The sequence below is a fragment of the Schistocerca nitens genome, chromosome 4 (assembly GCF_023898315.1).
Source record: "Schistocerca nitens isolate TAMUIC-IGC-003100 chromosome 4, iqSchNite1.1, whole genome shotgun sequence".
NCBI lineage: Eukaryota > Metazoa > Arthropoda > Insecta > Orthoptera > Acrididae > Schistocerca > Schistocerca nitens.
In genome coordinates, this window is record NC_064617.1 from 362,380,087 (window position 1) to 362,452,175 (window position 72,089).

Here is a 72,089-nt window from a genome sequence, read left to right on the forward strand (position 1 = left end):
GTTATACTGTTTCCTTTATTCTGAAATTATCTCTTATTTCCTTGATTGCTTGTTCGACAAATAAATAAAAGTGGCTATAAGCTGCAACTGTGATTTACAACGTTCTTGAAATGAATTTATCTTTCTTGATTATTTTCTTTTATTACTTCCGCTTGACTGTCATGATATTGCATAGTTTTCATCTGGCTGCACATTGCTGCTCTAGAGACTCTTTAACCATGACTGTCACCTGAGACACACATCAAGAGAGGATATCTTGTTAAGGCAAACAAGATCACAGTCTCGCCACTTGTCCTCAGCTGCACCAACGTGGTATAACCTCTGTGCAGAATAAATCCGTTGAAGTCTATTCAGTGCTAGATAATTTCAGATCTGTGTTTTGAGCTAAAGTAAATTGTTCAGTCAGAGAAATATTAGTCTTTGCCAACCAGCGACAACACAGGATTGTTAACTGTTTGTTGCATATTTTTGCACCCATCAGATAATGTTTAATTTTTTGTCATCAGGTTTAACATGCATTTTTGTTCAATTTTTAATCAGTATACTTGTGCTATTACTTTTATAATAGATGAATCTCATGTTAATATGTTAATCGCCCATCAACAACTGACAAAAACAGTGATATGGCCACCATTTCATTAATACTATCCCAGCATTCAAGTTCATTTAGATTGTGATAACTGTGATACCCTCTATTCCAGGCTATCAACAACGAAAACATTTAAGGGGAAAAAAGCAATTTAGCACATGGGCCAGGCAATCAAGTGGAAGGTTTACTAGTTGAAGTGAGTGCTGTCAGGGCGGTAACTCAGGGTCGCCTGTCGCCTTCCAAAACAAAACAAAAATCAAATCGCTGCAAGCACTATGCAACTTAACATCTGAGGTCATCAGTCCCCTAGACTTAGAACTACTTAAACCTAACTAACCTAAGGACATCACACACATCCATGTCCGACGCAGGATTCGAACCTGCGAATGTAGCAGCAGCGCTGATCCGGACTGAAGCGCCTAGAACCGCTCGCCCACAGCGGCCGGCCCTTCCAAAACATACCGCAATTACAGTGTAGTCTTGCAATTTGGCGACCGCTGCCAGGATCCTGAATTGATGGCGCCTTCCGTGATCATCAGACGCCATTTCTGTTGCGAGGATGGTTTTCACACTTTGAAATTCAGTTGGTGCACTGAGGAAAATCAGTTTCGCTTATCCATAAGTATTTCTGCCGCTAAATATCTTGACAGTTTGAAAATTGTGTGTGTGTTTTGCTTTGTATGTTTCATGCATTTGTTGTTGTGATCTGTGTGTTACTTGTCAATTGTTCCTGACGGAGAAGTGTGTTGTGTTAACGTGTGGGATGGTAGATTATCTGTGGCTACTTCATTTGTCGTAGATTAGGGTTGCTTTATTTGATATACAGGGTGTTTCAAAAATGACCGGTATATTTGAAACGGCAATAAAAACTAAACGAGCAGCGATAGAAATACACCGTTTGTTGCAATATGCTTGGGACAACAGTACATTTTCAGGCGGACAAACTTTCGAAATTACAGTAGTTACAATTTTCAACAACAGATGGCGCTGCAAGTGATGTGAAAGATATAGAAGACAACGCAGTCTGTGGGTGCGCCATTCTGTACGTCGTCTTTCCGCTGTAAGCGTGTGCTGTTCACAACGTGCAAGTGTGCTGTAGACAACATGGTTTATTCCTTAGAACAGAGGATTTTTCTGGTGTTGGAATTCCACCGCCTAGAACACAGTGTTGTTGCAACAAGACGAAGTTTTCAGCGGAGGTTTAATGTAACCAAAGGACCGAAAAGCGATACAATAAAGGATCTGTTTGCAAAATTTCAACGGACTGGGAACGTGACGGATGAACGTGCTGGAAAGGTAGGGCGACCGCGTACGGCAACCATAGAGGGCAACGCGCAGCTAGTGCAGCAGGTGATCCAACAGCGGCCTCGGGTTTCCGTTCGCCGTGTTGCAGCTGCGGTCCAAATGACGCCAACGTCCACGTATCGTCTCATGCGCCAAAGGTTACACCTCTATCCATACAAAATTCAAACACAGCAACCCCTCAGCGCCGCTACACGAGAGACATTCGCTAACGATATAGTGCACAGGATTGATAACGGCGATATGCATGTGGGCAGCATTTGGTTTACTGACGAAGCTTATTTTTACCTGGACGGCTTCGTCAATAAACAGAACTGGCGCATATGGGGAACCGAAAAGCCCCATGTTGCAGTCCCATCGTTCCTGCATCCTCAAAAAGTACTGGTCTGGGCCGCCATTTCTTCCAAAGGAATCATTGGCCCATTTTTCAGATCCGAAACGATTACTGCATCACGCTATCTGGACATTCTTCGTGAATTTGTGGCGGTACAAACTGCCTTAGACGACACTGCGAACACCTCGTGGTTTATGCAAGATGGTGCCCGGCCACAGCGCACGGCCGACGTCTTTAATTTCCTGAATGAATATTTCGATGATCGTGTGATTGCTTTGGGCTATCCGAAACATACAGGAGGCGGCGTGGATTGGCCTCCCTATTCGCCAGACATGAACCCCTGTGACTTCTTTCTGTGGGGACACTTGAAAGATCAGGTGTACCGCCAGAATCCAGAAACAATTGAACAGCTGAAGCAGTACATCTCATCTGCATGTGAAGCCATTCCGCCAGACACGTTGTCAAAGGTTTCGGGTAATTTCATTCAGAGACTATGCCATATTATTGCTACGCATGGTGGATATGTGGAAAATATCGTACTATAGAGTTTCCCAGACCGCAGCGCCATCTGTTGTTGAAAATTGTAACTACTGTAATTTCGAAAGTTTGTCTGCCTGAAAATGTACTGTTGTCCCAAGCATATTGCAACAAACGGTGTATTTCTATCGCTGCTCGTTTAGTTTTTATTGCCGTTTCAAATATACCGGTCATTTTCGAAACACCCTGTACGTTGTTAGGCTTTTAGAATCAGTGGCTCGGCGGAGCAAATTTCAGGATAGATTGTGTGGCACTACGACGAGGGGCAATTTAAATCTCTCGGGAATAGAGACCTGAACGCATCCTGACTAGAAGGAAGGAGTTTGTTCCAAAGCAGTGAGAATATTCGAGTTTTGTCTCAAATCGATCAATGACAGACCAGTTGTATTCATCAGGAGAAAGTTGCGAGGAATACTCAGCTGAATGTAGTAGCTGACCTTGCGGGTATGTCGAACCCAGAATTTTCTAATTATGATGAGATTCTTCAGTGAGACCACGAGTGCGAAGGTGAAACCGCAGCAGACCGCCAGGTATAATCTGCAGGCATGGCAAGATGTACCAGTAGTGAAAGTGGCAGATCATATTCTCGAACAATACGTCACAGAGCGATAGAACCGTGTTCGTCTAGTCCCGGATGACCTCACTTTGAGGCCCTCATGAGATTTATGCATGAAGTGGAGAAGAAGAGGCAGAACGCGGAGAAGAAGAGGCAGGAGGGAGAGGAGAGAGCCACGAACTAGATGAAGGAATTACTCACTAAGGAGACGAAGGAGATACGGATGGCAGCTGAACAGCTTGCTGAAATGTAGACCGAGTTGAGAAGGAAGCCTCGGGTTATAAAGAAGAGAGAGAATTAGACAAGAAAACATCGACAGAGGCGCAAGAGGTCGCAAAAGAGGCAAAACGCGATGCTAGGGCGGCAAGATTAGTAGCCCATGATGCACGCAAGAACGCTTTGTTTGCTAAAGGACACGTAAAACAGGCAAAAACCGAGGTGTGCGAAACAAAAAAGTCTCTCACCGCGCTTCAAAAATGAGGAAGAAGGATCGTCCAGGAAACACAACAAATAATTGGCGACAGCGTGAAGCGCGTTGAGCAGATCAAGAGCAAAGAGACAGAAATGTCAGAGGTTAAAGAAGAGCAGGCTCGGATTACCGCACAGCAAAAAGAGCTAGCAAAAGGAGTCCAGCAAACATGTCAGTGGTTTGCGCAATTAGAGTCACGGTCTTCTACGGCAGCACTCCCCATACTTAGGGGAGGAGAGAAGAGCATGTATTACAGCATTTCGATGTACACAAAAGCGAACGTCGCAGGATAATACGACAGAGCGCGCTCCTTCGGAGACGCCAAGTATGGCGGAAAACGAGGCAGAACACAATTGTGTGCGTCTTCGGCGAAGGGAAACATTACTCCGTGAATCTGAGGACACGAGAGGTGTCAGTAACAATGCACAAGGATCGTTTGGACACCGATTTATGGAGATACGTGCTGCAGAAAAGAGGGAGAATTCGTTCTCAAGAAATGTCGAATCATTCAACGACAAACATTTCTAATCTATTCAAAATTTCCAAGTTTACAAAGAGAATAACAATACATTACTTCCTAAAAGCTGGATAGCCCCGTACGATAAAGTGCTATCGGAATCGTGGCCATTGAAATACAAGTTAGAATTTATGTGCGGAGTTTTGGAGGGAACGGTTGTGGAACATATGCGCAACGTTGTTGAGAGCTGTCGCTCATGTAAAGAGTTGGTCGCAAGACACGCAGGATAGAATCAAGCAGAAGAGTATGCTGGGCAAAGACCTAGAAGTGTCGGTATTCCGGAGTCTGGTGAAGTTCTTTGAGTCGTTAATTAAGAAGAATCGGTTTTTGGACCAACCGTACAGTCCCAAGAATATTATGAGCCACCGTTTCGTCAAATTACCACTGCACTACCAACAACTCCTCAGCAGAAGGTGCAACGATTCCATTGAATCCTTCAAGAGCGTGCTAGCGAATTAGACTATGTCAACGAGATACAAAACGCAAGAGACAGAAAGAGAAACAAAGACTGCTGTTGGCAAGGCTCGTCCAAAGGCAACGACAACAGACGAAATGGGGGAAATTATCGACCACAGCTAAACAGAACTGTAACTATAGAGGGAGTAACTAACCATAGTAGGAGAACAGAGTTATACGAGGCAATCACAATGATAATTACAACGAATGTCAAAGAGGTAACAGGAGAGAACAACGAAGTACAGACCAGTTCCAGCGGGGTGCTGGAGAACCACAGCAGCAAAGAAACAACTGGGAGAACTACAGTCCATTGCAACAAGAAAACCAAGATCATAATATCCAGTTTAGGCTACCCAACCCGTCACAGGAGAAACGAAGCAGAAGCTCGGCTGCTGCAGATGCAGCTCAGAACAAGGTCGTAGGAAAAATCGGAACGAGAAACATCATCAACGTTCTAGAATATAAAGACACAAGAGAGCTTTTGCATGAGGAAAACGAAGTCATGACACGACTGGGGCTACAGCACTCACTCTGAAGAAAACTATAATCATTGGAGCACTGAGAGGAAAGCACACAGAGGTGCGGATACAAGCCAGATTAATGATGAGCTGCCACAGATACACCTTGGAAGTGAACTTCCTGATCATCACTTGGCTGACTGTTGAAATTCGGCATGGATTTCCTGAAACAACACGAGGCTGTATTGGACATGGGATGGGGAGAGCTCACATTGAAAAAGATGTTACCAGGAAAATTACATTTTCTAACTAGGCAGTAAGGGAGCAAATTCCTGCCGAATGCATCTATGTAAATTACAGCACAAAACGGGAGCAAGATGCTAATCATTTGTGGCGTGATGTGCATTGTCACACAGAGCAAGAAGATGAAAAAACTCGTAGGGAGCTGCACAATGAGACTGACAACATGTTAGGAAACCTAGAAAACATTCCAATGAATGAAAAGGAAGACCTGCAAGAAATCTTACTTCAGAACGCGGATGTATTTCTGCCGACAACTGGAGCTATCGATAATTTTGAATAAGCATTTCGAGTTGAGCGAGCACACAAAATTCTTCGTACCACCTTACCAGATGCGCATGGCCTACCATCACAAAGTTTTCATAGAGATCAAGAGGATGACGTTTTTGAACCAGCAACCTCCACGTACAACTCCCTCACAGTAGTAGAAAAGTCTGATGGCTCAAACCGTTTGGTGATGGATTCACGCCAAATAAATACCATCATAGAACCAGAAACATGTCGTCTATAGAAGCTGTAGGAGTCCTACAAAGCTTCCATGTCATAACAGTGCTCCCAAACCTCGAATTACGGTACAGTTTCTGACAAATTACAATTCACCCAGCCTGCAGGAAATACACTTCATTCCTCGCCTTCGGTAGATGTTCCAATTCGAACTGCTACCATTCGGGTTAAACGTGTCCTCAGCTGCCTTCATTATGGGACTTGATGGCATCTTGAAGTGTTTCGTGAAACAAAGAATCACATAGACGACCTCTTATTTGTGGAACCAACGTGGAAGGGCCACAGTGTGATCTGAGGGAGATACTACAGACCTTCAAGGAATGCAGCACCATGTGTAGGTACACGATGAAAGACCCCAGGATATGGTAACATTAAAATTTATTTAAAAAAAGAAATAAAAGCAGCAATCGACCATAAGCGTCAGCAAAGACATTAATATGAATGCGCGGCAAGGTGCAGACAAATGAACAAAAAACATCATTCGCTCTTCTTTTTATATGATTTTGTATCACTCTCTCTTATGTAGAAGGATGGTTAAGATGAATAACTCAAAGTATGCTGTATTATGAGTGTTATATATTATATACGAGTCTGAATAAGAGAAAACTTAACAACGGTATTAAGTACTTTTATTGATGTGAAGTGGAGCCAAGTAAGGAGGATTTTCTTCATTTTTGACTCTCACCGGTGTCCTTGAAGTCGGCTGCCTGCATCTACAATTGAAATGTAAGAGAGGAAGTCCGAATAGCCTAAATTCGTACACGCAGAACATTTCTAATAATGCAATTGTACTATACTTTAAATTTTTTCCATTATTTTTATTATTGTAATACCACCACTACCAACAACACAGAGTTGTGTGTAGAGATGGGGGATCCGCTCTTGAACTAATTCATAGAGTTCAATCTTTCAAAGGAGTGAACAATCAGTGATTCAGAAAAAAAGAACGGTAGCTCCAAACGTTTCCCAGGCAGAGAGAGAGAGAGAGAGAGAGACGGAGCATATCAGCAGCGCCTCTGCTGGTCAGAGCACAGTGCACGCCACACAACACAGCCAGCGCCGGCCTCTGCCCTGCTTCTACCTTGGCTGCCTGCATTGTGCAGTGCCCCATTGGATTTTGTGTTTCACATATGCCGGGCCGTCTCTGTGCGTCGTCTGCCGTGTGCACTGTGCAGTGTCTGGCGCAGCTTAACTTCGCATCGCACTCTGTCGGCGATCGTTTCAGTCGCACGTCCTGCCCTCTGGGCAGTTGATGCCAGCAACAGGACAGAGAGCCACCTAGCGGATAACATAGGAACTACTTGCAAAAACCTGCTCGCAAGGGAGCGGACGATTTGTCTCGGAGCGGGTGAGCTCCCCCCACCCTCAGAACTCGCCCGCTCAACGCTCACCCCACCGTCTCGACTCTAGCCAGAGCGTCGAGCAAAGCGACTCTGGTGTCACTCTGGTCTCTGCGGTCTCAGCTCACGCAGTAATACAGCTCGCGGCTCGACCTGCTCGACTCAGCGCCTCTGCATCGGAGTTTGTCCCCACTGGATATTGTTCTTCGTAGTAATACCGCTATGTATATTACATTATTATGTTATGTATACATCAATTGTTTTTATTTTATTTTTATTTGTTTAAACTGATTAGATTAGGTTCCTGATGACTACTCTTACTATAGGATTTTTATTATGGGCACTCGAATTTACGCTTTAATTACGAGCGAACCGATAAACGTATCGCAAAATGTGATACACCAATATTTTCCTTGTTTTATTCTGCGTAAGGCTATATGCAGCACTTTCGTTTTACAGTCAAATTTATATTTTTTTTTCTTATTCTGGTACGGATTTTGCGATTTTAGGCGTCTTCGAAAGGAAAAATATATGGCTTGCGATGTATTTGTATGAGGTTAATGAAATTTTAATACATTATAGCCAAATATATTGTTAATGTAAATCTCAAGCTACAACATTTTCCGATCACCCAAAAAACCACGCTAGTGCAAAATAAATCAATAATCAAAAACTTTGTCATATCGTGGAAATTTCAATAAACAATACAAAATTCTTACTCATTATCTATGTTACTTCAAAATAGGATCAAATAAGATCAAAATACAGGTATAGTACTGGAATAAACCAAGTTTAAAGGGCAATGTGCCTTTCATTTATTTTCTTTTGTAAATGAGTGGTGAGTCATGAAAAACAGCTAATTCATTTCAGGGAGTGAACAGTTCTGATCCAATCTCTGAAAAGAACAGTTTTGCCCATCTCTAGTTGTGTGGTGGGACCTCACGAGTAAAGCTCATCGGCGGAAGGAATCTCGCCAGATCCATACAAGATCGAGGCAATAGCGAGATTTGCAATGCCAAGAAGTAATAAACAGCTCCAGGGCTTTCTCAGTGTCGCAAATTCCTACCAGAAATTTATTCACGTGAAGAAACTAGCAATACCGTGATTGTGACAGCTCACTGGGAAGTGCGCTTCGTGGGTGTGGGAGGATGTGGCGGAAGAGGAGTTCCAGACCCTCAAAACCGCGCTGTTAAATGCTCAGATTGTGTCACATCCCAACCTGGTGGAGGAATTTTGCTGGCAACGAACTGCTCATACTCTGATCTGGGCATAGTAATCTTTCAGAGATATCAGCAAGGGTGGAACATGGTGCATAAGACCATTGCTTTTGGAAGCTGTGTCTTCAGTAAATGTGAGAAAAACTACTCGGTAACTGAGTTGATAGCATTGGCGGTCGTGTTTGGCTTCGAAAAATGTCGTTTCTTTGTGTATGGGAGGAAAACAAGAGTCTTCGCCAATCACAAAACCTTGGATTTCTTACTCATGGCGAACATTACAGCCTACATTATGTTAAAAAGGTTTGAGAATTACATCACCATGAGCCTTAAGGACATCAGCAGGCAAGAAGACAAGAATACAGCTCTGCTTATTTTGAAAAAAAGTTAAAGGACAGGACGGAAAATAACCTTAGGCCATTCTACATATTGCGGAAGGGAGTCTTGTTGATAAGGTGACAAGGCAGGCACTTCTGCATCCTATATTTCCATCCAGACTAAAACATATCGCTGCAACCGACTTAATGGACCGTCTTGTGTGCACATGTAGAGGATACAGTTACATTCTGGTAGCAGTGCAGCAGACATCTAAGTATGTCACATTAACCCCTCTTGAAAAGGCAGCAGCACAGACAGTGTGCAGAGCCATGTACATAGGGTTATCTCCGGCAATGGAACCCAAGCTCCGGTCAGAGAAATGGAAAGCTATGTTAAGGAAACACAGGATTAAAGCAATACACGCTTCTGTATTGCATCCCCAATCATCCCCGACAGAGATGATAATGAAAAACATGAGAACCCTTTGCTGTATGTACCGCGTAGAACGGCATGCCACCAGGAACGTGATGAACGGTTTGCCACATGGAGTCACTAAGATAGCAACAGTAACCGTTCTGAAGAATGGATAACACAGAGATCTAATCCATGAAGGCGTAGACTTTTACCCGAGAACCCAAGTGTAACAGAAACAAATTGCTGATCTTGGACTCAGGAAGCTGCGAGAGGTGGCAGTGAAGAGGAAAGAGATCTGGGATAGAAAGGCATGCTTAAGGGAATTCCGCATTGGTCAAAAGGTGTTGGTTAAAAGTCTACATCTGTATGACAGCCAGAAAGAGTTGCGTCACAAATTCTACCCTGTCTACAGTGGTACCGTTCGAATCGGCAGGATCGGTAACATGAACACACTGGAACTCGAAGCCTTGAAATCAAGCAAATCTGTGGGTATTCACCATATTTGTTATGTGAAAAAATTTATAGAATAGGTGTTTATAGTAGTTCGTAGGTTAGGATCAGTTTGTACACAGATCTTCAGGTATTTAGCAAATTCTATATGATATTGTGTAGCGTGGTTTGCTTTATTCCTTTATAGAATTTCTCAAATTTAAATATTTATAATAGTCATTGATTAGCGGTTGGTATGACTCCTTGAGGAACGTTGGTCAAATGAGTAGCATGACTGTCACATCATCATATCAAAGCGTTCACTGCCAGCTTGAAAATCAAAGTCAGCGTTGTATAGAAATTTGTCATAAATGACAGCTCTCCGTATTAACTAACACCTCTCTATGACAGAATAACTTCTGAACGTTGACTGGACTGGGCCCAGGGTCCAACTTGCATTTGGCTTTGTGACAAATGTCCATTATGTCTTTGGACCGTGCTGCTGTTGTCCATTATCACGCTCCAAGGAGTATAATAATGTTAGTCAAGAAACGACTGCGTTATGAATATCAAATTCAGCTGAATAGTTCTCGTAGTAATGTCTTCCATAAGATCACTATGGCCTGTGAGAGTCTTTCTGTCCCTTCTTCGCGGTATCTTGTGCACTGACCAAGCAAGGGGCGTGTGTACGTTGTTTTCCGCTGTTTAGCGATGACGAGATTCCGGCCATGCCACTGTGCACATTTGTCTCGTTATTCAGGTGTGTTATGAGTGGTATTAGCTGCCCACACATTAGGTGCATGGAGACGCTAAGTCTGCTGAGATTCTGGGCCAACGCCCGTTATATGAAAAAACCTTTCTCGAGGTCAGTGTTTTTCTGGTGCCTGGAGAGCGCCGCAGACACAGCACACTTTGAGGAATGAGCAAGTATAGTGCGAGTCACGGTGGTATGGCGTACCTCAGGTTCAGAAAAAGGAGGACAGCAGCAATTAGGAGACCATTGTAAGGATGAGGGCCGATCTATATCGGATAACTAAATTTACCTTTTTGTTTTTCATTGCTGCGACGATTCAACGAGAAGAAATTGGAAGTGTTCTTGGAACATGTGGAGGAACAAGTAAGCAGGAACCAATGACATTTGTAAGATTCAGATGTGTGAATGCAGAAGCAGGTGTTAAGAGATAGAGCATCCATGCAGACAAATAGGCGCATGGTTTCGGACCACATCGGCAGTGAGTGACAATGCTGTCGGAAGTAGCAAGAACAGGAGGAGTATATATAGCATAATCATAATCTAAGAGTAGAGAGGGCTTAGAGGTAAAGTTGACAGGTGTTGGGTAAAGAGGATAATTTAATACTAAGTGTTGTGTGGAAAGAGCATATTGGGTGAAGAGTGAGTGCAGTGCCAGCCTAACATAAGGGTAATGCGTGACAGGAAATGGTACTAACGCAACTCTCACACACGGACCTGAAACACTTCACACCATATATTTAGGACACTTATAAATGTTAAGGGTGTCATGTTTAGTCTATACGATAACACATACTTCTTCGTTTCAAGGCTAATGTCTAAAGCCAAGAAACAGAGGCTGCCCGATAATCTCAAAGATCTTCTGGCTAAACTGAATTTGTCACTAGACACGGACTTACACAGTTATTCTCAGAAAGCTCCAGCTATAAACTTTGTACCTGCCATCAAGATATGCCAAATCATCATTAAAGGCACAAGTAAATCAAAATGCGAAATCTTACAGAAGATTTTATCAAAGTGTACCATCGATGTTGTTGTTCAGGAAACACATGCTGAAAATGAAGAGCCAATGAATCAGAGAGGAAAAATTCCTGGCTTTGAATTACAAGCAGCACCGTACCACCTCGCTTACGGAGTGGCAAAATACATACGATCAGTCAAGAACGCATATCTGTGCTCTGTACCTCATCTCAATGCCATCCACCAAGTTACAGTAAAAATAGTGTTCTCTGCCTCGTGATGACTGGGTGTTGTGTGATGTCCTTAGGTTAGTTAGGTTTAAGTAGTTCTAAGTTCTAGGGGACTGATGACCATCGCTGTTAAGTCCCATAGTGCTCAGAGCCATTTGAACCATTTTAAAAATAGTGGAACTAACAGCAATTAATGTATACAAACCCCCAGCTGTCTCTTGGTCTCCACTGGTCATGAAGATAGTAGCTTACATTTAGTGTTTGATCCAAGGAATAAAGGAATGTTCACATCAGCAGCTTGGAGACAGGAGTATAATGCCGATCTATGATTTGTAACTACTAATGAAAATAAATTACCTCTACATAGTTCGCCATTCGTATTACAAGACTTCCCACACAGCTACCATCGTCCAATCGTAATTGAAATAGGATCAAATATCCCACTAATTTCATCCTTTCCATGACCTAGATGGAAATTCAGAAAAGCAAAGTCGGATATACTTGTTACAAATCTGGAGAAATGTCTTGGTTGGATTCCCCCAAAAGCTAAAAACTATGAGAGGTTTGTTGGAGCTATGATAATTGCAGCGAAGAAGAAAATCCCTAGGGGCTACCGCAAGTAAAACATTTCAGGTTGGAATGAAATTACTGAGAAACAATATGATGAATTTCTAAAAAGTGGGGATGCGTAAATAACGGATAATCTACTTCATAAACTCAATACATCCAGACGAATTAGGTGGCAGAGACTGTTGAATCAAACAGTTTTCAAACATCAAGTAGAAAAGCATGGCCATTACTAAGGCAGCTGGATGGAAACAAAGTTAAACTAACGAACAACATTCAAATATTAGCTAATAGGGTTACATCACATTTACTGTCCACATCAAGTGCACCAAGGTATAAAAGTCATACAAGATACATCAACCGGAAACTTATATTGCTGTAAATGAACACAAATGAATAATCTGTCTTCTCAAGAACTTTTTCTATAGCTGAAATGTCTGCTGCTCTTAAAACTCTAAAATATGGAAAGGCTGTGGGAAGTGACAGAATCCTAGCAGAATTTTTTCTGCATAGTGAGAACCATGCAAAAAGGTGGCTGGCTGATTTATTGTCTGACATTATGATATCTGATTCAGTCCCACAAAAAATTAAGCAATCAAAAATCATGGAAATAGTCAAGCCCGGCAAAGCACGAGACCAGCCTAAGAATTATCGTCCAATCACACGATTGAGTACTGTTTATAATTCCTTGAAAGAATTCTATACAATCAGATAAGTTCAGTAATCTTTCAAAGCCTTCCTATTAAGCAAGCTGGATTTCGACCAGGGTGCAGCTGCGCTGATCAAGTATTATCTTTAACAACATTTATTGATGCAGGATACTGAAAGAAACAGAAAACATCAGTTGCTTTTGTTGATCTAAGTATAGTATATGGCACAGTTTTGAGGCACGGGCGCTTTATAAATTATTGCAACTTATCCCTTGCAAACGGACAACAAAACTAATTGACGTGTTAACTCGAAGGACATTTACTGTAACTACAGGAAAAGACACTAACTGTCGAAAAGTATTGAATAATAGCTTACCACAGGCATCCGTCCTTAATCCTCCCTTGTTTAACACACACACACACACACACACACACACACACACACACATATATATATATATATATATATATATATATATATATATATATATATATATATATATCAGAAAGTTTGGCAGTACAGACGATTGGGTTATAGCTACCTAACGCAAAACTTTTGAAAGAAGTCAATAAATCCTAGCTTCTGATTTAGACATCTTAAGCCACTAAGGTAGGGACTGGAATTCGATAAGAGGAAAAAGAAGAGAAGGAAAAATAGTAGGTGAACATGGAATGGGGGTAAGGAATGAAAGAGGAAGCCGCCTGGTAGAATTTTGCACAGAGCATAGCTTAATCATAGCTAACACTTGGTTCAAGAATTATGAAAGAAGGCTGTCTGTATACATGGAAGAGGCGTGGAGACACAGGAAGGTTTCAGATAGATTATATAATAGTAAGACAGAGATTTAGGAACCAGGTTTTAAATTGTAAGACATTTCCAGGGGCAGTTGTGGACTTTGACCTCAGTCTATTGGTTATGAACTGCAGATTAAAACTGAAGAAACTGCAAAAAGGTGGGAATTTAAGGAGATGGGACCTGGATAAACTGAAAGAACCAGAGGTTGTAGTGGGTTTCAGAAAGAGCATTAGGGAACGATTGACAAGAATGGGGGAAAGAGATACAGTAGTAGAAGAATGGGTAGATTTGAGAGATGAAATAGTGAAGGTAGAAGAGGATCAAGTAGGTAAAAAGACGAGGACTAGTAGAAATCCTTGGGTAACTGAAGAAACACTGAATTTAACTGATGAAAGGAGAAAATGTAAAAATGCATTAACTGAAGCAGGCAAAAGGGAATACAAACGTCTCAAAAATGAGATCGACAGGAAGTGCAAAATGGTTAAGCAGGGATGGCTAGAGGACAAATGGAAGGATTTAGAGGTATATATCACTAGAGGTGAGATAGATACTGCCTACAGGAAAATTAAAGAGACCTTTGGAGAAAGAGAAGCACCTGTATGAATATGAAGAGCTCAGATGGAAAACCACGTCTAAGGAATGAAGAGGAAGCAGAAAGGTGGAAGGAGTATATAGAGGGTCTATACAAGGGCGATGTACTTGAGGAAAATATTATGGAAATGGAAGAGAATGTAGATGAAGATGAAATTGGAGATATGATACTGCGTGAAGAATTTGAAAGTGCATTGAAAGACCTAATTCGAAATAAGGCCCTGGTAGTAGACAACATTCCATTAGAACTAATGATAACCTTGGGAGAGTCAGCCCTGAGAAAGCTCTACCATCCGGTGAGCAAGATGTATGAGACAAGCGAAATACCCTCAGCTTTCAAGAAGAATATATTAATTCCAATCCCAAAGAAAGCAGGTGTTGCCAGGTGTGAAAATTACCGAACTATCAGTTTAATAAGTCACAGCTGCAAAATACTAACACGAATTGTTTACAGACAAATGGAAAAACTGGTAGAAGCCGACCTCGGGGAATATAAAAAATGGTTCAAATGGCTCTGAGCACTATGGGACTTAACTTATGAGGTCATCAGTCCACTAGAACTTAGAACTACTTAAACCTAACTAACCTAAGGACATCACACACATCCATGCACGAGGCAGGATTCGAACCTGCGACGTTGCGGTCGCGCGGTTCCAGACTGTAGCGCGTAGAACCGCTCGGCCACTCCGGCCGACCTCAGGGAAGATCAGTGGATTCCTTAGAAATGTTGGAACAGGTGAGGCAAGACTGATCCTACGACTTATCTTAGAAGTAGATTAAGGAAAGGCAAATCTACTTTTCTAGCATTTGTAGACTTAGAGAAAGCTTTTGACAATGTTGATTGTAATACTCTCTATCAAATTCTGAAGGTCGCAGGGGGGAAATACAGGGAGCGAAAGGCTATTTACAATTTGTACAAAAGCTAGATGGCAGTTATAAGAGTCTAGGGACATGAAAGGGAAGCAATGGTTGGGAAGAGAGTGAGACAGGATTGTAGCCCATCCCTGATGTTATTCAATCAGTATACTGAGCAAGGAGTAAAGGAAACAAAAGAAAAATTCGGAGTAGGAATTAAAAACTATGGAGAAGACATAAAAACTTTGAGGTTTGCCGATGACATTGTAATTCTGTCAGAGACAGCAAAGGACCTAGAAGAGCAGCTGAACGGAATGGACAGTGTGTTGAAAGGAGGATATAAGATGAACATCAACAAAAGCAAATCGAGTATAATGGAATGTAGCCAAATTAAATCAGGAGATGCTGAGGCAATTAGATTAAGAAATGAGACAAAGTAGTAGATGAGTTTTGATAATTGGGCAGAAAAATAACTGGTGATGGTCGAAGTAGAGAGGATATAAAATGTAGACTGGCAATGGCAGGGAAAGCGTTTCTGAAGAAGAGAAATTTGTTAACTCCGAGTGTAGATTTAAGTGTCGGGAAGTTGTTTCTGAAAGTATTTACATGGAATGTAGTCATGTACAGAAGTGAAACATGGACGATAAATAGTTTGGACAAAAAGAGAATAGAAACTCTCGAAGTGTGGTGGTACAGAAGAATGCTGAAGATTAGATCGGTAGATCACATAGCTAATGAGGAGGTACCCAGTAGAATTGGGGAGAAGAGAAATTTGTGGACTAACTTGACCAGAGGAAGGGATCGGTTTGTAGGACCTGTTCTGAGGCACGAAGGGATCACCAATTTAGTAGTGGAGGACAACTTAGAGGGTAAAAATCGTAGAGGAAGACCAAGAGATGAATACATTAAGCAGATTCAGAAGGATGTAGATTGCAGTAGGTACTGGAAGATGAAGAAGCTTGCACAGGATAGAGTAGCATGGACAGCTGCATCAAACCAGTCTCTGGACTGAAGACCACACAACAACAACAACAACAAGCCACTATTTCCGTAGATGGAGGTTACAACCAAACACAAAAGAAAGGAGTTTCATGTTTCTCATCTGTCCAATAGATTAACACACAGAGCCCTCGATGCCTTTTTTGGATACAAACTTCGTCATATCATGTATCGAAAATACCTTGAATCTTTCGCCGATCGAGATGTCATCGCCTACAAGACGTGGCATTGATCCGAAGACCCAAATTAGACCTAGCTATGTTTATAGTAACATGCGATTTACATTGTACACACGTTCCTGTAGAAAAGTTAGTAATGATGAAAAAATTCATGTATGGATGAAAGGACTTTGTGTACTTGCAGAATATGTAACTCTAACTGGAGCTATCACTCTGTACTATAATTATTAATAAAGTGTGATCCTTGACTGCTGTAACCTGTAAGCGTACATCGGGAACCGGGGGCTCAAGGATGCAACAGTTTGAAAAAATTCGAAAACATATGCCGCACTGCCCGCTGAGCGCCTAGCGAGTTGGTGACGCAACCCGCCCAACTTGGCTCGACGCCAGGCCGGCGCACCATGCTGCTAGTTCTACTACAGCACGCGTACGGGATAACCCTCTCCTGCTGGTGCCTGCAGAGTCCAAGTCCGTTATCAGCGCGTTACGTATCAAGCTCACGCTTTTCCTATACAAGCGGACGGTGCACGCCAACGGAACCATTCCGCAGTGAGCTCTATCTGTAACAGCATTGAAGCACTATGCCTCGTAGGCGTGTGTATCGTCAACGCCGCCACCGCATGCCTGTCTATAAACATATTATTAGCCTCCAGTCTGCAGAGGATACTGGTTTTGATTTTTGTTGTGAGCAGGTTTAATATATTTTGTATGGGATCTAAAATTTAAAAACCTCTCTCACACCGGCCTGATTTAGCTTCACTGATCAGGATAGTAAAAACATGCGTATATTAAGGGAATTTTCATTGACAAAGCAGGCTTATCACATAATGCTGTTCTATCCTGATTAAATTAAGCTTAACTTAAATTCCATAAGGCAGTGAAGCAATTTCGAATTCTCGGTGCGACGAAAATTGTCAGTCGATCTCCTGGAAACATTTGTAATAATTATTAACATTCGGTGATCACATGGGGAAGACCGGAGATCTGCTGGTAAGACCGTGTTAGCCTATTTATTTGAAGTAACTTGATATCTTGAGCATACAAAACGGCAGGTTCGTCCAGTGTAAATCAGACGTTCCCCACTGATCCCGTGCAACACAGCGTAGTAAGCAGACACTGTCAATAATAATAATCCGTTAAATAATACGCGAACACACTTACTTTAGTTTAGTTCATGTATTAAATTCCTTCTCATACAGAATCTCATCAAGATGGCGACTAGCTCAACAATACATACATATACATCCTTCTTTTACGACTAATCGGCAAGAAGTCCCCTATTCTTTTTCCTAAGAGAAAACATAGATAGCAGAGAAGCTATTCCATGGAGTAAATGGACGCTCCAAGGAATAATTGGGCTTGAAACTACTTTGCCTTGATAATCGGTAAGATAAGAAGAGATATTTCGAGATATGTACTGAGTTATATGATTTATAAAATTTCTGTAAATATCGCGGAGAGACCGCTGCAAGAGACATTACACAGGCTGCATGCACTTGGGACACTTGTGTAAAGCGTGGTCTGCACCAGCACTGGTCTTGACTGGGGAGCCTGTGGTGAGGACTTAACTGTACCGAGAGTTTAGACCTCAAGCATTTCGGACCACTCGCTGTGATAAAGGCAGTCTTATTCATGACATGTCGCCCCGTGCAAACTGCTGCATGAGTCAAATAGGTCCACTATATGACAGCCGAACGGGAGTGTCACATGCTGGAAGCAGCCGAGATATCATAGCTCCGTTAGAGAGTAATTACGACCCGTCTAACAGATCACCAGCAGCGACTCTGCATATTTCGTGCTCACGATAGGGAACTACTGGCACCACACATCACTGCTCTGCAGACGCTTGAACCACGACCATCAGCTGAGAAAGCACCACACATCAAGAAAATGGATAATGTATTGCTGCGCCGTCTTGTTAGGGCCAACAAGATCACAATCTCGCCACTTGCTCTCACCTGCACCAACATCATGTAACTTGTGTGTAGAATAAAACCCTCAAAGTCTATTTACTGATAGATAACTTCAGATTGCATTATCGATATATTGAGCATCAACACAGGGTTGTTAACTGTCCATTGCATATTTGTGCTGCTATCAGATCATGTTTAATTTTTTGTAATCACGCATAACATGTATTTCTGTTCAGTTTTAATTCAACAAATTTATGCCATTACTTTTGTAAAAGATGAATCCCGTATTGATACATTAATCATTCATCAACAACCGACAAAAATAAAAACACAACCACCCATTCATTAATGCTATTTTAGCATTCAATTTTACATTCTCATAACTGTAATAACCTCCAATGCAGGCTATCAACAACAAACACATTTAAAGGGCAAAATCAGTTTAGCAGGCACATGGCACGGTAGTCAAGAGGAAGGTTTACTAGTAGAAATGAGTGCTGTAAGGGCGGTAATTCAGAGTCATTTGTCGCCTTCCAAAACATACTGTAAATCCTGTGCAGTCTTGCAATGTGGAATCACTGTAGGCACAGATGAATGGCACACTGTTACGAAACGATCGATCGTCCTTTAGCAGTAATCACGGAAATATTTTGTGTCATTTAGTATTGGTTTCTAAGAAATACCAAATTAAGATAACCTGAAGATGCCTAAATAAGGCGAAACGCGTCGCTGAAAAATAAAAAAACCAAAATTGCAACCAAGAATGTTTTTAACTAATACTGTTAAGAACTGGTTTGCTGTATGCCACATATGGATTGGAAGAATTTCTTTGTGTCATTTAGTTTCTGCTGAAATATATTGCGTACCGGGCTCTAACTCTTACGGGAATCGCCAAACTGCAGCGAGTAATGATGATAATTAGCAGGGGACACTACGTTAGTGGTGTGTGTGGAGAAGTTGAGAATTTGGGTCTGATGGGAGCCGTGCTACGGTAGTCGATGCAATTGCGATGACCACTGTGTCGGGATGGTTTACTGGTACCAGTGGGTTCACGGACTTTATTCCACAGTCTAAAATATAAATAAATAGAATTCTTCTCTCTTACATCCAGTTGATACCCTCTGCCCCTCCTTCCTTCCCTCATTTCTTAGAACTCTTGGGAAAATTCTCGCACTCAGATTATTCTTGCGACCCAACCTGGCTGAAACTCGAAGTGGATAGCTCTGACATACTTAGTGAGTCGTGGAACGTATATCGAAAGACCTATTAGAGGTTATGGGAGGGGGAGTATTCATTGCTATGGAGAAAAATATTGCCTGTGTTGAGGTCGAAGTTTATTTTGTTAGTAAAGTTATCTGGTCGCGTATAACAGGTGTTGGTGCAACCAAGTTAATTGTTGAATGTTTTTACCGACCACCCGATGTCGCTGTGGCAGTTCTAGTCATTCAAAGGAAGTCAACGGTCGGTAGTGAGTAAATACCATATTATAGATTACTAATATAGACTGGGATGTCCATAGTTTCGTTGTGAGGACAGTAAAGACAGACAGTCATGCGAAATACCTTTGAACACATTTTCTGAAAACTGTCTTGAGCATCTAGCTAGGCAGCCCACACAAAATGGAAATATCTCAGACCTTATAGCTACAAATAGGCAGTTACTTATCGACGATGTCGGTATAGGAACGGGGATTAGCGATCTCGATGACATTATAGAAACTATAGTTGCGAAAGTTGTTAAATGTGTTTCTGCTAGACAGAGCAGATAAGCTGTTGTTAGCATCTCACATAGACAGTGAACTGACATCACTTAGCTCCAGTAAGATTGATGTAGAGGAATTGTGGGCAAAGTTTAAGCAGATTGTAAATCGTGGTCTGGAGAGTTATGTACCCAGTAAGTGGAAAAAGGATGGGAAAGACCCACCATGGGTTAATGACGAAAGTTGGAAGATTCTGAGGAAGCAGAGCGTGTTGCACTCTCGGTTCAAAAGAGTGTGCTCAAATAATCACAAGCAAAGGTTAGTAAAGATTCGAACGTCTGTGAAAAGATCTATGCGCGAAGCATACAACAACTAACTCTGTCATACCTTAGTAAAGATCTGGCAGAGAACCCGAGAAAATTCCTGTCCTATGTAAAATCGCTAAGCAGGTCTAAGGCTTCCATTCAGTCCCTTATTGACCAGTCTGATGTGGCAGTTGAAGATAGCAAAATGAAAGGCGAAATTTTTAATTTCACGTTCAAGAAATCGTTCATACAGGAGAAGCGTACAAACAAACTCTCATTCAACCATTGGACAGTGTCCTGTATGGACGGCGTAGTAATAAATATCCCTAGTGTAGAGAAACAAATGAAAACATTTGAAAGCAAATAAGTCTCCAGGCCCGGATGGAATTCCAGTTTGGTTTTATAAAGAGTTCTTTACGGCATTGACCCCTTACTTAGCCTGCATTTATCGTGATTCTCTCATCCGGTACAATGTTTCAAGCGACTGGACAAAATCGCTGGTGACTCCTGTATATAAGAAGGGTAAAAGAGCGGACGCGCAAAATTACATACCAATACCCCTAACTTCGGTTTGCTGCAGAAAGAATCGTCATATTCTCAGTTCGAATATAATAAACTTTCTTGAAACTGAGAAGCTTATGACAACGCAGCGGCATGGTTTTAGAAAGCTTCGCTCGTGCGAAACTCAACTTGCCCTTTTCTCACATGAGATACTGCGAACTATGAATGACAGGCAACAGGCAAATTCCATATTTTTAGACTTCCAGAAAGAATTTGAAACGGTGCCCCATTGCAGGCTGTTAACGAAGATAAGACCATATGCAATAAGTTCGAAGACATGTGAGTATCTCGAAGACTTCTCAAGTAATAGAACCCAGTATGTTGTCCTTGACGGCGAGTGCTCATAAGAGACAACGATATAGTCAGGTGTGCACCAGGGAAGTGTGATAGGTGTGATAGGACCTCTTTTGTTCTCTGTATACGTAAATGATTTCGCAGACAGGGTAGGCAGCAATGTGCGGTTGCTTGCTGATGATGCTGTGGTGTATGGTAACATGTCGAAGCTACGTGACTGTAGGAAAACACAAAATGACTTAGATAAAACTTCTAGTTGGTGTGATGAATGGTAGCTAGTTCTGAATGTGGAAAAATGTAAATTAATGCGGAGGAGTTGGAAAAACAAACCTGTAATGTTCAGATACAGAAGTAGTAGTGTCCTGCTTGACACAGTCAAGTCGTTTACATATTTGGGCGTAGCGTTGCAGAGCGATATGAAATGGAACAAGCTTGTGAGGACTGTGGTAGGGAGGGCGAAGGTCGACTTCGTTTTATTTATAGAATTTGAGGAAAGTGTGGTTCACCTGTAAAAGTGACCACAAATAGGACGCTGGTGTGACTTATTCTTGAGTAATGCTCGAGTGTTTGAGATCCGCACCAGGTCGAATTGAAGGAAGACACCGAAGCAAGGGGGGCTTCTAGGTTTGTTACCGATAGGTTCGAACATCATGTAAGTGTTACGGAGGCGCTTCGCGAACTCAACTGGAAATCCCTGAAGGAAAGGCGACGTTCTTTTCGATAAATATTATTGAGAAAATTTAGAGAACTGGCATTGGAAGCTGGCTGCCGAAGGATTCGACTGCCTCCAATACGCATTGCATCTAAGGACTACGAAGATAAGATACGAGAAATCTGAGCTCATACAAAGGCGTACAGACAGTCGTTTTTCCCTCGTTCTGTTTGCGAGAGGAACAGGAAAGGAAATGACTAGTAGTGGCAAAGGGTACACATCGCCACATACAGTACGGTGACATGTGGAGGATCTATGTATCTGTAAATGTAGATGTAGACAGGGGTAGTTATGGGCCCATGCCTGAAGTGGCAGAGATATTATTTCTTTTTAGGGCCAGAGTGGTGATGGCAAATAGACATTTTTGTCTAGGTTCCTTTACAATCCGGAAAAAAGTTAGGAAAAAATGTGATCAGAGTACCTGCCTAGTAAGCACGAGAGCCGGGGTCGAATCCGGTTCCGGCACATTTTTTCAACTTTCCCCTATCATTTAAATCAATGTCACCTCGCAGGCAGTGTCTGTAGTTCCTTTGTGTCTAAATTCATAGTGGCTGCTGACTCAAAATGGTGTCTGCTCTTTCGTGTATGTCCAAAAGAACGGACACGACGTGTTTATGTGTAGACTTGTTGTGTTTGAGAAGCATTTCAGTAGCTAAAAGAATCTTTCCACTATTACTTTTAAACTATGAATGAATGAAAATATTTGATCAAACTTGAGCTACGTTAATTTCTGTAATGTAGCTGTCCTTTGAAAATGGGACCTCCCTGTGTCGAACACACATAGTATCGTGTAGGACTCTGTATTTCCTTCTGTTAGGGCTGATCAAAAAAGTTAACACTGGTATCTCATCCATGATGGTATTTATTCGTCTATTTCTGCTTTTCTTCTTCGCTATACCACTTAAGTACCAGTGACATGTTGGAAAATCCTTATTAATTGTCCATTATGATCTCCGTCACGACTAATGCACTGTTAGAAGGGGCAAAAAGTTGCCGTAATGAAATCCTACATGAAAAAATCTCACCTACCAACATTGAGAAATTTGTATACTGAATAGTTGGATACCAATACAGAAAAGCTCTCCATATACCTCTCTAAGTATCAGAATCATTAGGATTAAGTTATTGTCAGCACGATTCACTGCCTGTCGGTTGCCTCCGATGGGCAGTGCGATTATTTGTCCTTCTTCATCAGGCCTGAATTAGCTGGAACTGCCATTTAAAAATTTAGCCTATGAATGATAAAGTCCTACATTTTTAAAAATTCATTTCAGTCGGTGCGTTGGGGACTGTTGTGATCATCAGTAAACCGATTGTGACTGCCTGCTATGATGTAAAAATGTAATAAATTCTGGAATTATTGCTGGTCGTTAGGACTTCTACATGAATGTCCGCTGAGACTGGAAAATGTGTGTAAAATGTCCATATTCCGCAAAATATGCATTTAACTGCACAAAAAATCAGAAGTTTGAGTCAGTGAATATATCTGAAGCATGTGACTGTTTTCGCCTGTCTTACGTCATTAACGGCGAGCACAAAAGCTGCAAAATAAAAAAGAAAAGAAACAGGGCAGAGTTTTCTTGTTTGTGAAAGCAAATAAAAAATGTCATTAATAAATATCTTCATAGTCAGCTCCAAGCATTCACCGTGGGACACAAAGATATTGAGCATCTTTGGTCGGAATTTAAAGGTATTGTCCACCATGTGCTAGAGAAGTATGTGCCTAGCAAAAATACAGGGGAGGGAAAGGATCCACCTTGGTACAACAAGCATATTAGGAAGTTGCTGAGAAAACGGAGAAATTTGCACTGTCGTTTTTAACGTAGTCACTGCCCCGCTGACAAACAGAAATTATGCGAAATGAAAGCAGCTGTCGAAATGTCAATGAGAGATTCTTTTTACGAATTTGAAAGGAATATTTTATCTGCAGATTCTAAAAATAACCCAAAAAAAATTTTGCTCGTACGTAAAATCTGTGAACGCCACAAATAATTCATACCTTCTCTTGCTGATAGTACGGATAATGTAACTGATGATGATAAACAGAAGGCCGAGATTCTAAACCTAGCTTTCAAAACCTCATTCACGGTAGAGGACTGCAGCACCATTCCCCCTTTCAACTATCGAACAAACGCAAGGAAGGCTGACATAGTGTTTAGTGTATCTGGGATTGTACAATCGTTAAGATCCTTAGACGCCAGGAAGGCATCTGGCCCAGACGGTAACCCCGTAAAATTATGTGTTGACTAAGCTACGAATATAGCACCATTCTTATCCATCATCTATCAGAGATCATTGGAGCAGCGTAAAGTTTCACTGGACTGGAAGAAGGCCCAAGTCATAGCAATCTATAAAAAGGATAGAAAATCGGTTGCACATAATTACCTGCCAATTTCACTGACATCCATTTCTTGTAGAATCATGAAACGTATTTTGTGTTCATACATAATGACCCTTCTAGACTCTGAGAAGCTCATGTGCAGAAACCAGCACGGCAAAGGTCATAGCAATCTATAAAAAGGATAGAAAATCGGATGCACATAATTACCTGCCAATTTCACTGACATCGATTTGGTGTAGAATCATGGAACATATTTTGTGTTCATACATAATGACCTTTCTAGACTCTGAGAAGCTCATCTGCAGAAACCAGCACGTTTTTAGGAAACAGCGGTCATGCGAGACACAGCTGGCCCTCTTTGTGCATAATGTACAACAGGCTCTGATACCGGCTCCCAGACTGATGCCATATTTCTCGACTTTCGAAAGGCGTTCGACTCAGTTCCGCATTGTCGCGTGCTCCAAAAAGTGCGCGCTTACGGTCTATCCGATGACATATGCGGTTAGATAGAAAGTTTTCTAACAGACAGAGAGGAGTATGTCGTCGTGAATGGGGTGACTTCAGCAGAAACAAGCGTAACTTCAGGTGTGCCCCCGGGCAGCTGCTTTTTACGATTCACATAAACGATCTGGTTGATGGAACTGAGATCGGTATTAGACTACTAGCCGATGATGCTGTAGTCTTCACGAAAGTAGTATCACGCGAAAGTTGTGAACAAATCAATGAGGATTTGCAGAAAATAAATGCGTAGTGTAATGACTGGCAATTATCTCTGAACATTAGTAAGTGTAATCCAATGCGTATAACAAGGCGAAAATCCCCATTAATGTACGAGTACAAAATAAATGCCCAGTCGTTGGAAGCGGTAACATCCGTCAAGTATCTGGGTGTGACTATTCGAAATGATCTCAAACAGAATGATCATATTACACAAATAACGGGCAAGGTGAACACGATATTGCTGTTTACTGGTAGAATCCTGAAGCTATGCAGTCCTTCAAAAAAGGGAATTGCTTACAATACAATAGTTCATCCAGTCTTATTGTTCGTCTGTATGGGGACCCTTACCAAGTGGGTCTGATTTAAGAGATTGAGAAGTTCCAAAGAAGAGCGGCAAGATTCGTGACTGGTACATTTAGCCATCGCGAGAGCGTTACAGATCTTATAGAAAATTTGAAGTGGGACACACTTGCAGATAGACGACGCTCTGAACGGAAGGGGCTGCTCACTAAATTCCGAAATATGATCTTCGCCGAGGATGTACAGCATATATTATTACCACCAACTTTTAAATCGCGCAGTGATCACCAGTCAAAGATAAAGGAAATTAGAGCTCGTACTGAGGCGTTAAGACAGTCGTTTTTCTCTCGCGTGATCCGCGAGTAGAACAGATGAGGTGGGGGATATGACTTTGGAGCGAATTGTGCCCTTCGCCACACACCGCTTGGTGGCTTGCGGAGTGTATATGTAGATGTAGACATGGACTGAATTTGTATTTAATACGATGAGTGAGAGCTTGCTCTAAATGTGAAAAAAAAACATAAATTAATTGAGATGAGTGAGAAAAACAGTACTATAATGTTCGAATGCAGTATTAGTAGCGTGCTGGTTGAGACAGTCATGGAGATTAAATACCTCGGTGTAGCGTGGCAAAGCGGCTTGATGTGGAACGGGGCTCGTGAGTTCGGTTGTAGGGAAGACGTGTGGTCTACTTCGGCTTACTGGGAGAATTCTAGAAAAGTCTGACACAGTCATGTAGATTAAATACCTCGGTGTAGCGTGGTAAAGCGGCTTGATGTGAAACGGGGCTCGTGAGTTCGGTTGTAGGGAAGACAAGACGTGTGGTCTACTTCGGCTTACTGGGAGAATTCTAGAAAAGACTGACTCATCTATATTGGACAACTGTGCAACTGCTCTAGCGTTTGGGAGCCCCCCCCCCCCCCCCCCACCCAATCGGTTAAAGTAAGACCTGGAAGCAATACAGACGTGTTGCTAGATTCGTTACCAAAAGGTTCGATCAGTACATGTGTGTTACGAAACTGGTCCGTGAACTCAAACGGCAATTCCTGGAGGGGAGAAGACATACTTTTTGCGAAACATTGTTGAGGAAGTTTAAAGGGCAGGCTTTTGCAACCCACTACAGAATAACTCTACTGCCACCAACGTAACAGTAATCAGGACTCGTGCGGAACCACATAGGTAGTAGGTTTTTCCTCATTTCATTTCCGAATGGGAACTAATAACTGTACTAATATCTGAAATAACACACAGGTTTCAAGGTCGCTGACTCCAATGCACGTTCCTCAAAGTCCTCCATAAACAAATTAGCCAAAATAGGTGACAACGGGCTTCCCATTGCAACTCCATCAGTCTGTTCGTAGTTATGACCATTGATAAAAAAGTAAGTGGAAGTCAGCATATGTCGAAACAAATCTGTTAACTCGACACCGAACTTAACTTCAATTAGCTGCAACGAATCAGAGAGAGGAACGCGAGGGGAAAGAGAAACCACATCAAAACTGACTAAAATATCAGAGTCATTCAAACGCCATCCCTGCAATCGACATAAGAAATCTGCAGAGTTCTTAATGTGGTGTTCACACCTACCTACTATTGGGCTCAACAAACTAGCAAGATGTTTACCTACACGATATGTCGGAGCACCAATATTAGAAACAATAGGCCTCAACGGGAGAGCCTCTTTATGGACCTTATGGAGGCCATATAATCTAGGTGGTAGAGCACAGTAAGAATTAAGATCTTGATAGTCTCCTGTGACAAAGAACTTTTCTTCAAGAGGTTATTAGTCTTTCTCTCAACACTCTTAGTAGAGTCAGCACCGATTCTGCGATACGCCGAATCAGAAAGTAGACACTGCATCTTTTGAATGTAATCCTGCTTGTTCAACAAAACCGTGGCATTTCTCTTGTCCGCAGGTAAAATAACAATATCAGGATCCATTCTGAGTGAACGTAAAGCAGCCGCCTCAGCTGCTGTAATGTTACATTTGGGTAGACGGCTCCCAGTTAACACACGACGTGCTGCTGCTGCGAGGTACCTTCCTTGGGTTGTAGTTACAGGGGGAGTGATGCGCAATACATGGGCCTAGCTCTCTTAGCCTCTCCTCTCCTGCGGTCTTCTCCCCTTCACGTGGGCCCGCTGATTTTCGCAGAGTGGAAGACCGCACCAGGCGCTTGGGGGGGTTACCAGCCCCCCTCGCATTATCCCTTATAGTTGGGGGCAGTTTGACAAGAAATGAAAATGGTGGCCCTTCCGCTGAAGGTGCCACCCCAACTTCCGTACACAAAACGAAAGGACAGCATCTGTTTTCAAGTGGAAATGTGTCAAAGTGTAAGTGTAACATCTGATACTGCAGTACTTACGGTGTGCATTTTATACATCTGTTTCAACCAAAACAACTTCATTTCTAACTAACTTCATCTAATTCTCACAGACCTCTCTTACTTCAAAATTTGTTTCCACAAAAAATCCTATCTATCTGTATTTACACTTTCAACTTACCTCATCATTTGTTTCCAAGAATATCCTACCTAAACCTGTTGTCACTATTCCCTAGTTATATCTGTTGATTTACTCTTTTAAAATAATTGTTCTTCATCACACAATACTTTTTGGCCAGACCTTTTCCTCATAGCTTTTCAATGAATGTCTTCACAGCTCGTCACAACTCATTTTCTTATATAGCATGCCCCCTATTAAGTTAACTTAAATCTACTGAGCTCAGATACATAAACTTGCAACAGCACAAAACAATTATTACAATGACAACAATGCAAATTGACAAAGTAAGCAGCAGGACATCTAAATTAGCAAAGCAAATGCTAAATTACAACTAATATAAGGCTATATGCAGCGAACAACAAAAATAAATCAGTGGTAAAATTGGCTTAGCACAGTAATACAAAGTAAAATTCAGTAGGACATTGCCTGACAAATAACAGCAGCAAATGCGATAACTTATACCTAAACAAGACAAAGCACAAGCAGAAAAAATATTACAGTAAGATAGGAATGCAGATAAGGCAAATATGTGTAAGCTTACAATAGCATGTGCAGATCTGTGATCATCTAAACTGGGCAAAGCGCCAGCACAAGGAACAAGATCTATACTATCTCCCATGTGAAATGCAATAATTCTGTCACATCTTAACACTACACCACAGCAACTTATTCTACCAAGAAAAAGTTACCAAGTCCTTGAAAATTGTGCATGCAGTTCCTGTTAATAGTCTCTTCTCCTTCTTGTCGTTCTTTCCTTTCCAAGTGCTCTTTTTAAGAATGTGGATCATAAAATTTTTATTAATGGATCTGTTGACAGAAAGTGTTCACATTAACATATGTATTGAATTTTATTTTATAGAACCAATGCTGCAGCGCAGCTAGAAACCAGATATCAAATAAAATAAGCAAATATGTACAAAGAGAAACATGAAAACATCATTCAACAGCCATGTGGCTTTTCAGAAGTCAGAAAAAATTCTCTCAACTCTCTTAGAGAGACACTTGTCATAATCAGGTGTGTAAACGGGGCTCCAAACTGTAATCATATGATCACAAGTAATAGTGTATGTCGAGTTTGTGGTGTCTTCTTCAAGGAAATATTAATAGTGAGGTCAACGGCCTCTTTTTTCTACACCTACGCGAGCGCTTGCTGAAGTGCACTGAGCTTAAAAGAAGCTGAGTCTACAACAGTTAAGTTGACAGGTAACACGACAATAGGTTTACACCAAGGAGACTTTCACACAGCCCAGCACAGCACAGCAGAGCATTACATCAAGGTTACATACAATACACATCTCTCAAGATTCTCACAGTATCACAATTGTTCCCATAGTAAATGTGAACCGTTCACAAAATGCAGAAAAAGGACAATTTCATAAATTCGAAGTAATACAACTGTGTAATTACGTTGACATACGTCAGAGACATAGTAAAAATTTTTATTTTAATTTATTTATTTCAGATAGCTGTGTAATTTTGTGTTAGAAAGATGTGGTACTGATGTATAAAACTGTATAAGCAAATATCGTATTCACTAGGGCCCCTTGAACTTGCTGCACGCATGGTACACAAAGTAGGCGTACCCCCACGAGGGATAATATAATTACACCTCAGATCTTACAGATTAAAACTGCAGAATGAAATGCATCACCGAAAACCTTCTCTGTATGTTTCAAGTACAAGAAGTAATCACTCAAATGCGTGTCATTTAGCGGTAAACTGTACTTCTTGCTGTAAGACTGTTTCTGTCATTGCTTAACGGTAGAAACGTGCCAAGTAGTTATCGTAATTCATAAGCAAAGTTCTCCAAAAATCAATGTACTCACCTTGTCATACACACAAGTAAAGTGCAATGTGTCTAAATGTCGTAGTTATTAAGTTCATTGCTGTGACCTTGAAAGTACTGTACTGTAACGTATTGATGTGAGATTGTGCCGACCTAAAACAGATACAGCGTAAAAGCAAATGTGCAAATTGTGTCAGTAGTAGCGTCGGAATACTCGTATAATCGTGTGTCTGTCTAACAAACCAAATACTATGTCATCTGTGACCTTTCAGAAAGTACTTTAAATAAAAAAGTTTTTTCAAGTAAACCAGATTTTTGCAGTAAAACCTCATTAGCAGTATATCTTCCAGGAATGTGAACCTTATGGTCGTGACGTAATTGTGCAACTAACAAGGGAAAATGTGCACACAGTAACACTGTGTCATCTGTTCCCAATAAAAGTGAACTCACGAAATTACTGTCCTGGTATGTTCTATAGACTCTTGACTAGATAGTTAACTTCAAAATATCGCTGGATGCGACAAAGCGTAATAGTAACTTGAAGTAAAATCTTTTATAGCAAAGGCCGTCAGAAAGGAAATTATTTCTCAATAAACGGTTTTACATGAGAAATGTGGTGTATTCCTTTACTTTTCTTAGTACGCAGAGTTTCAACTTCAGCGCAATTATCATGTTGTGTACATCGGATCCTGTAAGGTCCATTGTAAATCAGAAAGAATTTGTCACTCAAATGTTTCTTCTTATGTGACAAGTAATGAGCTTTAATGAGAACTTTTTGACCAATATGTAGTTTCTTTGAATTTGTCTTACCGTGTAGTTTTCTCCTTTTGCCTGCAGCAGATTTTATATTTTTAATAACCAAATCAATTATGTCTTTTTGTCGAAGTTTACATGTACTCGGAAAAGGTACAAGCTCTCTGATTCTGTTCGGTGGTTCCTCATTATTCAGTACAAGAATGGGTGGTAAAGCAGTGGAGTCATGAGGCAGTTCATTCAGCACATTTTGAAATAAGTGTAAGTATCTGTCCCAATACTAATGCTTCCTGTGACAATAAAGTCTGTATAGCTTCTTAATTTCTTTCATAATGCGTTCAGATGCGTTACAATGTAGAGAGTACAATGAAATAAAAACATGTTTGATATTACGATTCCGAAGCATGCGTGACCACATAGCAGATCTGAATTGTGGTCCGTTACCTGAAATGACCATTAGCAACGTGTCCAACTTCACGTAAGAAATTTTTAACAAAGACGTTGGATACAGAACGTCCAGTGGCTTTGCGTAACGATGTGAAAGAAACAAATTTTGAAGTAAGTTCAACAGTGACGAGAACGTACGAATATCCATTCAATGTTATAACAAGGAGTTCCAGAAAATTAACAGCAGCTAATTCTTTTAATCTAGTAGGAATAATAGGAAACAATGGAGCACGATGTGAGATGGTAGATGGTTTAGTTTTTTGAGAAAGTTTACAAATAGACAAGACTCTGCTAATTCTCTTTTCCATGTTAAAATAACAAGTCGTCCGAAGAATATGACAACATATTCGTGGACCAAAACGTGCATAGCTGAAATGAATGTACGACATGAGCTTATTAACAAAATCATCAAGAATACAAAGTACCCATAGCCTGTCACAACAGTGCAACGTTTGAAGAGTTTGTTATTTCTAACCATATAATAATGACGAATGTGCGTGTGTTTCTTTTCATGCCATTTACTTTCAATATATTTCTAAATAGGATCCTTGTCTTGCTCATGAGCAATGTCCTTTAAAGATGCAGTGACGAGCTTTTCAGAGGCTACTTTTTGAATGTAAGGAATACTGAAATTTTTCTTAATGTTACTTTCTGTGTTGCTCCTCTCAAGGCCAGCCGGGACACGTGATAGTGCGCCCGCGGAAATGTTTTCTGTGCCAGGTATGTAGATTATTGTGAAGCGGAATTCATGCATAAACAGTGCCCACCGTTTCAACCTGTAATGATTTAATTTTGAAGATGTAAGAAATTTCAATGCACGATGATCACTATAAATTCTTACATGGTTGCCAGAAAGAAAGAAACGAAATTTGTCAAGTGCCCAAACGACAGACAAAGCTTCCAATTCAGTGAATGAATAATTTTTCTGAGATTTTGTTAGCACACAGTTGCAAAAGCGATGGTTTTGTTAACAGTAATGTCATTTTCTATAGTTTCTTGAAACAAATGGGCACCAAGACCAACTTTAGAAGAATCCGTGATAAGATAGAAATCCTGTGACAGATCTGAGTGAGCTAAGATTGGCGCGTTAAGTAGCGCTTCTTTCAAAGAATCAAATTCGAAGTATGCCTGTTCTTTCCAGTTCCAAGTAGTGTTTTTGCCAGTGAGAGAACAAAGTTTTGGGGTTACTAGAATATGCATATTCAGTAAACGACGGTAGAAATGAACTAGACCGAGAAAACTGGGAGCTTGTCTTTTTGTGGATGGAACTGAAATGGCTCTGATTGCTTCCAGTTTTTCAGGATCCGACTGAATGCCCTCAGAAGCAATAATGTGAACCAAAAAGTTCACCTTTTTGCTACTGAATTCAAATTTTTCCAAATTAACTGTAATTCCAGATTCAGCAAAAGTACATAACAAAGTTTTGAGGATACGATTTTGTGTATTCCCAAGAGGTTTCTACTTTAAAATATCGCCCACATGATGTGTCGTTTTAGGAACTCAGGTAATATGGAATTTTGCCCATGAATGAATGCTACCAAAGAAATATTCGAACCAAAACAAGTTTCCGAAATTGATAATAAAAGCTGAAACAAAGCAAAGCCGTATATTTTCTACATTCTGGATGAAGTTCAATTTGATAAAAGCTGGATCAATGATGCCCTCGTCAAGCATAGATCGTATTTCCTTTCTAACACGGTCACTATGATGTACCAGAATTACATATCGTCTTACGCCAAATTTAATATGCTCTCGAACACAAAATTTGTATTGAAATCCTTTAATTGTTCTGGTTTTGTGAGTAAAAACTGTGGAATGTGCTTGTAAGATGTCAAAAAGGTCCTGCCTATAAGTGTCATTACGGTTCTCAATTGTTTGAATTTTTTCTGAATCAAAATGTTAGTATCTAATACGTCATCAATATAACCCCTGTCAGTACCTACAAAGTGATTATTAGTGTCAAATTCTGTTGAGAGTTCCAAACTTCGGTCCGACAAAAGGTAAAGCCGATTGATCTCCTCATCATGGTTTTAAAGCCAAGCTTTCAATTTCAAAGCTATTGACTTACCTTCTTTCTTTAAACTTATTCCATTGTTGTGAAAGTTTAAAATTGCTTTATACACATTTAAAAAGTGTTCACCTATTATAACATCCATCGACAATAATGGAACAATAAGAAAATTCATAATAAATCTGTGGCTTTTACAAAAGACTTCTACACTTTTTCCAAAAAGTGCAACTTGTAATTTAATCTTATGCAAAGGAAGTGTAGGGCAATCGTTGTATTTGTTGCATTTACTGAAAACTGTTTCACTAATTACCGAAATAAGACTGCAAGAGTCAAGTACTGCTGTAAACTTTATGTCATCTGTTGTGATGTAATTACAGGATATGCAATATTGTTCTGTTTCATGTCATGTTCCTGGAGTAAAATGTTCCTAATATCTTCCATTTTCACGCAGTTGATAGTCATGGCAGCTACGTCATCAGCTTCATAATTACGTTTTATGGCTGCCTGCGATGCGAGTCATTGTCTATTATCTCTTTGTTGTTGCACGTCGTTACTGGGAGTTGGAGGTCTAATTTCTACAGTTTCAGCTTGTCGATAGGGCCCTGTCCTATTTGAATCACACAATTTCTGATTAAATTCAGGCCTGTTGTCATGACTATGGCGCCTGTCGTCATGTCGATAATTTCTGTGATTTCTTTCTTATCCATTGAGAGGCGGAGATTTTCTCTCGGAATCGTAATTACGAGGTGGACTGTTGTCCCTGAAGTCACGTTGTCTCCCTTAATAATAACTTATTCTGTTCCCATATTGTCTATTTCTATGGTTGTCTCTGTCATATTCATTACCACGGAAATGTGATATTTCCGTGTAATTATGTTATCCTTCCAATGGCTGTCATACGGGTGGTATCTGTTTTGGTCACGATTTGCGTTATAACAGTAGACTTGCTGCTGTGCATGCTTATTATTTCTGTCGTATCTAAATTGTGATGGGTGTGACCCGTAACTATGTTTTCATGTTTTCGCATCATGTGATTGCCCGTGTCGATTTCCAATTGCTGCAGAAGTTCCTGAAAAGCTTCGATATCATGTTTACAACAGCCAGCAAAAATAATTAAGCCCTGAGGCAATTGAATTAAGCAAATGTGAATAAGATCCAGGGGCTGTACAGATTTGACAAATAACGATTCTTGTGTAATATATCTTCAAAATATTTTTCTGAGCTGCAAAATTCAGACTCTTCGGAATGCTTTGTCATTATAATACTGTTTTACTCGATCTTGAGTAGACTGAGACCAACGTGTAGAAAGAAAGGCACGTTAAAAATCTCCGTCACTGTGAGCGTCGCGAATAACCGATCGCATTCTTACGGCTCGTTCATTTTCTAAATAGCCACACATAAATTCTAATCTATGCTCTAATGACCAATTAGAAAGAAAATAATGAGCAAGCTTGTGGATATATGTTATTACTAGAATTCTTGAATGTTTTAAATTTACGTATTTTGATGAAGAGTTTACAGTCAGTCATCGTGTCGCCGAGTTGCAAATCGACCATTGGCGGTTCCATCTCAAGGCTCTAACTTTTGAAGTTGTTACTGTGTTTTGTTCTGATTTTGTTCCATTGTGTCTAACTTTTGAAGTTTTGGTCTGTTTGATCAATTTTTTAATTAATTGAAATAACAATGCACCCTGCCGACTCCTTTCACAATCTCCGAAATATCATGTACTGATACCTTCTGACTTTTCCGTATTTCTAAGTCCCTCTTCCCATGTCAGAGCACGAGTATCCTCTGAAATGTCTATTTCTTGCATCACCAGTGCCAACTGATCTTGTACTTCCTGCATTTCTCTTTTGTGCTGCGTTTTGATTTATTTCTGACTCTGTTTAAATTTCCTAATTTCCTCGTACTTCTCTGTGTCAGTAATGGCTACTGGTCTTATACCATTCAAATCATCATCTACCTTCGTAGATAAGTGTTTTAACTGATCCGAAAGTTAGGCTACTTTTTCCGATAATCTGCTGATTCCTTCATTGTGTTTTCCTGAGCCAAGTTTTAGTGTACATTTGAGTCGTAATTATATCTACTGTGTTCGTTAAGTCTTTCTTACAGGTTTCACGACCATATTGGTATATGCAACAGAATCAACTTTAGCCTGCAAGGTGTCATGATTTTTGTGTACAATGATCTGCAGTTCTTTTATCGCTGCTTCATGGTTCTGTAATGTGTTTTTATGTCGCGAAAAAATAGGCTGAAAAAGCTCACGAATTTGTGTTTTTACGTTTTCAGAAATCTTTTGGTTCTTTGATTCGATTTTGTGTATCTCAGCGTTAATCTTCAGATGTTTGTTCATGTTCTTGTTTACTTCCGTTAGTTATGTCTAAGTTTTGAAGCTGTTACTGAGTTTGGTTCTGATTTTGTCCCATTGTGTCTAACTTTTGAATGGTTTGGTCTGTTTGATCAATTTTTTAATCAAATGCAATAACAATGCATTAGTAACTGAAACTTGATTATCACAATATTTTGCACAATGCCACACAAAAACAATTTGAGAAGCAACAATAGGAAGAAACACAGTGTCAGTTAGACCGTCAGCGAGAGCGCATCGCTAGCTCCTGCTACTACTAAGGCGAGTACACCGTTTGCTTCTTACATATTTTACAAACAGCAGCGACTTATTTTCAGTTATCTGTGTAATTACTAGTTTATTTTTGTAATTTCTTGCGTGTTCGAGTGCTTACTAGGTAGAACCTTTTATTTCAATAACAGTGTTTTTGTACTTATTTGCTGCGCTTAGCTTTTAAATAGTTTTTCTGGGAAAACCTAGCGTAGTTTTCGCGTCTCGTATTTCAGTGAGTGTTTCTTGATTATCAGAGTAGCTCATCAGAAGATTATCTTGGGAATTTGTCACCGTATAGAGTAGGGTAAACATAGTCATGTGTAGGGACTGTGGTTGTTGTGAGCGGACGCAAGGAGAATTGGCCACTCTTCGGGGACAGGTGGAGGCTTTGTCTGTTAGGCTCATCGAGCTCGAGGCGCAGGCGTCGGCTCGTAGTGGCGTTGGGGCAACTGTGGTGAGACCTATGCCTACTTCGGTGGCCTTGGAATCGCATGGAACCCCTGATGTCGCTGCGTCTTCCGGCAGTGAGCATCTTACCGGTCAGCCATCACTCCAGGGTGAATGGCGGACAGTGGTGGGCTCGCGCGTGCCTGGCCGAAAGGCGAAGGTGGGATCTGGCCGCGTGGCGGCTGCCTTACCCCTTTCCAACAGGTACGGGGTGCTTCCTAGTGGTGATGACATCGTTTCCGAGCCACCACAGGATGCCTCGCCTGTTGGGCCAGTGGCCGATTCTCCGGCAAGGTCCCGACAGTCACAGAGGGCGGGCCTATTAGTTATAGGGAGCTCCAACGTTAGGCGGGTTATGGAGCCCCTCAGGAAAATAGCGGGTAGGTCGGGGAAGAATGCCAGTGTGCACTCGGTGTGCTTGCCGGGGGGTCTCGTCTGTAATGTGGAGGAGGCCCTTCCGGCAGCTATTGAACGCACTGGGTGTGACCGGCTGCAGATAGTAGCACATGTCGGAACGAATGACGCCTGCCGCTTGGGTTCTGAGGCCATCCTTGGTTCCTTCCGGCGGCTGGCTGATTTGGTGAAGACAACCAGCATCGCACGCGGAGTGCAAGCTGAGCTTAATATCTGCAGCATAGTGCCCAGAGTCGATCGCGGTCCTCTGGTTTGGAGCCGTGTGGAGGGTCTAAACCAGAGGCTCAGACGACTCTGCGACTATAATGGTTGCAAATTCATCGACCTCCGTTATTGGGTGGAGAACTGTAGGGCCCCCCTAGACAGGTCAGGCGTGCACTACACACCGGAAGCAGCTACTAGGGTAGCAGAGTACGTGTGGCGTGCACACGGGGGTTTTTTAGGTTAGAGGGACCCCCCCTTGGGCGAAACGATAAAATACCTGACGGCTTACCAGAGAGAACATTATCATCGTTGATAAAGAACGTCCGTCCTCAGAGACCAAAAACAGGAAAAGTTAACGTAATATTGGTAAACTGCAGGAGTATCCAGGGCAAGGTTCCTGAATTAGTATCTCTTATTGAAGGAAATAGTGCGCATATAGTATTAGGAACGGAAAGTTGGTTAAAACCGGAAGTGAACAGTAACGAAATCCTAGACACAGAATGGAATATATACCGCAAGGATAGGATAAACGCCAATGGTGGAGGAGTATTTATAGCAGTAAAGAATTCAATAATATCCAGTGAAGTTATTAGCGAATGCGAATGTGAAATAATCTGGGTTAAGTTAAGTATCAAAGGTGGGTCAGATATGATAGTCGGATGCTTCTATAGGCCACCTGCATCAGCAACCGTAGTAGTTGAGCGCCTCAGAGAGAACCTGCAGAACGTCGTGAAGAAGTTTCGTGATCATACTATTGTAATAGGGGGAGACTTCAATCTACCAGGTATAGAATGGGATAGTCACACAATCAGAACTGGAGCCAGGGACAGAGACTCTTGTGACATTATCCTGACTGCCTTGTCCGAGAATTACTTCGAGCAGATAGTTAGAGAACCAACTCGTGAAGCTAACGTTTTAGACCTCATAGCAACAAATAGACCGGAACTTTTCGACTCCGTGAATGTAGAAGAGGGTATCAGTGATCATAAGTCAGTGGTTGCATCAATGACTACAAGTGTAATAAGAAATGCCAAGAAAGGAAGGAAAATCTATTTGCTTAACAAGAGTGATAGGGCACAAATCGCAGAATATCTGAGTGACCACCATCAAACGTTCATTTCTGAGGAAGAGGATGTGGAACAAAAATGGAAAAAATTCAGAAACATCGTCCAGTACGCCTTAGATAAGTTCGTACCGACTAAGGTCCAAAGCGAGGGGAAAGATCCACCGTGGTATAACAATCATGTACGAAAGGTACTACGGAAACAAAGAAAGCTTCACCATAGGTTTAAGAGTAGTCGAATCATAGCTGATAAGGAAAAGCTGAACGAAGCGAAAAAGAGCGTAAAGAGAGCAATGAGAGAAGCATTCAACGAATTCGAACATAAAACATTGGCAAACAATCTAAACAAGAACCCTAAAAAGTTTTGGTCATATGTAAAATCGGTAAGCGGATCTAAATCCCCTATTCAGTCACTCGTTGACCACGATGGCATCGAAACAGAGGACGACCGAAGAAAGGCAGAAATACTGAATTCAGTGTTCCGAAACTGTTTCACTGCGGAAAATCGTAACACGGTCCCTGACTTCAGCCGTCGCACGGACGCCAAAATGGAAAATATTGAAATAAACGATATCGGAATTGAAAAACAACTGCTATCACTTAGTAGCGGAAAAGCATCCGGACCAGACGAGATACCCTTAAGATTCTACAGTGATTATGCTAAAGAACTTGCCCCCTTTCTATCAGCAATTTATCGTAGATCTCTGGAAGAACGTAAAGTACCTAGCGACTGGAAGAAAGCACAGGTCGTTCCCATTTTCAAGAAGGGTCATAAATCAGATGCGAATAATTATAGGCCTATTTCACTTACGTCAATCTGTTGTAGAATAATGGAACGTGTTTTGTGTTCTCGTATTATGACGTTCTTAGATAATACAAATCTCCTTCATCATAACCAACATGGATTCCGCAAACAGAGATCATGTGAAACCCAGCTCGCCCTATTTGCCCAAGAAATTCACAGTGCCGTAGACACTGGCGAGCAGATTGATGCCGTATTCCTGGACTTCAGGAAGGCATTTGATACGGTTCCGCACTTACGTTTAGTGAAAAAAATACGTGCTTACGGAATATCGGACCAGGTTTGTGATTGGATTCAGGATTTCCTAGAAGAAAGAACACAACATGTCATTCTTAACGGTTCAAAATCTGCAGATGTAGAGGTAATTTCGGGAGTACCGCAAGGAAGCGTGATAGGACCTTTATTGTTTACAATATACATAAATGACTTAGTTGACAACATCGGTAGCTCCGTGAGGCTATTTGCAGATGACACGGTTGTCTACAAGAAAGTAGCAACATCAGAAGACTCGTACGTACTCCAGGAAGACCTGCAGAGGATTAATGAATGGTGCGACAGCTGGCAGCTTTCCCTAAACGTAGATAAATGTAATATAATGCGCATACATAGGGGCAGAAATCCATTCCAGTACGATTATGCCATAGGTGGTAAATCATTGGAAGCGGTAACGACCGTAAAATACTTAGGAGTTACTATCCGGAGCGATCTGAAGTGGAATGATCACATAAAACAAATAGTGGGAAAAGCAGGCGCCAGGTTGAGATTCATAGGAAGAATTCTAAGAAAATGTGACTCATCGACGAAAGAAGTAGCTTACAAAACGCTTGTTCGTCCGATTCTTGAGTATTGCTCATCAGTATGGGACCCTTACCAGGTTGGATTAATAGAAGAGATAGAAATGATCCAGCGAAAAGCAGCGCGATTCGTCATGGGGACATTTAGTCAGCGCGAGAGCGTTACGGAGATGCTGAACAAGCTCCAGTGGCAGACACTTCAAGAAAGGCGTTACGCAATACGGAGAGGTTTATTATCGAAATTACGAGAGAGCACATTCCGGGAAGAGATGGGCAACATATTACTACCGCCCACATATATCTCGCGTAATGATCACAACGAAAAGATCCGAGAAATTAGAGCAAATACGGAGACTTACAAGCAGTCGTTCTTCCCACGCACAATTCGTGAATGGAACAGGGAAGGGGGGATCAGATAGTGGTACAATAAGTACCCTCCGCCACACACCGTAAGGTGGCTCGCGGAGTATAGATGTAGATGTAAAATAGCACTGAAAATAATCAATATCTAATTAGTCACAAAAGTGACTCTGAGATACTTAGTGCAAATCCACATCTATGCCAATACTACTTTGCTCATAACAATACAGTACAACAATAAGAAACTACTACTACAAAGGAAATCCCATACATATATTTATGTGTTAGCAGTAAACAATAACTAATTTCTAATCATGTGCTAATTATTCAAACTATAAGAAAATTAGAAGATTCCAGTGAAGTATCCTTGGCTAAGGGTCGACAGGTGAAACTAATGAGTGAAACTGAAAAATATTCTAACTACAATAGACTTTAACTACTAGGAGACATATGGTTAGCAAAAGAAAGATTTAGTTGAAGAGCAAACAATGTATTTAGAAGATTTCACCTTATTCATGTGACATCCAGTTCAAAAAATTATACAGCTGTTAATAATTCCACTATGGAAATATTACCAATCCTTATTTGCAATGCATATCCTATCAACACTGAGTCTCCACTGAGACATCATGTCCAAACCCTTCTCCATTCACTCGCTAAGTGCTAGTCTGTCCAACCACGGAATCCCTTGCCGAGGGCGCAGAGTGCTGCCAGCGATATTAATACAGTCTATAGCATTGCCAACATACAAATATACTAACATGCTACTTGCGCCTCTTCTTCTCATGTATTGTCAAATGGTTTCTGCCTCTTAAGAGCTTTCAACAGCTTTTACCATATGTTATTAATGCCCCATTTGTACTTTGCAGGTGGCACCTTTTTTTCTAATTAAAATCAACACATACGAAATTGTACATTGGTCAAATGAATTAAATTGCATTTTCACATAAATTACAAAATGATGGATTCAGTGGCAACTATGACAGGCTAAATTAAACTAAAGAGTAATTCAGCGTATTTTAAACAGTCTGGGCCCTTATTAACAATGGAAATAATTTAGGGAACTGAACATGGAATGAATATGATTTTGTATGCTAATTAATCTGGTAGATGACTTAGTCCTCTTAGTGTACACCAGGACCACTCTCACCCTGGAGATTTTTTGTCTGCAACTGTGCCTATGCCACTGACAATACACAGCCATCTGCCACCAATGTAAATGCAGCATTGTGAGGGAACTAGTAGAGAATGGACGTTTGAAGTTGTGCGACATTGTGATTTAATGATTCGACACAAATACTTTTGAGGGGTAACTGTGACCCTGAACTACACATTATGTAACTGTTCTGCTAATGAGTGTGAAAGTGGTACACAGGAACGACATTTCATTAAATGCTACAGGAGAAGCATTGTTAGAAGAACTCAGCCTTGAAAGTGAGCACTCTGAAACCGATGCTCGTGCAACAGTTTTGGACAATGGTGATACTGATCAGTCTGCTGAAGTATCGGAACTCAGCTGTTTCTAATAGAACAGACCTGCCAGCCACCAATAACGCTGTAGTACATATCCCGAGAGTGTGGATCAAATGGATGAATGCATTTGTGAATGATTGAGAACACCTCAAGATACTCGTGTGATATGTGCATTTCATTAAATGAACAGCATTCTCATTTAATTTAACGACCAATAAAGTCTTTCGACACGCATCACTTTCAAATATATTCCTTGAAAAATTTTCGTAATAGTGTTTCCTTAGTCTCGAATTTTGGATGCGTTAATACTAATATTGACTGAAAAAAAAATGAATTTATTGCACAGAGTCCAATTTCAATTTTTAGTATGTTCTCCAGCGAGTAACTGAGGGTCACTGGACCCTTGTGTACACATAGTGTGACAATTTCAAAGGTGTACATGACTAGCGGTAATATAATTTAATTTACTACGAGTTGTCGCCCAGCTTAAACATACAATTTATTGCAAATGACAGTGACTTTTGGTTTAATAATTGTAAGTTTTGATCTGATAATTGCAGCATCCGAAGTATCGGTATAAATGAAAAAGCTATCAACCAATCTAAATGGCTATATTAGCAAAAATATTATGTTTCTGTCGGTGCTAATTAAATATGTACCCAATTTTGTGTTTTACGATTTTTTTCCCCAAATTCCAGAAATGAAAGCAGTATTTAGATTTCATTCACTAAGGAGCTTGACTTGTTTAAACAGAACAAAGAAGTAAATTGAAGACGTCCCTTGTGGAAGTTGCCTCGCAGAAACAAGTGCGCTGAAATGCAATTACAAATGTCATCATTTAGTGCATTTATTAAAATCTTCGCTGAAATGAGCGAAATTATGACGGAGAGTCCGGAAAATTACGCCGAAGCGAAATTAATTTGACGCTGGGACGCGTCGGCGGTGTTTAATTTGCGGCTGCGGCCATCGGCGGCAGAAGCGCGCCGCGTGAAATATGCGGGGCACCGCAGGCGGCCAGAGCGCATGCGCGAGCCGGCATTACTGCCAGTGCCAGCCGGCCGTGCAAATAACCACTGCGACGTGGCCGACGTCCGCGCAACGAGCCGCTGTCTTATTTATTGCGGGCTCCTAACGTGTTCAGAGTACGCCTTAAACGCCTGATGGTTAAGTTGGAATATCACGAACAGATGTGAACCGTGTTACATCCTGGAAGATAAAAATCATGTTCTGCATCAGACTAACCCGTATCCTTGATTTTCACAAACACTGGTATTGTCATTCAGACTTCGCATGCTTAAGCCTTCGGCTTCAACAACCAGAGCACAGATACATTTAAACTGTAGTCGCTTCACCGGACCATTTCACTTGCCGAATTACTCTATAACGTTTTCACTTATGTATGATTGGGTATGGAAGATAGACTGATTCGTAATTTAGTTTAGTTGTAATTTACACTACTGGCCATTAAAACTGCTACACCACGAAGATGACGTGCTACAGACTCGAAATTTAATCGACCGTAAGAAGATGCTGTGTTATGCAACTGATTAGCTTTTCAGAGCATTCACACAAGATTGGCGCCGGTGGCGACACCTACAACGTGCTAACACGAGGAAAGTTTCCAACCGATTTCTCATACGCAAACAGCAGTTGACCGGCGTTGCCTGGTGAAACTTTGTTGTGATTCCTCGTGTAAGGAGGAGAAATGCGTACCATCACGTTTCCGACTTTGATAAAGGTCGGATTGTAGCCTTTCGCGATTGCGGTTTATCGTATCGCAACATTGCTGCTCGCGTTGGTCTAGATCCAGTTACTGTTAGCAGAATATGGAATCGGAGGTTTCAGGAGGGTAATACGGAACGCCGTGCAGAATACCAACGGCCTCGTATCACTAGCAGTCGAGATGACAGGCATCTTATCCGCATGGCTGTAACGGATCGTGCAGCCACGTCTCGATCCCTGACTCAACAGATGGGCACATTTGCAAGACAACAACCATCTGCACGAACAGTTAGACGACGTTTGCAGCAGCAGGGACTATGGTGTACTCAACGACGAACGTGGGTGCACGAATGGGAAAACGTAATTTTTTCGGATGAATCCAGATTCTGTTTACAGCATCATGATGGTCGCATCCGTGTTTGGCAACATAGCGGTGAACGCACATTGGAACAGTGTATTCGTCATCACCATACTGGCGTATCACCCGGCGTGATGGTATGGGGTGCCATGTGTTACACGTCTCGGTCACCTCTTGTTCGCATTGACGGCACTTTGAACAGTGGACGTTACATTTCAGATGTGTTACGACCCGTGGCTCGACCCTTCATTCGATCCCTACGAAACCCTACATTTCAGAAGGATAATGCTCGACCGCAAGTTGCAGGTCCTGTACGGGCCTTTCTGGATACAGAAAATGTTCGTCTGCTGCCCTATCCAGCACATTCTCCAGATCTCTCACCAACTGAAAACGTCTGGTCAATGGTGGCCGAGCAACTGGCTCGTCACAATACAGCAGTCACTACTCTTGATGAACTATGGTATCGTGTTGAAGCTGAATGGGCAGCTGTACCTGTACACACCATCCGAGCTCTGTTTGACTTAATGCCCAGGCGTATCAAGGTCGTTATCACGGCCAGAGGTGGTTGTTCTGGGTACTGATTTCTCAGGATGTATGCACCCAAATTGCGTGAAAATGTAATCACATGTCAGTTCTAGTATAATATATTTGTCCAATGAATACCCGTTTATCATCTCCATTTCTTCTTGGTATAGTAATTTTAATGGCCAGTAGTGTAGTTTTACTATCTCCATTTTCTTTCTTTTTAAAGATGGTTTCTTGATACTAAGTCGAAACAGATAATATTACGACTTGTATGATCAGCACTTGAAATATACTGAATGATTCAGCTGCCCCTACCGCTGTCGTTTTATGCAACCCGCTATGTTACAGCTCGCCACATACGAGATTTTCATGTTCTCTCGTCCATTTCAGGTGACTATTAGTTCTATAGAAAAATTTTGCAGTATTTTTTGTTGTTGGAAATTTAATGTTGTTGAATTTTGTACTGTTACACGTTTTCACTGGTGGACGTAGGTTTCGAGTTATTAAAAAAAAAAAGGTACTAAGCGACTTTCAAACACACATCCACCTCACAATAACCCCTCACCAGACAGGATTTATGGTGTGATGTTCGTGGCACTCCCTCCTCCACTGTGCTAAAATTTCCGACTACTCGAACTATTCCTGATATTCGACCTTGTTTGCTCTCTGTTGACTGGCTATTGGGCCACCAGCATAATCTGCTACTTCATTAACATTATTAATTTAACCTTACCTGAGAGGGTAACGAAAGAAAAATAACGTTTGTAACCTTTACGCTAAAACTCCTTACGTTGACAATTCGACCCAAGCCTAACACTTGAAAGTACAGTAATTTTGCATTCAGAAGGCCTGACGAATACAACGATGTAAACTTGTTGGATGAAATTTACACAAGTGTCAATTTTACAATTAATGAGTGGCTGAATAAGCTGGTGACGTAATAAGGCCTATCAATGATGACCAACGAAATAGTTCGTGCAGTCACAAATATTCGTACAGTAGTAGGAGACAGTGCCATGAACAACATACTACAAAACCTATCTGTGTGAGCTGAAAGTGGGAGTGGGGTTGCGTTTGAAGGACAGTGTTGTGCGTTTTTCTTGAATAACTCGAAAACTACTGCCTCTAGCGATAACGTATCCCAGTAGAAAATTTTATCTGCATTAAATTTTCTAAAAAATTTCCTGTTCATTTTTTATGTAGCAGTAATAGTTTGCGTGTAGCGAGTACAGAATATGAAAATCTCGCGCGTGCTTTATGAGGGCCAGTTATGACATTACAGGTTACATAAAACAATAGCGATAGAGGCAGCTGAATGACCCTGTGTAAAAGTCAAATGAGAACGAAACATATGCAAAAAATCTAAGTAAACTGTTTATTATCTGAAAAGTAGCCATCATCAGTCTTAATACATTTATACCGCTGTGACACAATATGCTCAGTACCTTCATGAAATGCATCTGTGGTTGCACTTCTTCGTCCCTACCAAATCGACAGCCAATACCATTTTTCTTCAGGACTCCAAAAATATTGGAATCGCAAGAAGAAAGATCGAGATGATATAGAGGATGTGTAGGGGCTTCACAGCGAATCTTTTGCAGGGTAGTCGAAACAACCTTGGGAACATGTGGAGGATTTCTCGCAATGAGAAGATTTCCGGCGAATGGACTGGCCTGCCAGTCCCACGACCTAAATCCCATCGAGCACATATGGGATCCGTTGGTGAGATGTGTTGCAGCAAGTTCAAATACACCAGCACTTAATAGCCTCGCTGCAGGAGGAGCGGAACATCCTAGAACAAGAACGCCTTACCAACCCTGTGAGTAGCATGGGAGCATGTGGCAGAGCATGCATTGCCAACTGTGGTGATCTCACACCCTTCTGAGAACTATGACAGGGTTTTGAAATGTCGAGGAGAGCATCATATGCAGCGACTTCAATGTAATTACTGTCTTTGAATAAAAGCGGAATATCTGCTAGCCTCATTGTGTATTTCTTTCACTTGCCTTCTGTACTATACTGCAACAGTTGTTTCTGTGTATGGTTGAAGTCTGGTTTGGTTATATTATCCAGCAGTGACGTATAATGAGAGTTACTTCCAACCTTAAGTTTTAAGAGCGGTGTACATTTTTCTGTCTGCCTGACATGGTTCACAGCAAAATCAGCACAGTGTGGGTGAGTAAATGCATACAAGTGAATAAATACACTTAAAGTGAATATGTCCTTTAAATAATAGTGTTGATTGTGGAACGTGTATTGTAAAAACTTTATTAATAAATGCTTCCATAGATAATGAAATAATCATATGAAATTATGGGCCAATAGGATCCATCTAGGTTATCTGGCTGTTTAGTGAGTGGATATGTATGCCATTTCTAGTGCAAAGAGTATATTTGTAAAAAATTCCCCTTGATACCAAACCTCGATGTAAATGTTACTATATCCCCAGTTAAAGATTTATCTATACCTACAAACGAAATTCTCATTTATTTAAAAAAATTAAAAATAATAAGTTTTTTCTTCAGAAATAAGTTCTCTCAGATCCTGTTTTTCTATAACCACAAGTGCCACTCTCATTTACTTAGAAATACAAAAAATTTTATAATTTTTTCTTTATAATTCAGTTCTGCCATATCGTATTTGTCTACACCCACAAATGAAATTTTCATTTATTTATAGATATTAAATCTAATTTTTCTTTATAAATAAGTTCTGCCAGATAGTGTTTATCCATGCAATCAACTAAAAATTTCATTTAAAAACTCAAGGGAACATTTCAACTATAAAACATGTAATTTTTAAACATTTAATTCTTTTACATAAATAAAAACGAATAAAATTTATTCCAAAGTACAGCTATTTCAAAACATAGAAAATTATAGTAAATAAAAATGGGGATCATGACATTCTGATTTAGGAAATTATTGGAAGAAGAAATAATTCAAATGTAACTAGCTCAGACATCTTGGAACTTATTGATTACTTTAATGTAAAAGAAATGAAGAAGAGACAAATAAGTTAAAAATATAAAAGAACTTAAATTTTTTTTTCCAAACTTAAGAAAGAAAAGATAATCGGCCTTACTGTAAATCCTGAGGTTAATATTCATGATAATGACAATGAGATGAAAAATAAAACTTTAAAACAACTACATGAAATATTAAAACAAAAAGTAAAAAAATTAGAAACTTAATATTAATAATTAATTGATCGTTTCAAAAAAATCTGCAGATTACATCAATAATAACGATAATGATGTGAATAAAAAGCCTTTACAAGATCTTCATATAATTTGTAAAAATGAAAAAATTAAAAAGAGATTGTAAACTTAATAAACAGCAATTATCACCTTTATCAAAAGATCAGTGAATGGTATTAATAATATCGATAATGACAATATTTTTCGAAGCTTCTAGTAGTAAATAACAAGAAATTAAACAAAAAGCGATCAGAAAAATTTGCCTGTTAACAATTTTCTAGATGATGACGTCTTTTTTTACAACAGCCAAACGAATGAAGAGAACCGCTTCTGCTTTCCAATCAAGAATAATAACTTAGGAAATTAATAATCTTGGTAATATTATTGAATGCAAAGAATTTTTAATCATATTAAAGAAGATGTAATCACTAAAGTTAAGGATATTTTAATACAAAATAGAGCCAGTAAAGGTAATATGAAATTATACTGTAGTTTTAAATGGAAAGACAAAATACAAGAATTTAATTTTAAAACAAGTAACCAAGTTTTTTAAGAACAACTGATTTAGAAAACTACTGTAAAAGTAGACGAATAAAGAATAAACTGAAATGGAATTAATACAAGGGAAAAATCTGGTTAGTCTTTATTTTTTATAAATAATTTAAATGAAGTGTTAAGAGACACAAATCAATTTCTGGCTCTTCTTATATCGATTAACCAAAATGAATTGCAGATAAAAAAGCTGTAATTGATGTTAAAAATACTGATCCATAATGGTTTCTTTAATCAATAAAATAGGCTTTATGTAGAGCTGATCATGACAGGAAAATAGTTAGTAAATATAAAAGTATTAGGTTAGAATTGGATGAAATTTTTTAAATACCTTAAAAAATTTATTTTCTTTTTCAGTTTATGGATATTCCAAAATCTGGAAAGAAATCTAATATTTCCATTAATGTTCAACCCCACAATGAAAAATTTATTATAGTTCCTCTTTAATCAATAAAAGACACAAGAAAAATAGGTTAATCTTCTTTTAATTCGAAAAGAAAATAATTCTCAGTATTGGTGTACAACAAATTTATTTAAATTAATTAGTTAACACTTAACTAAAAGTGGGCATAAAATGTATCCCTGTGATACATGTTTAAAATATTTTTGTTGACAAGAAAGATCAGACGATCTCGAAAATGGTTGTCAAAATCACAAAGAAGTAAAAATATCTATGCCCATAAAAAGCAAAAAAAAAACTGAATTAGAAAATTTTAAACATTCATTTTGGGTACTTTTTGTAATTTATGTAAACTTAGCAGGGCTTTAGAAAGACGTTGCTGCCAGCAGCAAGTCGTATACTCTTAGCTCACTTATTTGTTACGTATTTTAACTCTTAATTTCTTTGCATGTTTTTGGGTACTTGCATAGCTTAATTCACAAATTTCGGGCATATTATAATATTTGAGAGTTGTAGCATAGCGTTTTAGTACCTGAATAGTGTAACATCGCGTAATCTCCTTCTGCCGCCGAGCAGTGTGTCAGCAGCGCGCAAGTAGCAGCTTTACTGCATTTACTAGGCAAACTTGAATTTTAATAGCCGTTCAAATTTTGTGTCAAATTGTTTGTGCTCTCTGTAGATTAGTTCAAACGTTCTTTGCACAACAGTATTTAGCATGGATAGGAACTGTGACTGCTCTGTTCGGATGCGGGCTGAGTTGGCATCCCTTCGCTTCCAGCTTCAGGCAATGCTGGCTTCTGTCACACAGCTTGAGGCTGTTGCCAACGGGCATCACTGTGGGCGTTCGGACGGGGGTTTCTTGGGGACGACCAGCTCGTCCCACACATCCCCCAATCGGACTTTAGTTGTGGCTGTCCGGGATACTGCCCACATTGAGGCTGACCCCTCACCCATGGTAGAGTCGGAGGTCGTCTCGAGGTGTGGTAGGGGGCGAAAGACATTCTGGAGGGCTGAACGGAAGGCCTCTCCAGTTTGTCTGACAACCCAGTTTCAGGCTCTGTCTCTGGCTGATACTGATCTTTGGCTGGAGATGGCTGCTTGTCCTGTTCCAGAGGTTGCCCCCTCAGTCTGCAAGATCTGGGCAGTCGCAGAGGGTGAGCTTACTGGTAGTTGGGAGCTCCAACATCAGGCGGGTAGCCGGCCGGTGTGGCTGTGCGGTTAAAGGCGCTTCAGTCTGGAACCGCGTGACCGCTACGGTCGCAGGTTCGAATCCTGCCTCGGGCATGGATGTGTGTGATGTCCTTAGGTTAGTTAGGTTTAATTAGTTCTAAGTTCTAGGCGACTAATGACCTCAGAAGTTAAGTCGCATAGTGCTCAGAGCCATTTGAACCATCAGGCGGGTAATGGGGCCCCTTAGGGATATGGCAGCAAGAGAGGGGAAGAAAACCAATGTGCACTCGGTGTGCATACCGGGGGGAGTCATTCCAAATGTGGAAAGGGTCCTTCTGGATGCCATGAAGGGTAGCGGGTGCACCCATCTGCTGGTGGTCGCTCATGTCGGCACCAAGATGTGTGTCGCTATGGATCGGAGGAAATCCTCTCTGGCTTCCGGCGGCTATCTGATTTGGTGAAGACTGCAAGTCTCGCTAGCAGGATGAAAGCAGAGCTCATCATCTGCAGCATCGTCGACAGGACTGACTGCGGACCATTGGTACAGAGCAGAGTGGAGGGTCTGAATCAGAGGCTGAGACGGTTCTGCGACCGTGTGGGCTGCAGATTCCTCGACATGCGCCATAGCCTGGTGGGGTTTCGGGTTCCGCTGGATAGGTCAGGCGTCCACTACACCCAACAGGTGGCTACACGGGTAGCAGGGGTTGTGTGGCGTGGACTGGGCGGTTTTTTAGGTTAGATGGCCTCGGGAAAGTACAGAAAGGGCAACAGCCTCAAAGGGGTGGGGCAAAGTCAGGACTGTGGGGACCAAGCAGCAGTCGGTATTGTAATTGTAAACTGTCGAAGCTGCATTGGTAAAGTACCAGAACTTCAAGAGCAGCTAGAAAGCACCGAAGCTGAAATCGTTATAAGTACGAAAAGCTGCCTGAAGCCAGAGATAAATTCTGCTGAAATTTTTACAAAGGCACAGACGATATTCAGAAAGAACAGTTTGCATGCAATCGGTGGTGGCGTGTTTGTCGCTGTTAGTAGTAGTTTATCCTGTAGTGAAATATAAGTGGATAGTTCCTGTGAGTTATTATGGGTGGAGGTTATACTCAACAACCGAGCTAAGTTAATAATTGGCTCCTTTTACCGACCTCCCGACTCAGCCCCATTAGTGGCAGAACAACTGAGAAAAAATCTGGAATACATTTCACATAAATTTTCTCAGCATGTTGCAGTCTTAGGTGGAGATTTCAATTTACCAGATATAAACTAGGACACTCAGATGTTTAGGATGGGTGGTAGGGACAGAGCATCGGGTGACATTATACTGAGTGCACTATCCGAAAATTACCTCGAGCAATTAAACAGAGAACCGACTCGTGGAGATAACATCTTGGACCTACTGATAACAAACAGACCCGAACTTTCCGACTCTGTATGTGCAGAACAGGGAATCAGTGATCATAAGGCCGTTGCAGCATCCCTGAATATGGAAGTTAATAGGAATATAAAAAAAAGAAAGGAAGGTTTATCTGTTTAGCAAGAGTAATAGAAGGCAGATTTCAGACTACCTAACAGATCAAAACGAAAATTTCTGTTCCGACACTGACAATGTTGAGTGTTTGTCGAAAAAGTTCAAGGCAGTCGTAAAATGCGTTTTAGACAGGTACGTGCCGAGTAAAACTGTGAGGAACGGGAAAAACCCACCGTGGTTCAACAACAAAGTTAGGAAACTACTGCGAAAGCAAAGAGAGCTTCACTACAAAGTTTAAACGCAGCCAAAACCCCTCACACAAACGGAAGCTAAACGGTGTCAAAGTTACCGTAAGGAGGGCTATGCGTGAAGCGTTCAGTGAATTCGAAAGTAAAATTCTTTCTACCGACTTGACAGAAAATCCTAGGAAGTTCTGGTCTTACGTTAAGTTAGTAAGTGGCTCGAACAGCATATCCAGACACTCTGGGAATCTGGTAAATTCCTTACATAAATGTTTTCCAATAAAATTTCTCATTTTCTTTGTTTACATCTTTGTGTTTCATTTTTATTGTTGAATGATTTGTATTATTATATTCATCAAGTATATGTTTAGCTAAATCGAACCAGTAAATATTTTCCTTTTTTCTCCACATTTTGTCTTTCAACATGCTATAAAATCTTTCTATAACACTTGCTTTTAATTTTGCAAAATATTAATATTATATTTTTTCATCAATTGTTGAAATTCTTTATTATAAAATTCTTTACCGGTATCCATCTGCAAATTTTTAGGATTACAACGATCTCTGATCATTTTTTCAAAAGAAAGATATTCTTATTGGTTTTGTCTTTAACTGTGACAGTGCACGCAAATTTTGTAAAAATTCGATAACAGTTAATAAATATTTATTTCTGTGGCGACTAAAGGCAGTCGTACAGGTGACAGCCGCGATCAGCTGATGGAATGCAAGTGTTAACGAGTTTCGCGTGCCGGCTGCGAGAGCCACTGACATGTATTTACTCCTTGCCATGGCGCACGATCGTTCCATGACTTTTAAACGATCTGCTGCATTATAATTGTCCCGTTGTTGACTTCACAGCTCTACCCAAGTCTTCTGTAACCTTCCATTGGTTATTATTGCGTAATCACTACCTATTTTATGTGTGATGTGATATTCAATAAAAACATGATAAATATAGAAGACGTAGTTCTTCCCCAATAAGAACGCGATAGTCGCGAGCCCAACGCACAGTGGAAATGGGACATGTGGTGACCCTGACGTGAAGAAGGCGATGCATCAGGACCAAGAGAGTAACAATCGTTAGCGCAAACATGACAGATACACCAGAAACTCCCGCGATTTCAAGACTGGCAGTACGATGACTACCATTCTGGCTTCACATCCCCGCATTAGGGTTAGCTCAAGTCGAGGCGAGTTTTATTTGTGCAGGGGGATCCCACCAAGTTTGCATTGGTAGGGAGCCAATTAGACCATCGATATGCTGCCGAAGTACAGGATATCATAACTTCGCCGCCCAACACTGGGGTCTACACGAAACTCAAGACCGAGTTAAATATCCTCGCAAGAGGAGAGGGTACAGCAGGTTCTAACACTGGAGGACATCGGAGACAAAAACCGTTCCTACACCTCCGTCACCTGAGGAGCAAAGTCGATGCAGGCACAGTCCTGGATATGTTACTTCGTACATTATGCAGCAGTAGATTGCCAGCTCAAGTTAAGCTATCGTCGCGTCACAAACCCATATGTTGCTTGACGCCGTAGCCGATCTCGCCGACCGTATACCAGACGCAATCGTGGCCGCTTCCTACTCTGATCCGTCGATGGCGTGTTCCAGTGTTTTGATGGGAATTAAACTCGACTATAACAGTCTCGCGAATAAAGTGGAAACACTTAACAAACAGCTGAACGCGAACTTATTAAGAAACGTCGACGCCCTCAGTAGATAAATGACTGAATTGCTCGCCGACAAAATGTTAAAGGACAGTTCCGACGGAGATCCAGAAGACACTCTTCACGCCTCTGGTGACGCGCCGCCTACCAACATATGTTGGTATCACCAGCGATATGGAGAGCAGGCATGCAAATGTTATCTCCCCTGTGCATATACCAGCAACAAACATCACAAGGAAGTAAATGCACTGGGCAGATCTTCTGTATGTCTCTTCATAATGGACCACAAGACAGGCCGAAACTTTTTGATCGACACCAGATCCCACCTCAGCATTCTACCACGCGATAAGCTACATAAATACCGTCTGGCCGCCACATTTCAACTGTCGGCCGCTAATAATTCTGCAATCACGACTTATGGAGCATAGTATTTGGAGGTAGACCTCGGACTGAGACGTTCTTCTGTGTGGAACTTCATAGTCGCAGACGTGATGGAGCCTATCATGGGCGCAGACCTCTTGGCGCATTTCCGCCTGAAGCGTGACGTCGCCAACGCTCGCGTGCTGGACACAGTCACAGAGCTGTCCACCGCTGGATTGCGACACCACGCTGCAACTTACTACGCCAAAGCGATCCAGGCTGCGGACGACAGGTACTCTAAGCTGCTAGCGCGGTTCCCTGCTCACACGAGGCCACCAGGGGCCCCACTAAATGTACGTCATGGTACAGTACACTACAGTAATACGACGGCTGGTCCCTCGATTTCATGCAGACCCAGACGATTAGCTTCCGACAGGTACGCGATCGCTAAGGCAGAGTTTGATGCTCTGCTGTCCGAGGGCATTATGTGCCCGTCTAGTGGGGCGTGGTCGTCACCCTTGCATTTGGTGCCTAAAAAGAACGGCTACCGACTACCAAACCTTAAACGAGAGAATAATTCCAGACCGCTATCCAGTGCCTATCCTAAAATGCCTATCCTAAAAGACTATAATCACGCATTGTGTGGCAAACCGGTGTTTAGTATGTTGGATTGTGCCAAAGAATACACACAAATTGTGGTTGCTAAGAAATATATCCCGAAGACAGCCATTACAACGCCTTTTCGCTTGTTCAAAAGCTTATTTATGGCCTGAGAAACGCCGTACAAATATGGCAACGATTCTTCTGTATTACGAGGTGTGGCTAGAAAAAAACCGGACTAGTACTGGTGAAACAATAAAACGAATGCAATAAGGCTGAAAGTCGCGTGGCCTGTCACGTGACTCTCGATCCGCCTCCTGCACGAGTTTCATATGCCTCCTGCACTCAGTCTGCCCGTGGCGTCTGTTTTAAGTAGTTGACGTTTTGTCTGTGCGTCGGAAAATGTTGAGTGTACAGAAAGAACAGCGTGTTAACATCAAATTTTGTTTCAAACTAGGAAAATCTGCAAGTGAAACGTTTGTAATGTTACAACAAGTGTACGGTGATGATTGTTTATCGCGAACACAAGTGTTTGAGTGGTTTAAACGATTTAAAGATGGCCGCGAAGACACCAGTGATGACACTCGCACTGGCAGACCATTGTCAGCAAAATAAACATTGAAAAAATCGGTAAACTTGTTCGACAAGATCGCCGTTTAACAATCAGAGCAGTGTCTGAGTTAACAGGAGTTGACAAGGAAAGTGTCGAACAAGTTTACCGATTTTTTCAATGTTTGCATCAGTTTTTGCTGACAATGGTCTGCCAGTGCGAGTGTCATCACTGGTGTCTTCGCGGCCATCTTTAAATCGTTTAAACCACTCAAACACTTGTGTTCGCGATAAACAATCATCGCCGTACACTTGTTGTAACATTACAAACGTTTCACTTGCAGATTTTCCTAGTTTGAAACAAAATTTGATGTTAACACGCTGTTCTTTCTGTACACTCAACATTTTCCGACGCACAGACAAAACGTCAACTACTTAAAACAGACGCCACGGGCAGACTGAGTGCAGGAGGCAGATGAAACTCGAGCAGTAGGCGGAGCGAGAGTCACGTGACAGGCCACGCGACTTTCAGCCTTACTGCATTCGTTTTATTGTTTCACCAGCACTAGTCCGGTTTTTTTCTAGCCACACCTCGTATAAGGGTTACCATGTTGGTGTGCCTACCTAGACGACATTCTCGTCTTCTCATCGACGCCAGAGGAACATGAACAACATCTCATTGAAGTGTTTGAGCGCCTTGACAAGTGCGGCATTGTTTTGCACTTCAGGAAGACTGTGTTCGGATAACCGGAGATAATGTTTTTGGGTCAGCTAATTTCTTCTGCGGGATCGCGCCCTTTGCCAGAGAAAGTTAAAGTCATTTTGAATATTTCTCGCCTAGAGACAGCCAAAGAATTACGTAGATTCCTTGGAATCCTCAATTTCTATCGCTGCCATCTGCCACATGCGGCAGAACTTCAAGAATCACTTACAGCAGCGATGGCTGGTCCGAAAACAAAAGGCGAAGCGCCTGTGCAGTGTTCACAGATATTGAGACGCTTTCGAAACCGCCAAGAAAAGCATAGCTGAGGCAACGCTTCTTGCTCACCCTGCTTTAGACGCGACTCTTGCGCTCGTGGTCGATGCTAGCCAGATGGCCATCGACGCAGCATTGCAGCAATGTGTGGACGAGGCATGGCAAGCCCTCGTTATGTTCTCTCGGAAATTATCGCCCGCTCAGCAGCAATGCAGTGCTTACGACCGGGAATTCTTGGCCCTCTATGCTTCCGTGAAATATTTCCGAATGCAGCTGGAGGCAAGAGTATTTACGATGTATATTGACCATGAATCTCTGACATTCGCCTCCACCAGAATAACAACAAATGCTCACGGAGGCAGTTTAATCAGTTGGAATTTATTGCTCAATTTTCCACTGACATTAAACACATCTCTGGGTTGAACAATCTAGTGGGAGACTGTTTTCCGCGCGTCAATGCAATCAGGGAAACTATTGACGTCACACACCTGGCCCAAGGACAACAATCAGATCAATAACTTGAAAATTGCCTAAACGATGACACAGCATGCCTCCAGCTCGAGCTCATTGATGTACCAGGATCAGACACTAAGATATATAGTGATACCTCCAATAACAAACCGCACCCATTGGTCCCGGCAAACCTGCTTAAGCAAATATTTAATAACCTCCGTGATATATGTCATCAGGGGTAAAGGCGACGACGAAGCTCGTATCAGGTCGTTAAATGTGGCTGGGAATACAAAAAGATTGCCGTCAGTAGGTTCGCACGTACGTCAATTGTCAACGCATCAAAATTTCACGTCATGTTCGCGCGCCAGTAGCAAATTCCCAGACATATAGAGAGGTTCACACACGTCCACCTTTACCACCCTCAGAGGGTCAACGCTATTTGCTAAACATCATTTATAGATTCACTCGCTGGACAGAAGCTATTCCGATTGACAACATTTCTGCCGAAACGCAGGCTGCCGCATTTGTGAACAATTGGGTGGCTCGTTTCGGCTGTCCATTACATATAACAACTGACAGAGGACGCCAGTTCGACTCTGAATTGCTTACTTAACAATGAGTTATCATCCAGCCAGCATCGGCATGGTTGAACGGTGGCACCAGTTCCTCAAAGCCGCCCTAATGTGTCACGAATCGAAGTGGACCACGGCTCTTCCTGTAGTGCTACTCGGCCTCTGTAGCATCACTAAGCCAGACCTCGAGGCATCCCCTGCTGAGTTGGTCTATGGGGAATCCCTGCGGCTACCAGGCGAGTTTATTGATCAACGTGCCTCACTGGGGACTTACCTCAGTCGTCCAAGTTTATAATCAAATTGTGGGATCGGATTTTACACATGCTACTGCATCCGGCATCGCAATATTTGACACCGCATACGTTTGCACATAAAGATTTAAACATTACAATCATGTCATGTTACACAAAGACGGCATTAAACCAGCGCTCACGTCACCTTACACTGGACCACACTGCATAATAACAAGACGGGACAAAATGACGGACATTATGGTGAAGGGAAAAGAAACACAGTGTCGGTCTAGCAAGTTAAACCTGCTTTTGTCTTGGAGGAATCATTAGATGCATACAGTTCCCTCCACAAACCAGCGTTTTCGCCAGCTGATAATCCAGCATCTCACGCAGCTTCTTTGACCCAGACACAATGTACAATGTGGTCCGGATGTCGTGTGCACTTTCCGGCCAGATTCAAGGACAGCGTCTGAGGCAGTTACCGACAACAGTGGTTATCTGCTCTCCAATGGGGGGTTTGGGGGGAGGGGGGCAGTCGCGTGGCTGACAGCTGCGATCAGCTGACGGAGCGCAAGTGTCGACGAGGTACGTGGCCGGCCTCGCGGAGCGCTGACATGCACTTACTCATTGCCATACAGCGTGAGCATTTCATGACTTTTAAACGATGTGCTACGTTATGATTTACCCGTTGTTGATTTCACAGAACGTTCCAGGGGAGTTCTCTGTAACGTTCCATTGGTTATTACTTTGTAATCACTGCCTATGCTGTGTGTTATTTCCTGAGTGATCTTCAATAAAAACATGATAAACATAGAAGACGTAATTCCTCCACAATGAGAACGATAGTTGGTTACGAGCCTAAGCCACAGTGGGAACGCGACATTTGGCGACCCCGACGTGATTGTGGCTAAGAAGACGACTCATCAGGACCAAGAAATTAACATTCGTTAGCGGAAACATCGCGCGATTTCAAGACTGGCAGTACGACTACCACCATACTGGCCTCACAACTCCACGTTATGGTTCACAAAAGTCGAGGCGATTTTTCTTTGTGTAGATGTTGTAAGTAGGCTGTTTAGGTTTTTTTATTGGTAACGCCACCTCTGTATGAAAATCACTGGCTGTGCTGTGTGCAGTCTGTGGCTGCTTTGCATTGTTGTAATACTCGCCATTGTAGTGTTAGGCAGCTGGCTCTGAACAGCGCGTAGCGTTGCGCAGTTGGAGGTGAGCCGCCAGCAGAGGTGGATGTGGAGAGAGAAATGGCGGAGTTTTGATGTTTGTGAGAATGGATGTTATGAACTCCTGTATATATTATGACTTTTGATGATATTAAGGTAAATACATTGTTTGTTCTAAATACATTGTTTCTTCTCTATTAATATCTTTCATTTACTAACTATCCCTATCAGTAGTTAGTGCCTTCCATAGTTTGAATTATTTAGCTGGCAGTAGTGGCGCTTGCTGTATTGCAGTAGTTCGAGTAACCAAGATTTTTGTGAGGTAAGCGATTTGTGAAAGCATAGGTTAATGTTAGTCAGGCCATTTTTTTTGTAGGGATTTTTGAAAGTCAGATTGCGTTGCGCTAAAAATATTGTGTCAGTTTAAGCACAGTCTTGTACAATTGTTAAAAAGGGGACGTTTCATATGGCGACGCTGCCAGGATACCTCACTGGAATCTTCGGATTTTTCCTTGTAGTTTGTGTAATTAGTGTAGATTTTGTTTATTGCTAGCGCATAATTGTAGAGAGAATCTCCTTTGTAGTTGCAGTCTTTCATTGTTGTACAGTAAAACAGTTGTGACATGCATGTAGATTTGCACCAAGTATTTCGCAGCTGCGCTTGCAATTAAGTAGACATTATTTCCATTTCTATGTTAATGTGGTATCTTATTTTGCTCTTCAAATTGTGCTTTTCTGTGTTACCATGTGAAATATTGTGACAATTATGGCATGTGAAAAACGTAATACTAGGCTCCAAAGTAAACTGAGAAATGACAGTGAAGACGAAAGCAGTGTGTTAGCGCCACCGTGTAATGAATTAACTAATGTTCAACATAGTAATTTGGTAATTGTGCATAGGGAAATGGAGCGGGCGGCAAACAATGGCATAGACAGTGAAAAAAATAGTGAACAGGGAAGCATTATCGATCGATCGGTCGGCAACAGCTCGCCTCAGGAATCGGGAAAAGACAGGACACAATCTTGCAAATACTGCAGATTCAGGTTTTGGGTCCTCACCGTTTTCTCAAATAAGTCAAGACACATTTTCTGCTTGTCAAAATGTCAATGTTGCCGGTGCAAATTCACTGCCGAAAAGCACTGAGGAACATGTTTCAGACACCAGTGCATTGTTATTACAGTTAATGCAACAAATGGGACAAAAGCTACAAAAGTTAGACACAACACTTGAACAAAATCAGAAACAAATGGGACAAAATCTTCAAAAGTTAGACACAATGGAACAAAATCAAAGACAAACACAGCAAAAGCTTCAAAAGTTAGACACAATGGAACAAAATCTTCAAAAGTTAGACACAATGGAACAACACCAGAGACAAACACAGCAACAGTTAGACACAGTGGAACAAAATCTTCAAAAGTTAGACACAATGGAACAAAATCTTCAAAAGTTAGACACCACGCATGAACAAACACGTGAAGATTTAACTACTGAGTTACATAACATCGAATCGAAATGTCAAAAAGTCTGTAGTGACGTAAAGACACAAATTTGTGAGCATTTTCAACCTATTTTTTCGCAGCATGAAAATGCATTACAGAATCACGAAGCAGCCATAAAAGAACTGCAAACTATTGTTCATGAAAATCATGAGACCTTGCAAGCTAAAATTGACTCAGTTGCATCTACCGATTTGGTTACGCAACTTGCAAAAACTCAGGAAAATTTAAAGGACACAGAAGATACTCTGAAAATTGGTTCAGAAAGACACATGGAGGAAATTAGTTCATTATCAGAGAAAGTAGTTGAACTTTCGGATCAGCTAAATAATTTATCTACGAAGGTAGATGATAATCTGAATGACACAAAACCGGTAGTCTTTAATGACACAGAAGAGTGCGAACAAATTAGAAAATTCAAACAAAATCAAAATCAAATCAATACACAGTACAAAAGGGAAATCCAGGAAGTACAAGATCAGCTGACACAGATAATACAAGAATTACGTATTTCAGAGGACACTCGCGCCCCAATACGGGAAGAGGGACATAGAAATACGGAACAGCCACAAAATAATAACACAGGGCATTTCGGAAGTTATGAAAGAAATTGGCAATGTGCACCGTATTTTGAGATTGAACCGCCGACACGACGTAACAATGACCGACATGCGACTCGTCGACATGATGATTTTGACTATAAGCTGTTCATTACTACACGTAAATTCAAAACGTTTAAGAATTCTGGCAACGACATTCATCCACAAGCATGGCTCCATCAATTCTCTCATTGTTTTCCTCCCAACTGGTCGTTAGAACACAGATTAGAATTTATGTGTGGCTATTTAGAGAATGAACCAGCTGTAAGAATGCGATCGGTCATTCACGATTGTCACAGTGAAGGAGAATTTTATCATGCCTTCCTCTCAGCATATTGGTCTCAAGCTACACAAGACTGAGTAAAACATAGCATCATAATGATGAAACATTTCGAACAATCTGAATTTTCCAGTCTTGTGAAATATTTTGAAGACATGTTGCATAAGAATCAGTATCTTTCAAACCCATACAGCCCCTCAGAACTCATCCGCATTTGCTTAATCAAATTGCCTGAACATTTACGACATATTATTTTAGCAGGACGTTGCAAAGACGACATTGAAGCTTTTCAGGGACTGTTACAAGAACTGGAAATTGACACTGACAATCGCGGAACGCGAAAACAGGAGTACAACAATTACAGGTCACATCTGTCACAATTCCGCGATGAAAGAAATAATAACTGGAAATGACAAGGCTATTCTCACAACACATATCGTGACCAAAACAGACACCACCCGTATGACAACCGTTGGCAGAGTAGTAATAATTACAGGGAAAGATCACCTCTCCGCGGTAATGACTATCACAGAGACAATCAGAGAAACAGACAATTTGGGAACCAAAATAATTATTATCAGGGGAGACAGAATAACTTTAGACGCAACGGTCCAGCATGCAGTTACGATTCAGGGAGAAATTCTCCACCACGTGACCGACAAGAAAGAAACTATGGAATCTACCGACATGAAGACACACGATATGATCGTAACGACAGATCTGAATTGCATCAGAACTGGCGGGATTCAAACAGAGCAGGGCCCTCTCGACAAGGCGAATTTGTAGACGTTAGGTCTCCAAATCCCAATAACGACGCGCGCCAACAAAGGGACAATAGGCAATGACTCATACCGCTGGCAGCCACAAAACGTATGTATGAAACTGACGACGCAGCTGCCGTAGCTAGTAATTACGTAAAAATGGAAGACATTAGGGACTTCTTACTCCAGGAACACGACGCAAAACATAACAACATTGCATATCCTGTGATTCACATTACAGTAAATGACGTAAAATTTACGGCAGTACTTGACTCTGGCAGTCCCATTTCAGTAATTAGTGAAACAGCCTTTAGCAAATGTAACAAATCGAACGATTGCCCCACACTTCCGTTACGTAAGATTAAATTACAAGGTGCAATCTTTGGAAAAAGTGTGGATGTACGCCAACAAACCAACTTAGAATTCTTTTGTCGAAGCCACAGCTTCTCTATGAACTTTCTCATTGTTCCATTATTGTCGACGGAAATTATATTGGGAGTAGACTTTTTGAATGAATACAAAGCAATCTTAAACTTTCACGATGCTGAAATAAGTTTAGAGAAAGAAGGTAAGTCAATAGCTTTGAAATTTGAAGATTGGCTCTCAAACCATGACGAGGAAATTAATCGGCTTTACCTTCTGTTAGACAACAGTTCGGAATTTTCTACGGAACTAGACACTAACAATCACTCTGCAAGTACTGACAGAGAGGATATCGACGACATATTTCATACTAATGAGTTAATTCAGAATAAAATTCGAACAATTGAGAATTGTAATGACACTGATAGGCAAGACCTTTTTGAGATTTTACAAGCACATTCCACAGTTTTTACTCACAAAACAGGAACAATCAAGGGATTTCAATACCAATTTCGTGTTCGTGAGCATACTAAATTTTGTGTTAGACCATACGTAATTCCAGCGCATTATAGGGACCATGTTAGAACAGAAGTACAATCTATGCTTGACGAGGGCATTATTGAGCCTGCAGTAAGCTCATACAACAATCCATTACATGTTGTTGAGAAGAAAAATGGATCGATCAGGCTTGTCTTAGATTCGAGACAAATCAATACTATCATCATTCCTGAAACAGACATTCCGCAAACGATGGAAGAACTTCTTCAAAATTTTAATGGCGTAAAAGTGTTGTCTTCTATTGATCTCAGATCCAGCTTTTATCAGATCGAACTTCATCCAGAATGTAGAAAATATACAGCTTTCCTTTGTTTCGGCGTTTGTTATCAGTTTCGGAAACTTCCTTTTGGTTTGAACATTTCTTCGGCAGCATTCATTCGCGGGCTAAATTCCATATTACCTGAGTTCTTAAAACGTCACATCACCTTATATGTGGACGATATTCTAATAGCAGAAGCTTCATGGGAACAACATAATCGCATCCTCAACAGTTTGTTACGTATTTTTGCAGAATCTGGAATTACAGTTAGCTTGGAAAAGTCTGAATTTGGTAGGACAAAGGTGAAGTTTTTGGGACATATTATTTCTTCTGAAGGCATTCAGCCGGATCCTGAAAAGTTAGAAGCAATCAGAGCCATTCCAGTTCCATCTACAAAAAAACAAGTCCACAGTTTTCTAGGTCTTGTAAATTTTTACCGTCGTTTTCTGAATACGCAAATTCTAGTTACACCAAAACTTTGTTCTCTCACTGGAAAAAATACTAGTTGGAACTGGGACGAACAAGCACAGTTTGAATTCAGTTCTTTGAAAGAATCGCTACTTAACGCGCCAATACTAGCTCATCCAGATCTGTCACAAGATTTCTGCCTTAGCACGGATTCTTCTAAAGTCGGTCTTGGTGCCCATTTATTTCAAGAAGCCACAGAAAATGACACTACTGTTCAGAAAACAATTGCTTTTGCTAGCCGAGTGCTAACAAAATCTGAAAAAAACTATTCTGTTACTGAATTAGAAGCTTTAGCTATCGTTTGGGCATTTAACAAATTCCGTTTCTTTCTTTCTGGTAAGCACGTAAAGGTATACAGTGATCATCGTGCATTACAATTTCTTATGTCTTCAAAATTAAATCATGACAGGTTAAAACGTTGGGCATTGTTTCTGCAAGAATTCCGCTTCACAATAGTCTACATTCCCGGCAAGGAGAACATTGTTGCGGACGCATTGTCACGCGCACCGGCTGGGCTTGAGAAAAGTAACACAGAAGGCAACCTCGAGAAAAATTTCAGTATTCTTTACATTCAGAAAGTCACCTTTGAAAACTTCATCACCACATCTTTAAAGGACATTGCTCATGAACAAGATAAAGATCCGATTTGGAAAGACATCAAGAGCAAATGGCATGAAAAGACACACACACTGATTCGGCATTATTACCTGGTTAGAAACAACATACTCTTCAAACGCTGCACTGTTGATGACAAGCTATGGGTACTTTGCATTCCAGACGATTTTGTTAATAAGCTCATTTGGTACATTCATTTCAGCTACGCACATTTTGGTCCACGAAAATGTTATATTCTTCGAACGACTTGTTATTTTAACAATATGGAAAAGAGAATTCGAAGAGTCTTGTCTATTTGTAAACTTTGTCAAAATGCGAAACCATCTACTGTCTCACATCGTGCTCCGTTGTTTCCTATTATTCCTTCTAAATTAAAATAACTTGCTGCTGTTGATCTCTTGGGACCGCTTGTCAGAACATCTAATGGATTTTCGTACGTTCTAGTCGCTGTTGAACTTACTTCAAAATTTGTTTCTTTCACTCCGTTACGTAAAGCCACTGGACGGTCTGTATCCAACGCCTTTGTTAAAAATTTCTTACGTGAAGTTGGACACGTTAGTAAAGTCATTTCAGATAACGGACCGCAATTCAGATCTGCTGTTTGGTCACGCATGCTTCGGAATCATAAAATCAAACCTGTTTTTATTTCATTGTACTCACCACATTGTAACCCGTCTGAACGGATTATGAAAGAAATCAATGAGCTTTGCAGACTTTATTGTCACAGGAAGCATCAGCATTGGGACAGATATTTACACTTATTTCAAAACGTGCTGAATGAAATGCCTCACGACACCACTGCTTTACCACCTACTCTTGTACTAAAGAATGAAGAACCACCGAACAGAATCAGAGAGCTTGTACCTTTCCCGAATACACATAAACTTCGACACAAAGACATAATTGATTTGGCTCTTAAAAATATAAAATCTGCAGCAGACAAAAGGAGAAAACTACACGGTAAAGCAAATGCAAAGAAATCATATATTGGTCAGAAAGTTCTCATTAAAGCTCATTCATTGTCACATAAGAAGAAACACTTGAGTCACAAATTCTTTCTAGTTTACATTGGACCTTACAGAATCCGACGTATAGCACATGATAATTGCGTTGAAGTTGAAACTCTGCGTACTAGGAAGAGCAAAGGTTTACACCACATTTCACATATAAAACCGTTTATTGAAAGATAATCTGCTTTGTAACTTTGTCTTTGCCATAAAATTTTTCACTTCACATTTCTAGTATGCTTTGTCAGACTTAAGAAACTGTTAACATGCAACACTGTTTGAAGTTAAATATCCAGTCAAGAACCAAGAGAACTTATTTCAACAGAAATTGCGAATGCTTTGTTATAGTGAACAGACGACACAGTGTTGTTATTTGTACATTCTTACTTGTTACTTGCACTATTTCGTAACGACTCTAAGGGTTACATACTTAGGACACATACTGGTACTGGTAATGAGATTTTAATGCAACATTTTGGTTTACTTGAAAATTCATTCTGGATTTAAAGTACTTTTAGTGAGATACCAGATGACACAGTGGTTAGTTTATGTGACAGCCACACGATTTTATCACGACGCTACTAATGAGTGACAATTTACAATGTTGCTTTTTCAGTGTTTCTGTTTTATATCTGCACAGTTTTCTGTATTATTCTGGACATTAAAACATGTTTTAGTAGTAACTTTTGTGGTATAGCTACAATGAGACTGCCTTTTCCGTAGCACAACATTACGTTACAACACAGTGCTTTCTTCATCACGGCAATAAGCATAATAACTAAGATATCTATACGCAAAGCATTTCACTTTTGTTTATCATGAGGTAAGTACATTGTCTTTTGCAGAACTTAGCTTTCGGAGGACGATAAATACGATACTTCCACAGAGATTATCCTACAACAAGACGCACAGTTTAGCGCTACAGTACACGTATTTGAGTGATTAATTTTGTACTTAAAACATTTATTTTTAAAGATATTTGAAGTACAATGATACAAAGGTTTTCCGTGATACATTTCATTCCATTGCTGTAATCTGTAACACCTGAGGGTATAATTACATTAATCCTCAGGGGGGTACACGCTTACTTTGTGTACCATGTGTTTGGCTAGCACAAGGAGCCCTAGCTAATATGGTATTTGCTTATACAACTTTACACATCGGTACCATGTTTCTCTAACACAGAATTACACAGCTATCTGAGTATTTAACAGAGAAACAAACATTTCTTTACTACATCAGTGACAGATATTTACGTAATTACACAGTTGGATAACTTCACACTTATGAAATTGTATTTTGTCTGTACTTTGTGAACTGTCATATTTTTTCGGAACCATTGTGATATTATGAGAGCTTTGAATGATATATTTGGTATGGGATCATGATTTTTAAAGTACGTTTGAGGCAGATGACACTTTTGACATGAGCAGAGAATTTTTTTTTAGGTTTTGAAATTATTGGAGGAAGCTACGACGATTTTGAGAGTTGACTGAGGTGTTATGATATTATTACGATAACTATGTGTATTATGCTGTTACGGTATGTTTATGATCAATAAGCTGATGCTATATGAGTTATTTGAGTATGCTACGTATCTGTTATGATGAAATATTGAAGAAGTGTCGACGAATAAGGTAAGGAATAATGAGTAGTGGTTAGGGACTCACTCTGGTTTGTGAAACAGGTTGTTGGAAACCAAGAATCGTACTTTAAGAGTTATGAAATGTATGTAAATGCGTGAATGTATTACAATGCCGACGAAAACTTTTTGGACACCGTTATATCAATAGGATTTTGTTTCTACAGATTTGTAATGCAAATTCTTGACCTATGAAATATTTTTATACGAGACTGCCACTGTGGTGGAAACTGTTGTCGTAAATATTTCGGTAAGAAAGGTAAGTGACCTTGACGTAATGCGTCATGAGCGGCCACCTGTGCCAGCCACCTGGAGAAACAGCCATTAGGTGGAGAAAAAAAGAGGCCATTAACCTCGCTATTGACATTCCTTTGTAGAAAGCATCGCAAATACGACACGCTCATTACTTGGAAACATATGATTACTCGTATTTTGTGCTACTTACTGAAATGCTTATGAATTGATGGGAAATATTCGTACAACTGCACACCTGATTAGGACAAGTGTCTTTCTACGAGAATTGAGAGAATTTCTACTGACTTACGAAATGCCACATAGCTATTGAATGATGTTTTTATGGTTTGGTTTGCGTAATTGCTTATTTCATTTGATATCTGTTTTCCAGCTGTGTTGCAGCATTGGTTTTATAAAATAAACTTAAATGCATTTGCTAATGTGAAAACTTTCTGTCAACAGATCTATTAAATTATTATTTTATGATCCACATTCTTCGAAAAAAGGAGCTCTTGGAATGGAAAGAACAATAAGAAGGGACTAATAACAGTAACTGCATATATAATTTTCTTTTCAAGTACTTGGTAATTTTTATGGTAGAATAAGTTGTGGTGCACCACTTTAATGACATAGATATTAAGATGTGAATAGACATTTCCCTTATCTGCATTGTTGCCTTTAGTGTAATATTTTTTCTGCTTGATCTTTGCCATGCTTAGGTATTAGTTATAGAATTTGCTGCTGCTGTTTGCCATGTATAGTGCTACTGAATGTCACTTTGTATTATTCTTTTAAGCCAGTTTTACTACTGATTTATTTTTCTTGTTTGCTGCTCATTGCCTTATATTAGTTGTAATTTATGCTGCTTGCTTTGCCTTTTGTATTTTTTGTCATTGCTGTTTGTGTTAATTGTTCTGTGCTGCTGCATTGCCTCGTCCCTTAGTTTAGCATCTGAGCTCAGTAGATATAAGTTAGCTTAAGAGGGGGTAGACTATATAAGAGAATGAGTTGTGATGAATTGGAAGAAATGCATTGAGAAGTCATACGAAAAAAGTACAGAAAGTAGGTATAGATAGGACTTTTTGGAAATAATGAGGAACGAAGGGAGATCTCCGAGAAGTAAAGAAAGTTTTGTTTGCAAAATACTGCAGTAAAAGAAACCCTGTCCTTTCCTTGTGTTATCCCACTATGTGTTTGTGTTCCCTTGTGTATTTGTGTTTTTCCTGTCTTTGTGTGTTTAGCTGATGTTGTTATGTTGTAGAATCTTTCTAATACCATGTTATTTACTTTGTAAAGATGTTTAAACATTATTTGTTCTGTTTTGTTTTAATGCTCATGTGTGAAGTTGGTATTCCGAAAGTTATTCTGATCTTTTATCTATGTACTCATGTCATAATTCCTGTAACACTGGTGTATAGGTTTGTTTCTATTCTTTTGTAAAGCCCCTATTACTACAAATGTTATCTGTATTGTTATGTTCTTTAATGATGTATTCTGTATCTTTGTAATTGTAATCTTATGTTATAAAACTGTAATGGACACCAGTTCCTCAGATTAAGTAACTTGTAAGTTACATTTCACTGCACACGTTTCTGTTGGTCATAGTATATGGACAATATGTGAGAAGTAGGGACTGTTAGTGTTTGCACGTGTGTTAATAATTCAGCAATGGACTGGATAACAGCATTGTTGGTTCTGAGGACAATTCCAAAATCTTTGTGAGTGCACAAGTGGTGGTTATGGACTTGCTATATTCTCCGCAAACTCTTCGATGGTGCTTGTGCAACTGCACAGTCGCAACAGATGTCTGCTGGCCGTCTCTACAAGGACAACAGTGGGTCTGCATCTTTGATGACCCACCAGTACCATTATCTCTACAAGGACTACAGTGGGTCTTCATCTTTGATGATCCATCAATACCATTATTTCTACAAGGACTGCAGTGGGTCTGCACCTCTGGTGGCCCACCAATACCGTAATCTCTACCAGGACTACAGTGGGTCTGCTCTGTGATGACCTACCCACCAATACTCTTCAAAACTTCGACTGACTCCGCTGTGGGTTTACTCTGTTGCGGCCCATGACCTGTTTGCATGTCGAGAGTCAGCACTGTCTTTCCGTTGGAAGGAGAACGCTACTTCTTCAAGACTGCATGGAAATCCATTACTTCCGTTTGCATTTTCTTTTACTGCTCAGACTTTGAGAAAAACACTGCTATTTTACTGTGATGAACGATTTGGACTGTCTTTATGGACTGTGAGAAAGTTTAACTTTTGACCAACATTGTATCAATAAGTGTGTGCAATTGATATCTTTGTTATTGTAATTATAAACAAATTTTATCAAATCATTATTGGCCACTGTCCAAAACAATTTGTAAAATTTTTGTGGGGAGCATGGGGGCTATGTAAGTAGGCTGTTTAGGTTTTTTTATTGGTAACGCCACCTCTGTATGAAAATCACTGGCTGTGCTGTGTGCAGTCTGTGGCTGCTTTGCATTGTTGTAAAACTCGCCATTGTAGTGTTAGGCAGCTGGCTGTGAACAGCGTGTAGCGTTGCACAGTTGGAGGTGAGCCGCCAGCAGTGGTGGATGTGGAGAGAGAAATGGCGGAGTTTTGATATTTGTGAGAATGGATGTTATGAACTCCTATATATATTATGACTTTTGATGATATTAAGGTAAATACGTTGTTTGTTCTCTATTAATATCTTTCATTTGCTAACTATCCCTATCAGTAGTTAGTGCCTTCCATAGTTTGAATCTTTTATTTAGCTGGCAGTAGTGGCGCTTGCTGTATTGCAGTAGTTCGAGTAACCAAGATTTTTGTGAGGTAAGCGATTTGTGAAAGCATAGGTTAATGTTAGTCAGGGCCATTTTTTTTGTAGGGATTTTTGAAAGTCAGATTGCGTTGCTCTAAAAATATTGTGTCAGTTTAAGCACAGTCTTGTACAATTGTTAAAAAGGGGACATTTCAGTGTGTAGTCGGATTCCACCAAGTTCGCATTTGTAGTGAGCCCATTAGACCATTGATATGCTGCCAAAGTACAGGATATTTTATCTAATCCGTCCAATACAAAGGCCTACACGAAACTCACGACCGAGTTTATTCGACGACTACCTGTCTGCACCTAATGCAGGAAATGGAACTAGCAAAAGTCTGCCTTCAGCTTTTTTAATCCAAAGCCATCCTCTTTCATTTAATACTCAATATTTTTTTTACTTCAGGTGCACCTAATATAATACGTAAATTTTCTGCCACTTTTTTTGAGCATTAGTTACAAAATTAACAGTGCAGTTTAATTGTTTGTTATTTAATTTAACTTTAATTGATTTTGGTTTAATTTTACCACTTGGAAGTAAAGTATAATCAGTGAGAAAGATATTCATTTTTATAGATTCAAAATTAATAAAAGAATTTTTTGTAAGCAGCATCCATCATTGCCAGTTTGAATACTCATACCTCATTTTCTTTTTCGATGCATTATTCCTCAAACAGCTGTTGCCACCAGTTTTTTACCAATTGAAGAATCGTTATAATGCATTATCTTTTGCAATTAATTGACTTATCAGCTTCATGTACTTCTTCTAAACCTTTACTCTCTCTGTAAGCAACATCATGTTTTTTACAAGCTTCATCTAATGGACAATTCGTTTATCACATCTAGATAATATTCCTTCTAGTTTTAAAAATTATTTAGTAATTATAAACAGGAATATGTGACTCAAAAGATAGTTTGTTAGTTAATGTATTAACTAATGTTTTTTCATATTTTTCCGATTTCCAAAAAGTGTGAAGAAGATTATTCTAAAATCTAATCATATACCAAATTCCTTTCAGATTATTATCAATAAAATCACTAAAGAAATGCTTTAACATTTTTGTATCCCATCTTTTTCATTATGATAAATTTCATTTCCAGCTGATTTTCTCCATGAATTAAAGCTAGTCTGTCATATAACTCATAAACATCATTGAACCAAACATATTCACTTGGTTTTTGTGTATACTTTTTAATTAAACCTTATACATTTTTTCATCTGCTCTTGAATCTCGACTTGAATCTAAAATTACTGGATATTTTTCAGAAAATGAAGACCAGCATATTTAATGAATCCTTTCCATTTAATACATCTACATGATTTCATTTTATTTGGATTTTTATCAGAATAGAATGCTCCAGAATGAATCAATATATCTGCATAATTTGATAAATCAGAAGCAGTAAATTGTGCATTCAAGTCTTCCATAGTAACTGGTATTTTAGATAAAGCATTCATTAATCCATCAGTGCCTCCATACTCAATTCTATGAATAATTAATTTATCATCATTTTATGAACTATATATTTACCAATATATTTAAATGTATGAATCCTTCATTCAAAAACCTCTTCACTATGGTTGATAAATTGTAACTTTCTTTCACTTATATTTTACTTTTGTTTAACAGCCCTGTCTTTTAACTTATGCTATCTTTAACTTCTTCATCATATTTATTGAATAAATTTTGTGTTTGTGATTCACTTAACATATAATAATGTTGTAGAATTTCATATTGCTTAATTGCTGGAATATTATTAAATTTTTCCAAATAATTTTGGTGATAAAGCACCATTTGTTTTTCAGCTTCTCTGTTTTCTTCAATTGTTTCATTATTACCTAATTCTTCGATTCCTTTTGTTGCTTGTTCAACAGCATCAATAACTGGTTGATATTTTTTAAATTTTTTGTATTCCTTTCTTGGTTGTTTTTCCCAATTGTTTTTTTAATTATGTATTTTGGTCTAGTTTTTTAACAACCTGTGGGCCATATTTTGTAAACATTTACTAAGTATAAAAAATCATTTACGTTTTCAATGTTTAAATTCAATGTTCAATGTCTATGTTCAATGTTTATATTTAACATTTATGTTTAGTTTTTAAAAAATCTTTATCTTTTGTCTGTATTTATTGATAGTAATTTTTCTTGTCGTATCTATTTTAATAAAATGGAATTCATCTTTATTCAACATTTACTACATATTTCTACGAAATCATCAAAATTTAAATCTCTTCCTTTGAATTCATGTCAGTTATGATTTAAATTTAGTTCATCTTGTGTGATAATTTAAAAAATAAATTAACACTGTCTGATTGTTTAGGTATTTTTGAATATGTTTGAGTTAAATAAAAACGATCTATTCCTTTATGTCTATCTGTAATAATATATTCTCTAGCTATATCTTGATTTTTCAGGAATGGGATCAGAAAAAAGTGCACCTGAATTTTTTTCACACAATTTCTTCACTTTTTTAAAAAGTAGCAATTTTTTGACTAGTGTTATCTTCAGTTTCTTCACCCTTTTTGTAAATTGCCAATATTTTGGTTGATCTAAACTTTTACAATAAATTGTTTTTTGCACAACTGCTTGGTCTTATTATTGAACACTGGGAATTCTTATTTTTGGTTCCCAATCATCAATTAATTACATAATTTTTGCTAATTATAAATGAATTGTTTATTACTATTTAGTGATAATACATCTGTTCTTAACAAAATTAACTGTTCCAATAAAGGATACTAACAAAAATGTCTCAATAGTTAGTTTTTAAACAACTCTTTTAACACCAAACTTTAATTGAAAAATACTAAAGCATACTATGATAGAGAAGCAGAAGTAATTATTCTTGGTCAATATAGTTTGAAAATTTGGGAAAAGAATTTATTCAAAAAATGTCTAATATACACAGATAAAATGTAATATACACAGATAGAAGTTTACACACAGTTCCTATTGAGAGTGATATTAAATTATTTAGGTGGAACAGAGAATTGAACAAATTTTAGGGTTTAATGAACAAATTGTTGAACCTAATCAAAATACAGTTGGTAATAACTGACCAAAAATAATTGGAATTAATAAATATAAATTTTAATCTGGCTGATCGAATGTTTCTTAAACCCACTGATGATTTTCATAGAGAAACTAATATTATTGTTTCATTTAAACCAAATACAGAATTTGGTGGACCAATAAGTTATGAACCAAATTATTCTGTAAAGATTCCAATTTTTGATACTTTTCAGACTTTAGTAATTAGTGTGACTGACAAAAATGATAATTTGATTGACTTCAGTGAAGCTAGTGTAACAATTATTTTAAAAAAGTCTTAATTAAATGTTTTCTTAATAAATCCTGAACAAAATTGAGAGTTATCAATTTTATTCCGTCTGAGTTAATGAAAAATCTAAGAATAATTCATCTTAATCATTCACAAGTTTTTATGAATTTCAGTATTACTGTAATTGATGGAACAGGTTATCTGACACACTCTGAAAAATCAGATAAAACATTAATCTATAATTATTTGGTAAAACTGTTCGAATTTATGAACATTAAGAAAGGAAACAGTATTCTGTGTAGAATAGAACATCCATTTATTTGTTCCTTGGTTCTTATTCAGTGGACTTTGTCTGTATCAAATGAATTAGCAGTTGAAGGGCGTATCTTAAATAATGGAAAAATAAAAAGTAAAAATGAGAAGTATGTTATCTATTAGAAATATGTGGTGGATTTAAAAAAATTTTAATAAATATTTTGGGAAGGAGATTTAACAGTAATTTTCACATGGGGTTCCAGTACTGGAGACTCAGTTCTATGATGGGTCGATAAATGATGCTGGAAATTAATTAAAAAATACGCTTTGAAAAGAGTGAAAATTGTTGTAGAATCAATGGAAATCTGTGTTCCACCTGATAAATATGA